Genomic DNA, 63,318 nt, shown 5'->3' with positions numbered 1-63,318 from the left:
TCTCCCTCTGTCTCTCTCTCTGCAGAACTCAATCTTTTACTAAGTATTAAGTACTTATTCTGCGCCCAATAGTTACTAAGCAGTTTGTTGTTTAGTCACTCAGTCGTGTCCAACTCTCTTGTGAGCCTGGACTAGCCCACCTGGCTCCTCTGTCCACGGGATTTCCCAGCCAATACGTAATGGGCTGCCATTTCCTTCTGTAAGGGATCTTCCTGACCCAGGGGTCAAACCTGCATCTCCTACATTGAAGACACATTCTTTACTGCTGAATCACCACAGAAGCCCCACTATGCAGAATTTAAACAACTAAATTTAGGTATTATCACTAATACTTTTTTATAGATAAGGAAAATGTACTCAAAATAACTGCCTTTTGGGCTTCCCCGGTGGCTCAGTCGGTAAAGAATCTGCCTGCAATGCGGGAGGCCTGGGTTCAGTCCCTGGGTTGGGAAGGTCTGGAGGAGGAGGGCATGGCAACCCCCTCCAGCTTTCTTGCCTGGAGAATCCCCGTAGACGGAGGAGCCCGGTGGGATGCAGTCGGTGGGGTCGCAAAGAGTAGGACGTGACCAAGCACCTAAGCACGGCACAGTTCTGCCTTTAAGTATTATCTCACGGTTCGAAAGGTCTGACTTGGCTTTTAACCTATAAATTATGGCCTCTATAATAAGGCGAGAATGAAATGCAATGGAAAAACACGAGATGCCTAACCTAAACTCATGGCATCTGGAAAGACTGAAAAAGTCCCACATAACCTTAGAATTGAAACAAATGCATTGTGAATGAATTTCAACTCTTAGACCCTACTAAGTAGCAAGGTGCTAATACTTGAACTGCTTGAGATCCAGCCAGAAAGTAAAACAGCATAAATAAGCGATCAACATCACCTGACAGGATTGGCACTGGGGGAAGGCAAAGAGGGTTCCTGGACCACCTCATGAGTATCCAGTGTCCCAGCCCTGCTCTGGGTACAAGCTCCACTTTACAGGTTCTTACGTTGCTTAGACTGATCAGTCTCTCAAAATTTTTCTCATCTATATAAAAGATTAGAAATAGTTCCTGACTCACATAAAACATTCAATATGGTGCCTGGCACCTAAGTGCAAAATAAATATAAACTAATTCAGACTATACATTCAGAATGCATAGAGTTTCTAATACAATATATGCAAGTTATCATGTCCCTTTGAGGACACATACCTCAACAGTATGCTAAAATGTTTCAGTGATGCAACACTGGACTTTCTTAATTTTTTTTTTCCTTCCCAATAGCCAAGCAGTAACTGACTTCTAAGATTGCTTCTAAATCACAGTGGCAAGCTCCCACAGTTTGAGCACATGCTGATTTTAGTTTTAAGATTATTTTAGAATTTGGAATTTAGCAGAACCTCAAATACTGCTTCAGTTTCTCCTAACTAGATGGTCTGATTTCCTGGGCGTGAAGTAGGAAGGGACAGCTTTTCCCTTTATCTCAAACACCCAATAATTTATTCCATAATATTCTTTCTCTTTGAAGGTAACTTGTTTCCTAAGTTCTTCCCTTTATTACCCATTAGTGACATGTTTTCATGTAATAACGTTTCTAGTTTCTAGTTCCCTCCTGCTCTTCAAACATGCTACCAAATTCCCAGCTTTTAATAATTAAACAAGAAAGAAGTCTTGTGAATGGCAAAAAAAAAAAAAAAAAAAAAGAAAGAAGTCTTTATTTGCTACTATTACCCCTAGTATATTATAGTTTAATTTCTAAGCCAGATCCTTCAAGTCAGTATTCAGAACACAGTTTCCATTTGCTTTACACCATTGCTGTTCAATAGAGGTACAATGCAATCCAAATATGTACTTGACCTAGTAGCCATGTTAAAGATAAAAACTGAAATTAAATACATTTAACCCATATGCCTACATTATTACTTCAATTTGTATTCGTTATTGAAAACTAATGTGATTTTACATTCATATTGTTTTTCAAACTAAATTCAAAGTCTGGTATGTAGTTTAATGGTTACAGAACATCTTAATATGAATACCAGGCTGCTCTCACCTTCTGAAATGGCTCATACCCTGGAGTGAGTTTCTCCCAGCACAACTCTCACTTTCCTAGGTGACCCTACCCTCTGGGCTTTTGAGATAGCTCACATTCTTTCTGTGGGATGTGTCTCTCTCTAATTAAACCTGCTTTTCACTTTAAGAAATAAATATATGAATACTACATTTTCAATTGTTAAAGTAAAATGCAGTCCTACCAAAACAATAGTCGTGTTTAACAAAAGCTAACTGCTTCAATTTTTTAACTTAAATGAGTTCAGTTCTTCAGTTGCACAAACCAAGCTTTAAGTGCTTAGAGGCTACCAAGTTGAACAGTGCAGCTTGATAAACCTTGATAAACCTGTGATCTGTTCTGTGATTACATCAGTTCCATTGTTTCCAGACAGGTTCAGTAGCCACTTCTTACTAATTAATGGACCATGAAGAGCTCACTGAACTCTTCCCTCTTTGAAATACCTCCTCCTGTTTCTATATCACCGCAGTGGTCTTCCTTTTCCCAGCCTAGCAGCTTATCTGCCTCATTCATTCATTTAGCAAGTACTTACTGAGTACCTACTATGTGCCCAGTGTTATGCCCGATGTCCGAATCCCCAAGCGGGAAGAGAGAAGGCTTCCAAGACAATGCAACTCGCAAAAAAAGGGAAGTTTATTGCTGACTCGAGTCAGGGCTTACTGCCGCAACCAACGCAGTGGTGCAGAGTCAGAAAGCGCTGAGCCCAAGCTGTTACACAAATTTATAGGGTTAGCATAAGCAGTTGGTAGCTGGCTTAAGCGGATTGGTTACATGTTTGCAAAGTAATCTTATTGGCTCAAACCTTCCCGGGCTTTTTTCAAACTTGGGCATTCGCGGGTTTTTCAGCTTTCCCGTGATAGGTTCCCTTTTTTCTTACTGGGCGCATATTGATTGGCTGACTCCAGGTGGCCTGATGGGGGTAGGGAATCTTAGCATTTCGGGGGAAATCTAAACTTAGGTCTGGGCCGCCTGTCATGGTGTTAGCCCTGGCAGCCTCACACCCAGAAGCACTTTAGGAGCCTGGCAGGCTATGGTCCACAGAGTTGCCAAGTTGCACATGACTCAATTGACTTCACACACACACACAAACAAGCACACACATGGAGTCACAAAGAGTCCCACACAACTGAGTGACTGAGTACACAACTGAAGTATAGTTGATTTAGAGTGTTGCATTTTTCTTTCTTTTTTTTTGAAAGATCTCATTTTGCTGACCAGGGATTGAACCCAGGTCATGCAGGTGAAAGCCTAGAATCCTAACCACTAAGCTAGTAGGGAACTCGCTTTTCTGTCTTATTTTCTGCTGTATCCCCAGGACCTGGTACAGTGCCTGGCACATAAAGTGAAAAAATAAAGTGTTAGTCACTCAGTTGTGTCTGACTTTTTGTGACCCCATGGACTGTAGTCCACTGGGCTCTTCTGTCCATGGAATTCTCCAGGCAAGAATACTGGAGTGGGTTGTCATTTCCTTTTCCAGGGGATCTTCCTGACCCAGGGATTGAATGCAAATCTCCCACACTGCAGGCAGACTCTTCACTGACTGAGCCACCAGGGAAGATGCAGCTTGATACAGGTTGAATGAATCAATCTGATTCATTTAAAAAGGATCACTTTAGATGCTCTATTGATGCCAGATTAGATGAGAGGGACCAGTTAGGAGACTATTGCAGAAACAAAAGCAAAAGATAGCATTGAGTTGGATCAGGGTGGTAAGAGTTCAGTTCAGTCGTTCAGTTGTGTCCGACTCTTTGCAACCCATGGACTGCAGCACACAAGACTTCTCTGTCCATCACCAACTCCCAGAGCTTACTTAAACTCATGTCCATCGCATTGGTGATGCCATCCAACCATCTCATCCTCTGTCATCCCCTTGTCCTCCTGCCTTCAGTCTTTCCCAGCATCAGGGTCTTTTCCAAAAATTGATGTCTTCGCATCAGGTGGACAAAGTACTGGAGTTTCAGCTTCAGCGTCAGTTCTTCCAATGAATATTCAGGACTGATTTCCTTTAGAATGGACTGGTTGGATCTCTTTGTAGTTCAAGGGACTCTCAAGAGTCTTCTCCAACACCACAGTTCAAAAGCATCAATTCTTCGGCGCTCAGCTTTCTTTATAGTCCAACTCTCACATCCATACACGACTTCTAGAAAAACCATAGCTTTGACTAGATGGACCTTTGTTGGCAAAGTAATGTCTCTGTTTTTTAATATGCTGTCTAGATTGGTCATAGCTTTTCTTTCAAGGAGCAAGCGTCTTTTAATTTCATGGCTGCAGTTAGCATCTGCAGTGATTTTGGAGTCCAAGAAAATAAATTCTGTCACCGTTTCCATTGTTTCCCCATCTATTTGCCATGAAGTGATGGGACTGGATGCCATGATCTTCGTTTTCTGAATGTTGAGTTTAAAGCCAACTTTTTCACTCTCCTCTTTCACTGAGAGGCTCTTTCATTCTTCTTTGCTTTCTGCCATAAAGGTGGCGTCATCTGTGATCTGCAGTTATTGATATTTCCGGCAATTTTGTTTCCAGCTTGTGCTTCATCCAGCCCAGCATTTCGCATGATGTACTCTGCAATAAGTTGAATAAGCAGGGTGACGATATACAGCCTTGATGTACTCCTTTCCCAATTTGGAACCAGTCTGTTGCTCCATGTCCAGTTCTGTTGCTTCTTGACCTGCATACAGATTTCTCAGGAAGCAGTTCAGGTCATCTGATATTCCCATCTCTTGAAGAATTTTCCACAGGTTGCTGTGATCCACACAAAGATTTTGGTATAGAAATAGATGTTTTCTATTTCTACAGATAAATAAAGCAGAAATAGATGTTTTTCTGGAACTCTCTTGCTTTTTTGATGATCCAGTGGCTGTTGCCAATTTGACCTCTGGTTCTTCTGCCTTTTCTAAAACCAGCTTGAACATCTGGAAGTTCACGGTTCACATACTGTTGAAACCTGGCTTGGAGAATTTTGAGCATTACTTTGCTAGCGTGTGAGATGAGTGCAATTGTGCGGTAGTCTGAACATTCTTTGGCATTGCCTTTCTTTGGGATTGGAATGAAAACTGACCTTTTCCAGTTCTGTGGCCACTGCTGTGTTTTCCAAATTTGCTGGCATATTGAGTGCAACACTTTCACAGCAAACACCAAAGAGATACTGGAGACAATGAGTATAAACAACCCTTTCAAAGAGTTTCTATATGAAGGGGAATAGTAATGAGGAGGTAGAAGGAGTTATGCGATCCCAAGAGTTTTTTGTTTTGTTATGGTTATTTTGTAGATATGGGAGATAACATTAGAGGGAAACTTTTATAAGTAAGAAGGATGGGATTTATTGCACTAGTAACAGAAAAGAAGACAGAAAATAAAAGTACAAATTTAGATACCACATCACAGATATAATGAGAATATACAGAAGTTCTGCTTTGATTTCTATTATTTTATTACTGAAAATAAGAATCAAATTCATCAGTTGAGGAGAGAAGAGAGAAACTGTGAAATAGTCTAAACAAATGACTGAGTTAGGGCCAGGGTTCTCAACATGTGGTCTCCAGACTAGCAGCCTCACCATTTGGGAACTAGTTAGAAATGTGTGTTTGGGGAGCCCATCCACTGAATCTACTGAATCAAAAATTCAGTGGTACCAGAGTTGTAACTGTTTTAAGAAGCCTTTCAGATTATTCTAATGTATAAGAACTTGACAATGGTATAGGGAAATATATGGGATTATAGCCCGGATTAAGAACCTACTAGTGGTAAAAGAACCCTCCTGCCAATGCAGGTTAGAAACAGGTTCAATCCCTGGGTCAGGAAGATCCCCTGGAAGAAGGTAACGCAACCCACTCCAGTATTCTTGCCTGGAGAATCCCATGGACAGAGGAACCTGGCAAGCTGCAGTCCACAGGGTCATTCAGAGTCAGACACTAGTAAAGCGACTTAGCATGCACACACTCAGGGTTAGTGAAACCAAGATTAGCCATGTTTCCTCTCTGTTATTTTGTATTTCTCTGCCTGAATTTCAGGTTCACCTCCACCTCTTACTTTTCAGTGTCCCCGTTTCCTCTTCCATAAAAGCAAGAATAACTTTAACAATTCATATGGTGATGATTTAATGCACTTGATTTCATGTTAAAAAATTGCAGATTGTGCTTGGCATAGAGTAAGCATGAATGTATACTGCAGAGTATAGCTATCACCTCACATATTACACATTTAAATTATAGTAATTATTAATCTTCATTTTCAGCTTATTAAATCATTATTTGAATAGCTTTAGAGACTGCAAAAAAATATCTACTATTAAGCAAGTACCCACCATGAACCAGGCAATGTGTTACAAACTTTACCTGTATTATCACACTTACTCCTCTCAGTAACCCTATAAGTATTGGTACATTTTTATAGTTAAAATGTATCAAGATTACCTTATCAGTTCAAACTCACAGAAGTAGCAAATAGCAGGGTTATCATCTAAATTAAGTTTTGTGTGATGTTATCAATGCTGCTCTTTGCCCTGCGCTCAACTGCCTTTTCAACCCTTAATCCATTTATTGGGGTGATTCCTGCAAGTTGGCATTCACTTCTTCAGTGGGTATTTATTGAATACTGGTGTAATCTAGGTCCGAGGGAAACAATGGTGGGCAAGATAGGTGCAATATGACCTCAAGGAATTGACAGGCGAATGGGTTAGTAGCTTCCATCGTTAACTTCTACAATGTGGTACATGGAACTGGATAGCTTTATGTGACCTCTCTAAAATTCATTTTTGTCATTTAAAGACAGAGCATCTATGAGTAAATACATTTGTAACTATAAATGAATATCTCATGTTTATGTCTCCATTTAAAAAATGATTAAAGTGAGTGTCTCAGAAATTCCTCGGCCATCCAGTGGTTAGGACTCCATGGTTTCAGTGCTGAGGGCCCTAGGTTCAATCCCTGGTTGGGTAAGGTCCCAAAAGCCACTTGGTGTGGCCCAAAAACAAAACAAGAGAGTATCATCCATTACATAACTTTTGAAGAGCACATCTAGGAAAAATGAAACAAACACAAATTAATTACATGTTCTCTGGTAGCTCAGCGGTAAAGAATCCGCCTGCAATGCAGGAGATGTAAGAGATGCAGGCTAGATCCCTGGGTGGGGAAGATCCTCTGGAGAAGGTCATGGCAAATACTCCAGTATTCTTGAGTGGAGAATCCCATGGACAGAGGAGACTGGTAGGCTACGGTCCACAGGGTCGCACCGTCGGACACAACAGAAGCAACTTAGCACACTATGTAAAATATTCTGCGGGGCACTTTTACATATTCTGTCATAGATGGTGAACCAGAGACTTCAAATCACCACATCCGCAAACCACCCTGTTTCTGTCATGAGGACAGCACACACTTTCATTCTTTCTACTTTTCCTAGACTTGGACCCTGACAAGTCATCCACTCACAAATACAGAGCACATTTCATGTATGAAATGAGCAGTATAAAGTGCTGTAAAGAAAATAAATTATTTAAATGGTCTCTGAGGGCAAAGAAATTTTGAGTTATCTAGAAAGACCTTTAAAAATATTTATATATGATGGGGGGGTGGGAGGGGGGATCGGGATGGGGAATACATGTAACTCCATGGCTGATTCATGTCAATGTATGACAAATCCCACTGCAATGCTGCGAAGTAATTAGCCTCCAACTAATAAAAATAATTGAAAAAAATTTATATATGAGAGAGGGGGGGGAAGTACAAAGTGACCAAAGCAAGGTATATTGATTGTATTATCACACTTGATCCCCAAGACTACCCTCTGAGGATGTATAAATTATTATCTCTGTTTCATACAAAAGGAAACACAGGTCTGTAGACAGTAAGAAATGCTCAAGGTTTACTCAGTCAGTAAAGGGATTCAAACCCAAGTTCTGACTCCTTAAGACCAATTTCTGTAACACTGACAGCAAATCCAGTAACTACAGTTCCATAGGCAAGGAATAGCAAGAGGGCAGTATAAAAAGAGACAGAAAGGAAAGATGAAGCTGAAAAGGTAGGATGGGGCCCAATGTGATGCTTGGACTTCATTCTGCAAACCCGGAGAATCAACGAAAGGTTTCTAAGAAAGGCAGAAACTACGGCGATTTTAGGTAATAAAGTTTCTTGACACAGAAACACCTTGCAGAAAAAAAAATCAGTTTTACCATTTGCCTCCATAACCTTAGACAAATTTTTCTTTGGCCTCAACTCTAATTGTGGGCCGTGTGCGCGCTCAGTCGCTCATCTGTGTCCAACTCTTTGCGACCCCATGGACTGTAGGCCCTCGAGCTCCTCTGTCCATGGGCTTTTCCAGGCGAAAACACTGAACTGGGCTGCTTACTACTTTAGGGGATCTTCCCGAGCCAGGGATCGAACATGCATCTCCTGCGTTGAAGGCGGACTCTTTACCACGTTAAGATTAAGATGACCACATTAAGATTAATTAAGAGAACAATTTCGCATTGGATTACTGTTCAGTTAAACAGTAGTGGTGATGAAACGATAAAGGGTATGACACAAGGGGGCGCTCGATAAACGTGGATTTCCCTTTTAAGTAGGAAAAAGAATTCGGTTTTCTTTTTTTTTTTTTTTTAATAGGTACACAGGATCCAGCAAAGCCAGAATGAGAAATCCTCCTAGCTTCAGCTGCAGCCACACCTCAGTTGGCAAAAACCTCACATAGGCTCACCGTTTCCAGGGTTACGCTCCCACGTCTCACTTATCTGAATCCGCCACTGGACCAAGAAAAACCTAAGCGACCCCTAGCAAAGCCCGCATGAACTCTCTACAGAACCAGCCAACCTTCCCCGCCCTCTCTTTATAGGCGGCTCGCCGATGACATCATATCCACTTCCGTTTCTGAAAGGGCCTGTCTTCATTCTCTACCGTCGCTCTAGGCTGACGCTTCCACGGCTGGCTCTGAAGCTCAATGGTTGCTGGGCGGGGCTGTGACGTCCTTGGCGTGGCTGCAGGGGAGGCCGCGGCGGGGAAAATGGCGGACGGGAAGGCGGGAGAGGAGAAGCCTGAGAAGCCGCAGCGAGCTGGAGCCGCCGGAGGTGAACACAACCCCAGCGTCGCGGGCTATGTGGGATGCTCTGAGCCTTTCTTTGAGCTTCCCGGGGTGGGGGGAGTAGACTGGGGCGAGAGTGGGCGGATCTGGCTCTCACCCGGCCAGGTGCTGGGCCCAGACGAGCCCCGGGCACGCCCGGTGCGGCCCACTGGGATCCCGGCCCACATCGCCTCCTTACCGGGGAAGAGCCGGTCACTGTTCGTCACCTCCTGGCCCCAGCAGAGTCCCTGCTTCCGAAGAGAAGGGAGATGGGCAGCAGAAAGGGGGACCGAACTCGGGGTGGGACTCGCAGTGGCGGTGCCCGAGCCGCTACCGCCACACCGGAGACGCACATCACACAAAACGCTCACGCGCGCTCACTCAGCCCGAGTCCCCGCGCAGTGGCCGCAGGAACTGGCCGCAGGCCGAGTTTCCGATGCTGCCGGCCTCTCGCTTACACCTAGGAGTTAGTTTGCTGCTCCCTTCTCACTGAGGAAGTGGACTGTCCTGGCCTTTTTCATTCCTTCATTTTTAAGCCTAATACTGATCCTGTAAGGGCTGGGTCGAGGCGATGGAGGGAAAGAGGAATTCCTTGGCCTGTCTCCTGGTTTAATCGTTGGGGTCTAGGATTAGGGTTTGATTGCCTTTCTTTGAACTGTCTGCCTTTTATGTGCTAGGCTGTTGCCAGCCAGCTGCCTGCCAGATCTTTAGGTGGCTAAATAGGCTAGTGTGACGCTTCCCTGTTTGTTAACGATGTCAATTCAGGTTGCAGCTATCTTTATTCTGTCACCCCCAATCCTCTAAATTTGGGTCTTGTGCATTAAGGAAAAGAAACACCATGTAATCTGTCTAGTTTTCCCGTCCCTTTGTCCTAACAAGGCTAGTTTAACACGTGCGAGCTGATAAATGTCTTTAGAACGTTTTTAAGTATCACACTGTCCTACTTCTCCAAGTCTTATCCCTGAAAGTATTTAATATGAGAAAATACAGAAAATTAGTAGTATATGAAGGTAACTGTTAGGACCTCCTAACAAGTTTGATGTGAATTAACTTGGGAACGAAATTGAGAAAAGTGTAATATTCGGTTACTTTGGACCCAGAATTTCCTTTTTAAAAAATACATAAGGTGCTGTTAATTGAGCCCAAACTCCTTCACCCTTTCCACTCCCCTCCCCCCTTTTTTTTGTTGTTTTACTAGTAAAACAGCTTATGAAGCAGCAGTTTAAACCGTTTAGTACTACCTCTTTAGCGGCTTTTTGTGGCCAAAATTGGAAATTGCCAAGTAAAATTACACTTAAAAATTAGTCTGAGGGAAAACAAAGATCTGTAGGCCTTATCTGACTTACAGACTACCGCTTAAGAATGGTTTTTTGTCTTAGATGAGTATCTGTGTTTAATCTGAGCCAAGATGTAGCTTGAGGGAATTCCCTGGGGGCTTAGCGGTTAGCCTTCCCAGGGTTTCACTGCCTGGCCTAGGTTCAGTGCCTAGGTTCTCTGCCCCGGGAACTGAGATTTCACAACACACCTGGCTGAAGTAGCCAAAACAAAACAGAAAAATGTACTAGAAGTGTCAGCATAATTCCACTGTGTAATTTATCCACCACCCTTTCGTTAGGGATAATTTACTCTGTAGTATGAATATTGGTGTTTCTGTGTTAGCATATTTTTGTGACAAGAATGATATAAAATAACCTTTTTTTACTAATTGCTATCAAAAGTTGTATCCTTGTTAGTGACTCAGGCTGATATTCTTTAATAACGTCTACATAATTGCCTTGAGTGTGCCTTCCTTTATAAGAAAATAGCAGTTACATGTTAACCATTTTTGAATGACATGTTTTTAATGAAGTTGTACAAAAAAATCATAGTTAAAACATTTATGCCATTCATGGATATTGCTAAATTGATAAAATTTTATGGCAAGTAGGCACTATTTAACACTTGGCCAGTTTGTATTGCGGGGGGGGCTTACCTAGGAATTTTTCTGATTTTTAACTCCTACTGAACAATCCATTACATTGGAAATATAAGTATTTTTTTAAGAAGTTAACATGAGTTTATATTAATAAGAGAAGCTACTTACTTGAACTTCCTGCTGTCACCTTTAAGGGGAGGGATAATGTTAAGGGTTAGGCTTTGGGTAGCTTTTCTCTTTTTTCTTCCCTTTAGCTAAATTTTTGTAGCTCCTTGAAATAAGTAGAAATTTTAGAGCTATTCATGCTGTAATCATATTCACCTCAAGCTATTTTATGTTTCTAATAACTACGTTAATGAAATTGACGTTTCTTCTGTCAAGAGGGTCTTGAGTATATTCTCATTTAAACTGCACACCAGTCCTATTTATTAGTCCTATTAGTCCTATTAGAGCTAGCAGAAGGCAAATGGGTCATGAAGGGTATCCTTAGGGACTTAAAACTTACTAGGTAATTTTTTCAAAGTAAGGTAACCTTTTCGACTCCCAAGGCCCACCTCTCCTCCTCAACTATTCAGTGAAAGACGAGAAAAAAAAATATTAGTACTGTATTTTGATTTCACATTAACTAGTCTACACATTTTATTTGCTCAGAATACAAACTAGATAAAATCTCTTATTTAGATACTCCTTGATAAAGAATCTAGTAATAACTGTCCATATTTGTTATAAAGTGATTTATTTTTTTAAAACTGCATATTTCTTCACTCTTTAAAATGTAAGTCACATTGCTAAGGTTTTTCACATTTACTAATCTGTGGCCATTCAAAATTTTATTTTCGACAGTGTCAGAATAGAAAACATCTCATTAAATAAATTGGAAACAGCAGTTCATGATTATAAGCCCTACCCGCCCCCCCAACTGCTAAAGTAGTACATGTTGTATTTAAGGGAAGACACTTAATGGACTTTAAAACACTTCAATGGTCTTGATACTTTGCCTGTTCAGATGACAGGAACACAGATGTGAATAAAATTTGAGTTGCCAGCAGTTGGTTAGTTATTGTAGTTTCCCCAACTCCTCTGTTCACGCTACCTTTTTCTAGAGCAGTAATTCTAGAAATCTTCCCCAGACATCATAGGAGTGGACAGATAGTATTATGTTCCATGTGTTAGCACATACTAGTTCAGTTAGTTGTCACACTTAATATTATAGTAATAACTATGCTTCTCACTTTTCCTCATATTTATGCTTTGCTTTTTCTAGATTCTTTGTTCCCAAACTATTTTTTGGGTAAAAGTATTCCTAGAATTCAGAGTAGATAGGTTTTAAAAGAACCAGAAATTGTGACTAATGATAGCCCTTGAGTCACAGTTCAAAGAGCAGAGTTACACTAGAATCAAAACTAAATGTTCTTTGTGCTGTTTGTTTTGATGTTTTTCAGAGTTTGTGTTTGCACAAACTTGTGCCTTTAGTGGTGTATAGATTGCTTCTATATGTAAATTCAGTGTTTTTTTTTAATGTGTTTCAATACATGGAGCCAATAAGTTTTCAGTTTTAGCTGTGCCAGTCACAAAGAAGTAGTTGTTATCACTGTTTGGGTTTTACTGTAAAATTCATACTTGATTAAAACTATAAGGATACAGAATAAAATTTGGCATAAATGATTTTAGTGATAGACTGAAATATAATGTTTGCATAATACCGTCTTTTTAAGAAATTCTAAATTGAATTCTACATTTCAGATATTGAGTAGCAATCTTACATTCTTCTGGTGCTTTTGTAATTTTATATCTAAATAAGTGAATTCAGACAGCTGTTGCAATGCTCTTTCCTTCCTAAGGAAGTCCCAAAACCTAATACTGCTTAATTTCTCCCCCACATTGTTATTACAACTTTCACCCCTTGTTAAAGGTAATGAAGAGTTTATTTTATTTTCCTGTAAACAAAATCAAATGTTCTGTTCAAAGTACTTATTAATTTAGCTACCCCATCTTTCCAAAATTATATAAATTGGGATCTATAACCTCTTGTCCTTTATTACTCATCCATTTGATTTCCCCTTTTCCATCCATTCTTGCTTTTTGTCATGTTTTCCGAGCCGTTGTCAGGGTCATTCCTTAGAGAATCTTCTCTTTCTCCGTAAATATTCATCTGGTGTAGCAGAATACATTGTACAGGGTAAATAATCAGCCAGTTTTCTTCTGTCTTGCTTCCCAGTATGTTCTTAAATAGCCTTCATGTGTAACGTTCAAGATGTTAACTCATTTCATTTGTTAATATAAACAAGCAAACTTACTGAAAGACATCTTGCATTCCATGTCTACATGTGTGTGCCTTCTGTTAGAAATTATCATTTTTAGCTCATCTTTTTTTATGATGAAAAAATAATGTGTGATCCTAAATATAATTGTTGATCACTCTTTAGGCTAAACAGATGGTAATCAAGCTTTGAGAGTAGAATTAAGTTACTATAGAGGGGATGACCTTGATGTCTTCCTTGAAGTTCCTTTCTAAAGATTGTGTGAAATGTTCATGAAGAACACATCACTCAAGAAAGTTACTGCAGGCTGTACTGTGTAGTTTGGGACATAATGGGCTGGTCATAAAGTTACTTTGTATAACTAGTAGTATACTATTGAAGAATATTAGATGTTTTATTAGTCAAGTGTATTATTCTATGATGTGACTAATTGCCAACAACCATTTCATGTAGAAGAGTTTATAGTTCTTAATTTATGAAAAGCAAAATTCCACAGGTAATTAGATTATTATGCAACTTAGAGTGTTTAGTTGAAGGGTCTTTTTGTGAACTCTATTTTTATAATTTTGAATTGCTCTGTATTTTATGCTAGTTAATTCATGGGAGCCTCTTCTACTGCCACACAATCTCAGTTCCTGCTGTATGCTCTAACAAACAGTGGAAGAGACTGTTGGGTCAGTAGGTGACAACTGCAGAGGTATCTTCCTTATAACGATGCTTTTTGAGGTTGCTGCTCCCATCAATCTGCTCAGTAAAAGTAGCTCATCTTGGTAAGTTGTTTCGACTTCACCAGGACCTGAAGAAGAAGCAGAAAAACCTGTGAAAACTAAGACTGTTTCTTCCAGTAATGGAGGGGAAAATTCCAGTCGCAGCGCTGAGAAGCGATCAGCTGAAGATGAAACTGCAGACCTCCCAACAAAACCTACAAAGATCTCCAAGTTTGGATTTGCCATAGGTAGTCAGACGACAAAGAAAGCCTCAGCCATATCCATCAAACTTGGCTCAAGTGTGAGTTATTTTATATGTTATATTTGTAATGGGTCTTAAGGATTTGTTTTGGAAACCTGCTTTTATTTGATTATGATAAATTAAGTATAAAATGATACATTGGTGCATGAACTTATAACATGTAAGTATCTAAGAAAATTATTAGTATATTCAAGGAAAGTCTGGATGAATTATAAATCAAGCTGTTTTTTTAAAAAGGTTTGGGATATGAGAAGGAACAAATATTGTAGGGAATATATGACTTATAAAGTAATAGCCTACAATTTCCTAACTTGTGCAAAACCTCTGAAAAATACTTAGAGTTTCAGTTTATCTTTTAATTCCAGTGATGTTAAAAAATACTATCTCTAGAAATCATTTGTGCCGTAAAAGATTAATGTTAGTAAGGTACTGCTTAGTGAGAGCTTCCTGATTAACTTACTTTGGAGCTACAAATGGGTGTAGAGTCTTGAAGCCTGTGATAACAGTCCTTTGTAGATCAACTCCTGACCTCTTGTTTTAGATATAAACCTTGAATTAGTACTTACTAACTGTTGAGTGTCTGGAAAATAAATATTAGATTGAAGCCTTAGACAGTTGACTATTTCTGATCTACAGAAGTGATAATTTCCTGTGATTCAACTGAATAGGTCTCCTCTTTAAGAAAAAGGAGCTTACTTTAATAGCATATTGCTGTTGACTTTAGAAAATGGTTATACATGCTTGTATAAGGAGTATAATCCTAAAATTGCTTTGGTTTATTCATGTCCTGTGAAAATTAATGCTCACTTGCCAGGTACTTACAGCTTGATATCTTCATTAGATGTTCAAAGATTTTTAAGTGGATCAGGAAAAAAAAATATGGATCAGATTCCTACTAGAGTGCGTGCATTTGAGCCACACGTCTAGTTTTTATAAAGCTACTACTCCTTAGAACCCCCACTCCTGCCATATGCTGTTTTGCCTTTTTCTTCCTTTTTGTAAAAAATTTAGTCTGAACAAAAGGCATTCAGCTTATAACTTCATTATTTCATGACTCTTCTCCCTACTTGACCTGATTTTTTTGGTTTAACCTGTTTTTTTATAACATTACTTATACCCACCTGCATAAATATTTACTTTTTTTCATTGTCATTAAAGATATGGTTCTCAGGTACACTTCCCATATAGGTGTTCCCCTTAGTAATAGATTTTACTGTGGTTGAACATACCACAGAAGTCAAATACCCATATACCTACTTTTTCTAAGTAATTGAAATGATTTAGTAATTGCTGATCATTTTAGTTAGGAGGGTTATGCTTAAAAAGGCCTATTCACTAAAACTTTAACCTTTAGAAAACAAACTTTTTTTTTTTTCGTAAAACAAACCAAAGTGTAAACATAATCTTGGTGAAATGAGATGTAGGATATGTAAATAGTTGAAACTGTTGCTTTTGATGATAAGATGTGAAAAGATAGTCAAACAACCAGCAAATACTTGAGTCTTACGTTGTATGTTCAGCATCAAATACATGGCATGTTTTAAGAGTAAAGGGTGTTTTCTAGAGTCACTGTGCATAATTTCCAAATGAACATTTCCATTTCTTCAAAAGTACACAGGTTATAAAGGTGTTTGTGTTATATAAGAGGGATGGTTAATTTTGTTTCAGCAGCTCAGAGATGATTTTATTGGGGAGGTGGTGCTAGAGCTGACTTTAAATACAGGAAAGAGGCAAAAGGACTCAGATGAAAAAGAGAGTTTCATGCAGGGAGTTCCCTGGCAGTCCAGTGAGCAAGGCTCAGTGCTGTCACTGCTGTGGGCTGGGATTCCTTAGTTGCAGAAGAGCCCACAGAAGGCGCAGGGCGCCTTATGCAGAGGCAGTTTAAATGTGAAGCCACATGATGCCTCAGGAAATTGTTCATTGTTAGGAGGTGTTCAGTAGTCAGATGGAGGGATAGAAAGCCCCCCACATAAGACCATAGGACCAAATCATAAAGGACCCGTAGTCCATAATAAAATTTGGTTTTAGTCTCTGGGTTCTAGAGCAGTCATGGAGCTATAGTAGAGGCTAGACCCTATAAACAGGTTTGCATTTTAGAAGCGGTGCTCTGGTACCAATATAGAGAATTAGAGGGATAAAAACAACAGAAGGCTGGAAAACGGTAAGTCTAACAGTAGTTCAGGCAAGAAATGCTAAGGGGCCTTAGGTGTTGGTAACGTGGTAACCAGTAAGCTGAGAAGGCAGGGGGAGATTTAAGTCTGTTTAATAGAGGTCTAGTTGACAGGACCCCACATAGAATGTGCAGGTTGAAGTAAAGGTTTTCTGGCTTGGGTACTTCATGAGCACCTCGGTACCCCTCGGATCTCTAAGCGGCTCTGTGCAGTGCCGCCAGCTGGTAGAGAAAGACGGATCTTGGTGTCTTTCTCAGGGTAATCTGTGTTTCATTTTAATGTTACTATGGGCAATTGTTGATATTCATTTTCTCTTAACCTGTACTAAGTTCCTTTATGTAAATGATACTAAATTATAGATCATAACTAGAAAATCTTTGACGGAGGAAAACAAATGGCCATATGATTAATAAAGTAAAATCTGTTGATAACCCACATTTTCAAAAAAGAAAATGGATTTCTCCAAAGTTTGTTCTTAGTTCCTTACTATATGTTTCTGTGAAAATGTAACGTTGCATCTTTGAAGATGTTATTCCTGTCATTAAATAAGCCTGTGTAAACATTATGTGATGATACTCTTTTTAATGTTTCTTCTTCAGAAGCCTAAAGAACCGGTTCCAACTCTTGCTCCAAAAACCCTTTCAGTAGCAGCAGCTTTTAACGAAGATGAAGATGTAAGTTGATAGCTAGTTTTCTTTGTTTTACTTTAACCTGTTCTTTATGGATGTTAGTGGCAAATTGTCAAGTTGTATTAATGGTACTAGTGAACTTTTGTTTTTGGCAACTTAACAGTTTGGGTTTGTGTGTGTTTTTTCTTTTTTTTTAATGACATCTGCACAGTCTGGATATTTCTATTAATTTGGTTGTGGGATTATTTCAAATACTGACTTTGGGGGGCAAGGAACTTAAATCAACAAATGCTTATTATGAGTAATAATACACATGTGCTATGAGTACTTGAGTAATAGCTCCCAAGAACAATATGGGTAAGAATTATACCTTCGGAGGAGCACAAAATGTGGGGCTGGAGTGATTGGCAAGGATATTTAAGAGAAGAAACATAAGTTGGGTACTAAAACATTAGACAGGAATGTTTTGTGAGGAATACTTTTGTGAATTAAGATATCAGCTTTCAGATCACAAGTGGTAAAGCTAAGCAGCTGTGTTTGACACCTGGAGGTTTAGTAGAAGTTTTAGGCAAGGATGAGTATGGAGTGATGGGGACTCGGGAGGTAGAAACAGTGGTTATCACTGTATTCTCCCTTGGACATTTACTCATTCTACACATCTGATTGCTTTCTGTACACTAGGCACAGTGAGATTACAAAGGTAAATCAGACATGTTCCTCTCGGAATTCAGCCTAGCAGTACAGGGCCTTACACATAAAATGGTCCAAGATGAAATCCAAAGTACCAGAGGAGATGAAATGATGTAAGAGATTTAGGTGAGGAAGAGCGGCCAGGTGACTCGATGCATGCGGTGTTATGGAAAGACCACTGGACTGGCGGTTGGAAGACCTTGGTTCTTTTCCTGTCCTGTCCAGTTATTAACCAATAGAGAGCCTGCAACTAAATCAGTTTACCTTTTGGAGCCTTAGTTTTCCAACTTGTAAAGTGAAGGCTAAATTTAGATCACAGGTTTTAAACACAGGTTTTCTTAGAGTTCTGGGGTTCTGTGGAAATGTCTCAGAAGCATACTCGGTCGTGTCCGACTCTTTGCAACCCCATGTACTGCAGCCCACTCAGGCTGCTCTGCCCACGGGGATTCTCCAGGCAAGAATACTGGAGTGGGTTGCCGTGCCCTTCTCCAGGGGATCTTCCCGACCCAGGAATCAAACTTAGGTCTCCCACACTGCAGCAGATTCTTTACCCTCTGAGCTACCAGGGAAGCCCAGGAGTACTGGAGTGGGTAGCCAACCCTTCTCCAGGGGATCTTCCCGACCCAGGAATCGAACCAGCTAACAAGCATGACTCTGGTCTCCTGCTGCTATTTCATTTATGTCTGCTCTCTTATCTATTTGGTATTTGGAAATCCAAGTAGTATTTTGTTGAGGAAAAAACTTTTATGTCCCCCCCTCCCCCCAAAAAATTTTGAAAAGCATCGACTTAAATTTAATGTTTTTTTCATGTCTAACCAGAATTCTTAAGAGATTATGTAACATTTTGACCTCTACAGATTATGTCAGGGAAGGACAGTATAGGAAGAAGGGAATAGCATGTGCAGAAGTAGAAAGGCTGAAAATTGTAAGCACCTACATAATAATGGCTTATTTTGAATATCTAACAAATTGAGTCTTTGCACATATCTTTATTTTACCTTCCATATACCCCTGTGAATTGTGTGAGATGGTTATTCTTACTTTCCAAATGGAGAAATTAAGTTATGAGTGCACGAGTATGTGCTGATCCACACAAGTGTCACCTAGAGCTTAGAACTACAACTTGGCTTTCTGGTTCCTCGTCCTGTACTCTCTTTCCTGTTTTTAAAGAAATTTTAGACAGGTTCAGACAGCACTCTTTCTGCCATAAGATGGTAATGATAGTTAAGGATAAACTTGTGTCTTAGTTAAAAAAACACATGCACCTGAGATCTTCATCTGAGGACTTCCTGGCAGTCCAGTGGTTCAGTCTCCGCACTTCCACTGCAGGGGGCGCGGGTTTGACCTCTGGTTAGGGAGTTAAGATCGTGTATGCCTTACAGTGCGGCCAAAAAAAAGGAAATAAAGCCTTTGTTTGTTTCTTCCTTTTTCTGCAGAACATAGTTAGCCTTGGATATATATCTGAGTCTGAAATATAGTGGACAAAGAACATGTTCTTTTGTTTAATTTTGAAATTTAAAAGTAACTTTTTCAGTTCAGTCTCTTTAGTTTCTTTTAATTTGTAGAATGTTCCCCAGTTTGGATTTGTCTGATGTTCTCTTATCATTAGATGCATGTTCCTCTTGGCAGGTGTACCACAGAGATGATGCCAAGTTCTCAGGGCATATTAGATCAGGAGCACATGTGTCAATATGCCCTGTTGCTGGCAATGCTACCTTTGATCATTGGGTTAAGTGGTGTCTGCCAGATCTCTCTACTGTCAAATGACTGTTTTACCTTTTAGAATTAATTCAAGTTTATCTTGTGGGGATATGTTTTAAGAATACATGAAAATACCTAACTACTTAAGCATTCATTCATGAATGTTAACATTCACTGATGATTCTTACCAGAATCAGTTCTATTATGTTTGCCAAGTGGTAATTTTTTTTTTTTTCATTCTTTCCTCCTGTCCATGGTTGTTAATTGTCTCACTGTAAGGGAGAGCTTTTCCTTATTTATACAAGTGTAGCCTATTCAACAGGCCATAATACTCAAATTGTCCCAGATTTGACCATTAGAAACCTCTTTAAGGTGGATCTTGAGATGACTGATTAAAAAATAATATTTATCTCAGCAGTAACATTTACATATAAAGACATCTAAAAGACACTGACTTGACACATTCTTTTTCACCAGCTGTAACTGTGGAAAAGCAGTAAGGAATGAGCTTTCAAGACTTCTTTACAGTAAAGAAGACATTTTTGAGAAGGAGCAATACAGTGAAGTGGTTTAGAGCATTTCTTTGGTGTCCAGCTGTTTTGTGACTGGACATGTTACCATGCATACTTCAGCTACAAAATGTGATTGATGATACTCACCCCACTTGGTAGGATTGTTAGAGTTTTCAGAGATCGTGCATATTAAAGCATTTAACACAACATGAAGATTCTAGTAAACAACTAGTTTTAGTTCTAAAATATCAGGTTTTTACCAGAATTTTTTCTTTTTGCTGATTCAGCACTTGAAGCATAGGTTTTTTTAATGTAGTTAAAATAAGTTACTTTTTTAACCAAAATTTACAGTTGGATATAAAATTTAGCATTATTAGTATCAAGTGATTTTAACATAGTTGACCTTCAGCCAACACAGGTTTGAACTGTATGGGCCTATTTATATGCAGATTTTTTTTCAGTAAACATGTGCTACAGTAGTACCATATCCCAAGTTGATTGACTCCTTGGATGTGGAACCATGGATATGGAGGGCTCACTGTAAAGTTACACACAGGTTTTTGACTTGAGGAGGTTTGGGTCAGGGGTGGTGCCCCCAGCCACCCCCTGCATTGTTCAGGAGTCTGCTGTATCCGTATGCAGTCATTTCTTTGTGTCTCTTGTTTTTCCAGAGTGAACCAGAGGAAATGCCTCCAGAAGCAAAGATGAGGATGAAGAATATTGGAAGGTATAATTTTTGTATAATATCATAGAAAATTACAGTGAATTTAAAGCAAGAATAAATTGCACATAGTTTGTTAGTGTTCAAGCTTTTCTTGCATATTTGGGTAAAACAGTTTTGTTTTCTAATATAGCAGTATTTCTCTCCTGATAAGAGAAAATAGTATTTTAAGAGAAAATAGTATTTTAAGAAAAAATAGCAACAATGTTGTTTCTTTTCAGATAGATGTAATCTGTATTTTTTCAAATAAACAGAAATGTTTCCGATTTAAAATTTTTTTCAGGTTATAAAGAAATGGCTTTCACTCATCTCACTTACAGTATCATTCCCACCACTTAATCTTGATTGTATATGCTCCTTTTTCCTTGGTAATATAGATGCTAAATATCAAAATAAGATAAAAACCATCTTTAAATTTTCCTCTGTTTGTTATTATGGAAATAACATTAATTTCATATTAACATGATATTCAGTTTCTTGTCTTTGTATGCATAAATGGATAACTTGGAGGTTAGTAGGAAGGCTGGGCTTCGACACGGCCTATACTGTGTCCCCACTTCTATCAAATGTATATTTCCCCAAAGAGCCAAGTGCTGAGTCTTTCAGCACCGGTCTTCAGACTTTTCCTGTGGCTCCAGTGGGAACAGTCCCAGTGGCCATCTGCTGGCCTCCCTTTCACACAGACTCTAAAGTACGTTATAACCAAAGTATAAACCAAGTCTATACCTGCATACATCTAAACATTTAAAATCAAAACATGTTCATAAAATGACAGCTGAACCATTTTGTGTGTGATACATCTTCATTTTTTTTTTTTCTAGTTCATCTTTTATAAATACTGTTGACAAGTCACCAAATTGATTTAATGACCCTGTTACCGGGTTACATGGAGAAGGAAATGGCAGCCCACTCCAGTATCCTTCCCTGGAGAATCCCATGGACAGAGGAGCCTGGCGGGCTACAGTCCATATAGCCTGGCGGGGCTGCAAGAGTCAGACACGACCTAGCGGCTAAACCACAGTGGGTTACAAGCAACTGTTTTTAAAACTATAGTGGTTGCCACCTTTAGCTGTTTATCAGAATCACCTTAAATGTTTGTTCAGTCTACAAATTTACCTGGCTCCTCCTCCCACTGAATCTGAAATTTTAGGACTGGGTCTGTGGAAAAGGTATTTTTAAAAAGATCTGTAGCAGCTTCTGATGTGTGGCCTCCATTTATAATGGGTGCTAAACAGACATTTTGAAAGAGTTAAAAACATGGTCCAAAAGTCATTATATAACGTTTTAAATAAATTTCTTTTTTTTAACACAGGGATACACCAACATCAGCAGGACCAAACTCCTTCAATAAAGGAAAGCATGGCTTTTCTGATAACCAGAAGCTGTGGGAGCGAAACATAAAGTCTCATCTTGGGAATGTCCATGACCAAGACAATTAGATGATGTGTTTTGAAATTGGGGTGTGGGGTGGGTGTAAAGTTAAAAGGAACAGTTTCCTTTTTTAAGGAATGGTATAAGACTATCTTTGGAGCCGCCTTTTTTTTTCTTTTTCTTTTTTTAAATATTGAGTGGTACACTAATAAATGAGAATTTGAAATTAGAAGTAATTTATGTTTTATATACAGATTTCGAGACATTTACTAATTTTGTAGTTTCATGTGATTAGTTTCCAAAGGTTACAGATACTAAAAAAATCAGAAATGGTACCTTTCTAAGAATTGCATATTTTTTTAGACACAACTATTAGCACATTAGGAGGGAAGCAAAAAGTTGTCTATTTAAACTGTAGGCCGTTACTCTCTAACTTAACTCCCTTACTAACCTAAACTTGTCTGGCTCCCAGGAACAGCCTTATAGAGAAGGGAGTATTGTATTGGGAGGAAAATGTTACTGGACTATTGATTGAGAAAGTAAATTAGATAAAATACAGCTTTTTTTTTTTCCCTAATGGGCATTTGTTTAGTTTCAAATCATCATTAACTAGTTATTGCATTGCTATCAGTGGATACAGATGCTTAGCTCTTTAGAAAGAACATTTTAAAATTTTACATAAACTGTTGAGTATTTAAAAGCCCACTTCACTTTAAAGGGTTTTGTCTACTTTCATTAGTCTTCAAAGAACAACCATTTGCTACCAAAGTAAATCAGTATTTTGAATGTGCTTCTCTTGATTTTTGTTATTAGCTAGTTCCTGTAAACATTTCCACCAGATCTTGAGGCAAATCATAAGGAAGCTGTTTCTTTTAAAATAACAAACCACCACCAAAAATTTAAATGTACATAATAGTTAAATGTTTGGCTGTTCTTATTTTTTAAAGGGTATAAACACCAAAAAAAAGGGGGGGGAGCAACAATGTATGAAGATGGAAGATAAGAAAGATGCACTTTCTGTAACTTTATCAAAGCATTTATGTTACTAACTTGTGAAATCCAATTTGATTTGAACTTATTAACAGGAATTCTTATTTAGCACAAAAATATGGTTTACTTTAACTGTATACTTGCTAACCAGTGGCCTCTCAAAAGCACATTTTAGATACTGAAAATGAAAGAAAATGCATCTTTAAACATATTTTATGGAATCTTCGACCACATATACTTTGTTAATCTATGTGTTGTAGGATTGTGTTTATTTTGTATTTTTGTATTGTATATGAATTCTTTTTTAATGTGACAGTTAAACACATCTTTTAAAGCTTAGACACACATAGAAGAAAAATACAGTATAATGATTTTCCTTGAAAACTACAATGTTAGATTTTGGAGGCAGCTTCAGACTGATTGGTGGTAACTACTTGCTCTGAGCTCTTTTAATAAGGAATAACTCCAGAGAAGCAGCCTGTATATATTCCTAATACTTTGTTCACTTGCATTTGAGTTTAGAAGCCCCAAGTAAAACAATGGAAATGTATATAGAACTATTAGTTCTTACTTACATGATTTAATTATATCAAGATACATGAATTTAACTTGCTTTAATGTAGGCAAACTTTCCATTTTTGTTCATTTTGATGTTTATGTTGAAATAACACCCCTCTCCTACATTTCATTTTCTTGACTCAAATATCAACTTACGGTCAAGATGGGAGAGAGAAACAACTAAGATGAATGTCTTTACTAAAATGCCAATAAATTTGTCAAACTCTATTAGTGTTCTTATTTTCTGTTCCAGTTAATTGTTGCTGGGTTTGTTTGTTTTAAGCAAAGAGACATGTTGTTATTACTGTTGCCCAGATTGTTGGCTGAAGTAATGGGAGATTTAAAATTGTTTTTTGGAGTCTGCATAACTGAGCGCATAGTTCGAGAGCATTATATGATATCTTGGGTTTGAAGAGACTTAATCCAAATTCTCCCCTCCCTCTACTGCCGAAATGTCATCTAGTGTGTGCTGTAGTAAGTCCTAGCCAAAGCATATCTTTGAAAATTCCTAAGTGTTGGAAGGTATTTTGTTACTAGTGGCTGCCATTGATTATCTCTGAATATTTTCTTAATGTTTATAATGCTCCTGTCCAATAGGTCAAGTCTTAGTAAATGAAAAGATTGAACTACATTTTAGAATTAAGATTCATTTCTACTTTAATTACAAATGAAGGCTATGAATTTCAGTTTTTTTAATAACTAATTATCAAGGTTAGTTTGATACACTGGAGTGATTGTTCAAGTTACTTTCTTGCTGAGATGAAGATATTTTAATTTTCTTCAACTTCATTTTGAAAAAATTTCAAACTTAAAAAACATTGCAAAAATACATGAAGTATTTCCCACGATCTTCTAGTGATAAAATATAACCACAGGACAATTGTCAAAATCAAGGAATTAACATTAAAATATTGTCATCTTTTACTGTTATTCTACAGACCTTACTCATTTCACCATTTGCTCCACTAATGTCTCCCTAGTTGAAGATTCACTTCATTATCACATATTGTTTAGTTGTCATTTCTCTCAAATCCCTTGAGTCTGGGACTCTTAAGAGTTTGTCTTTTATGACCTTAGACTTTTTGAAAAGTACAAGCCAGTTTGTAAAAGATCTCCCAGTTTAGGCTTTCCCTAGTTTCCTCATGGTTAAATTGTTTACTGCATTTTTGGCAAAAGTAAGACACGTATGAATCCTCAGTGCATCTGCAAGCACATGATGTCAGTCTGTCCTCTTACTAGTAATGTTAATTTTGACCACTTGGTTAGGGTGGTATTTGCCAGATGTATCCAATGTCAAATTTGTAATTTTTCCATTTGTAATTAGTATAGGGAAATTATGCCTCATTTCTCATACTTTTGCCCACTAATTGGCAGACACTCATGGTTTTTTTTTCTGGGGGTTTTTTCCTTAGGCTTTTTATTTAAACAGTTATTAGTGTAGGATTTGCCAAATGATGAGTTCTCTATTTTCATCTTTCCTTATACTTTTAGTAGTTCAAATTCTGTTAGGAAATTTCCATCTGCGTTCTTTATTCAAATATTATGTTGATAATGGGCTCATGTGTTTTTATGTTATTCTATAGGTTAGAGTGCATTACTATCATATATTTTATTACTCAAACTCCCACATTTGCCCATGCAAAGCCCTTCTCATTGATCCTTGTGACTTTTTGACATGTCGCCATTCTTAATGTTTTTTGGCACCAGAAGATGTTCTGGACTCATCTCGTATTTTCTCTTCTCTAACCTTAGAATCAATGATTTCCCTAAGCATCCATGGTTCCTTTCAGAACCTATTTAGAAGCCAAAATCTGCACTAAGTGTACACTTCGGTACTGAAGTGTCATTGCTTCCAGGCTGCTTAACAACTAGAAAAAAATTATGTATATATACAACTGTATCAACTTCTAGATCTGTTAAGTGTGTTATGTATTTGTGTGTTAATTGTATCTGTTTATGTATGTATATAAGATGTGATGCTTCTCCTTGAGTTCATATAGATACTTCCATTACAATACCAACACCAGATTCATTCTAGTGTTTCTCCTTTCTTATTTATCACTCTTGTCCAACAGTAAGAAATCTGACTTTGACTATTATAATCTTTTCACTTATTTGCTTAATTTCTAGAATACACAAGGTAGTCCCAGAGTTATTCGTCAATTTCCCAATGAACAAGTACTAACCAGAATACAGTATTTGTATATAGTTCCTTTATAGTATTGAAAGTACATAAACAAAATACTGGTTTACAAAGGTTAGTTATTCGCTCCCCCTTTTTAGGGTGGTTGTGTTACTCACTTGTAATGCATCTGTCTTTCATGATGAATTCCTGCTCATTCCTTGTTAGTGTTTTGTTACTTGAAATATTAGCATAGGTCGAAAAGTTGAAACTACGAACATTGTCACTCCCTTTCTCATTCTCTTCCTCCTATCCTTTCTGTCCTGTCTGCACCTATCCCCTGTAAGTAATCTATCTTTGGTTTTTGGTTTATCCTTCTTTGTTTCCTTTTGAATAAATGAATAGATGGGTGTTTATTATAGCTCCTTATTTCTTACATGAAATGTACTATAGTTACTCTTATCCTCCCCTGCCCCACCCCCCCCACCCCCCCTTTATAGTATATCCTGGAAACTATGCCAGTTCATGGAGATTTTTCTCAAAAATTTTTTAAAGGCTGCATAATACTCCACTGTGGAAACATACCATAGTCAGTGCAATTATTCTCACTTGTATGGGCATTTAGGTCATTTCCAATGTTTTGCCATTACAGTGCTGTAGCTGAATAACCTGTACACGTGTATTTTTTTTAATTGGGATGTATCTTCCTTCAGGTAAACTCCCAGAAGTAGGATACTGGGTCAAAATATAAGTGCATATCTATTCTTATTAGATATTGTCAAATTCTCCTGAAGGGTTATACCAGTTTGCTTCCCCACCAGAAATGTATGAGTGCCTCTTCCCACAGCCTTGCCGGCACAATGCGTTTGCCATGCTTTTTGAATTTTTACCATCTCTGATAGGTTTTTTAAAATGGGATGCTAGAGTAATTTTAATTTGCATCTCTCTAGCTATGAGTGAGATTGAATATCTTTTCATAGGGTTTAGGGGAAGTTTGAGTATCTTTTTATGAAGAGCCTATTTCATTCCATTTTATTATTGGGTTTTTGATCTTTTCTCAAATTTTAAGAATGTCATTTTTTAACTTTATATATTCTATCCCAATTATTAGTTGCCTCTGGCTTTGATTATGGACTTCTTTGAAATACAGAAAGCTTCCTTTTTTTATATATAGTGAACTTTGTTTATTGCTTTTCAATTTTGTTAGCAGTTAGAAAGCCTTTCTCTATGCAGAGGTCAAAGATGCATTCACTGTTATTTTTGTACTGCTTTATTTTAAAATGTATTGTTTCATTTTAAAATTTAAAGATTCCTCATCCACTTGGAGTATATTCTTGTGCATTTGTGAGATCAAGACCTAATTTTAGTTATATCTTTATGATATTAAGCCATCTTAATTAGAAATAGTCTGCTTTTGTATTTTGGGGGTGTTAAATTTTTTCTCATGTAGGTTTTAAGTTCTTCAGAGTTTTATCATTGATTCTCAAGAATTTCCTAGGTGTACCATAATATCACCTGCAAAGAGAGATGACTTTATCAATTTTTGTGCTTATTTTTCTTGTCTAATTGTATTCCTTAATACCTCTAATACAATATTGAATAGTAGTAGAATAAATGGATGTCCTTGCTTTATTCTCAGAGGAATGTCTCCAGTGTTTTAAATAAACCCCTGCCTTTAGGACCAAGGTAAACATCATGTTTAAAAAAATAAATAAATTCCTAATTTTTAAAAAATAAAATATTTATTTGGCTGTGCCAGGTCTCAGCTGCAACATGCTGGATGTTCAGTCTTTAGTTGCAGCGTGTGAACTCTTGGTTGCAGCATTGGGATCTAGTTCCCTGACCAGGGATAGAACCTAGACTCCCTGCATTGGGAGCTTGGAATTTTGGCAACTGGACCGCCAAGGAAGTCCCCATAAATTCCCAGCTCTCCTAAGAGCTTTTATCAGAAGTAGGTGTTGAATTTTGCTGAAAGATTCCTCAGCATTTTATCAGTGAGGGAAAACTAATATAAAGAATTGTTCACATTAGATTTCTCAGGTGTAGTAGGAGAAGCAGCAACTGCAGATAGGAACTAACTACCCACAAGGCTAAGTGAATAAGGGAATAAGGGAGAGACATCTCAGAAGAGGGGCCCAGAGGCTGAAATTCAGATCTCTGAGGAGATAACAGCTTCTAGCTTCAGGGAAGAGCAACCTACCAAGCTTCCCGTCACCACAGTGAAGACACGTTTTGGAAACTCATGATTGAACTTCTGCGTGGGAAGCCCCTTGGTGATACGTAGCCCTTTACCCCCACAAGAATCCATTGTTAGTAATAATTGGTTTCCGTTATTTACATTTTACTTCATTTCCCTATACTTTACAAGTTCTCCACATTTATCCCACACTACTTTGATAACTGGAGAACTGAGTGGGGAATAGCGGTATCTCTAAATCAGGTAAATTAGCTATCATGCTTGGGCCTCAGGGATGTGAGAACTTTTTCAGACCAAAAGCCTTGGGCTGCATCACAAAAAACACCTACTTAATTATTGCACGTGGACATAGAACTTTTATTCACATCTTGTACTTTTTTAATGTAGATGTTCTGTTCGAAACTGTTTTCTTCTAAGTATAAGTCCTCTTTGGGAGCATCTTATCTTTCGTATATGCTGAGTTCATATTGCTTAATATTTAGAAAAAAAAAGTTGTGTACTATGTAGAATATCAAGGATGACAACTATAACTTTACACTAAGTCTGAACTCTGGTTTATCTTTATCACTGATTGATATCATCCAAATACACCAAAGATGAATTTCACTCAGAATCCAGTATTGTCCTGATCTCATGATGGTTATACACCTGAAGTTACTTATTTTATTCCTGCTTTTATTATATATATATATAAATATATATAATACCTAAATTATATTCAGATAAAGATTTATATTAAATTATATATTTTATATATAACTGCTTTTAGAATTCCATGACTAATCTTAGTTGATGTGAAATGGTTAGATCAGTAGCAACTATGAATTTACCCATGTAACCATGACTGAAAATAAAGTTCCTAAATAATACTTCAAGAATATTTATTATGCCCTGATTTTAAAAAAAGAAACATTGTATCAACATTCAGACAACTAAGATCATGGCATCAGATCCCATCACTTCATGGCAAATAGATGGGAAAACAATGGAAACAGATTTTATTTTCTTGGGTTCCAAAACCATTGCAGATGGTGACTGCAGCCTCGTAGCTCAGTAGATAAAGAATCTGCCTGCAATGCAGGAGACCTGGGTTCGATTCCTGAGTCAGGAAGATCCCCTGGAGAAGGAAATGGCAATCACTCCAGTACTCGTGCCTGGAAAATCCCACGGACAGAGGAGCCTGGTAGGCTACAGTCCATGGGGTCACAAGAGTCGGACACGACTGAGTGACTACACCACCACCACCACCACCTTGGAAGAAAAGCTATGACAAACCTAGACAGCATATTAAAAAGCAGAGGATTACTTCACCGACAAATGCCCATATAGTCAAAGCTATAGTTTTTCCAATAGTCATGTATGGATGTAACAGTTGGGCTATAAAGGCTGAGCATCTAAGAATTGATGCTTTTGAACTGTGGTGTTGCAGAAGACTCTTGAGAGTCCCTTGGACTGCAGGGAGATCAATCAATTCTAAAGGAGATCAGTCCCCAATATTCACTGGAAGGACTGATGCTGAAGCTACAATACTTTGGTCACCTGATGCAAAGGGCTGACTCACTAGAAAACACACAGATGCTGGCTGGGAAGACTGAAGGCAGGAGAAGGGGGCGACGGAGGGTCAGCTGGTAGTATCACTGACACGGACGTGAGTTTGGACGTCGGGAGCTGGTGGACATCCAGAAGATGGTGAAGGACAGGGAAGCCCGGCGTGCTGCAGCACATGGGTTCGCAGAGTCCGACACAACTGAGCGACTCAACACCACCACCTTTGTATCAAGTACTGCAAAGGATATAATATGGAAAGAATGCAAGTATTGATACTAATTAGTAAAGTATTTGCAAATGATTAAAGCAAATCTAATTGAAGATACAATTGAGAATGAAAACGTGTGTATGTGGGAATATGGTTATATGAGGAATGTCTACTTTTCCACTTAGTTTTGCTATGAACCTAAAACTGCTCTTGAAACTAAAATGTGAGCAGTGGTTTGACTTATAGATCGACAAGGTATGTCACTTAACCATAAACCTAATAATACTAAGTTCAATATAAAAAACCCCAAATATATTTGCTGTGAGAGAATATTAATCTATGTATGAACAGTTATATGCATTATCATACCAGCAAATTTCCCAAAGCATCATTTAAATGTAGTTACATTCTCAAAGGGTCACTCTGAGAAGATGATGTCACTTTCCCAGCTGATTTGTTTTTTTCCCATTTATTTTTATTAGTTGGAGGCTAATTACAATATTGTAGTGGCTTTTGCCATACATTAACATGAATCAGCCATGGATTTACATGTATTCCCCATCCCAATCCCCCCTTCCACTTCCCTCCCCATCCGATCCCTCTGGGTCTTCCCAGTGCACCAGCCCTGAGCATCCAACCTGGACTGGTGATCTGTTTCACCCTTGATGGTATACTTGTTTCAGTGCTGTTCTCTCAGAACATCCCCACCCTCACCTTTTCCCATAGAGTCTAAAAGTCTGTTCTGTACATCTCTGTCTTTCTGTTTTGCATATAGGGTTATCATTACCATCTTTTTAAATTCCATACATATGCATTAGTATACTGTATTGGTCTTTTTCTGGCTTACTTCACTCTGTATAATGGGCTTCCGGTTTCATCCATCTCATTAGAACTGATTCAAATGAATTCTTTTTAACGGCTGAGTAATATTCCATGGTGTATATGTACCACAGCTTCCTTATCCATTCGTCTGCTGATGGGCATCTAGGTTGCTTCCATGTCCTGGCTATTATAAACAGTGCTGCGATGAACACTGGGGTGCACGTGTCTCTTTCAGATCTGGTTTCCTCTGTGTGTGTGCCCAGGAGTGGGATTGCTACATTTGGCATCAACTATGATGCTCCAAGGAAGACAACTGGGAATCTTGAGCATGCATTTGACTACAGGCCTTGCTTTCTCCAGGAGGAGGAACTGAAGCAGCAGGCATGGGGCTTCCCTGGTGGCTCAGTGGCTAAGATTCTGCACTTAGAATGCAGGATGCGTGGGCTCCATCCCTCCTGGGGGAACTGAAGATACCCCGTGCCACCCTGCCAAACACACAGGAGCTGCCGTTCTGTGCCGGCTCAAGGGGCGCTGGTGGTGCCCTCACGCTGCAATGGAGAAGGGTTCTGCTAATAGCCATTTCTCGTCACATTACACACTTCCATTGCTAAGTTATGACTTCCTTGCTGTGGACATAGAGCCATTAGAAAGCTAGGAAGGTGCAAGATTAAGAGCAATTTCAGAGATTAATCTGGAAGTAATATGTGTAAGAGAAAAACAGGGCAAGCATGAAAGCTGGGAAGCCAAGATATTGGTAATACACTGCACGTGTGGGTTTATGAAATCTTAAAGGAGTACTATGCTAACAGGGTTTCCCAGGTGGTGAAGTGGTAAAGAATCCGCTTGCCCATGCAGGAGATCAAAGAGATGTGGGTTTGATCCCTGGGTCAGGAAGATCCCCTGGAGTAGAAAATGGCAACCCACTCCAGTATTCCTACTTGGAATACTCTCCCATGGAGAGCGGAGCCTGGTGGGCTATAGTCCTTGGGGTTGCAGAGTCGGACATGACTGAGCATACATCCACACATAAAATGTTATCAGTAATTAGTAGTGATGTTAATAGAAGTAACGGACCAGAGACATTGCTAAGGAATTCATTGGCTGAATCACTGACAGAAGCATCCCAGATGACCAGGGATCTAGGATCTAGTTAGTAGATGCTAAAGAAAAAAATCCTGACACACACGCACACACACGCACACACGCAGAATAGCTTTTAAAGTTTAAGAAAAACCTTCAGTCAGGATTTAGGAAAATCCACAGAGGGTTTTCAAGGGGAAATGGGGTCAACATAAGGCCTAACTGTAAAACAGTAATTACCACTGGTGTGGGAGTTAATGAACCATATGCCTCTCACCTGTTTTCACATCTGTTGGGAAGTGTTGATATGTATCTGAACTTACACTGCCTACAGCTCACGAAATGGATGCCTGTGGAGTAGAAGACACTGTGCCAAGAACTTCCAGCAAGGAATGAAAACAAAGCAAACCCAAGTGGTGGATTCATAAGCAAACATGTAATTTTTTTTTTGTTTACATTTTGAGAAAGATCTTTATTTGCTTTACACAGCAGTAAAAACTATATTATACATTGCCTGTGTGTGGGTTCAGTCCCTAAGTCATGTCTGGCCTTTTTGCAACCCCCTTGACTGGCCCACCAGGCTCGCCCAGCCATGTAATTTTCCAGGCAAGAATACTGGAGAAGGTTACCATTTCCTGCTCCATGTCACGTTTTCTAGTTGGCTTTCCTGGTGGCTCAGATGGCAAAGAGTCTGCCTGCAATGCAGGAGACCAGGGTTTGATCCCTGGGTCGGGAAGATTCCCCTGCAGACAAGAATGGCTACCCACTCTAGTATTCTTTTTGGAGAATTCCAAGGACAGAAGGCAGGCTACGGTCCACGGGTTGCAAAGAGTCAGACGTGACTGAATGACTGAGCACTTTCTAACTGAACTAGTATTCTTATGAAAAGACAAAGATATGGCGGCCTGGACTTTTTTTTTCAAGACAACCATAGGAAATTTGGTGGTCCAGCGGCTCAGCCTCCATGTTTCCACTGGAGGGGGCATGAGTTCAATCCCTGGTCAGGGAGTTAAAATATTACATGCTGCACAGCCAAAAAAAAAAGCCAATCATATACTATGTATAAGAGACATACCTTACATATCAGGTTATGAGCAGGCTGACAGCAGTAAGCATGGTAAAATGTACCACATGAATACCCCCCAAAAAATCCTGATGTGGCTATTTTACTATTTTAAAAATACTCATTTGGTTGTGTCAGGCCTTGGTTGTGGCATGCAGGATCTCCCGCTGCAGTATGTGAGCTTAGTAGCTGCTGCATATGTGATCTTAGCTCCCCAACCAAAGATGGAACCCAAGTCCCCTGAAATGTAAGGTGGACTCTTAACCCCTGGATCACCAGGAAGCCCCTGTAGCTATTTTAATTTCAGTCAAAGCAGACGTAAAGCCAGGAGCATTACCAAAGGCTCTTCATTTTACCCTTTCATAATGGTACAAGGTCTAACTCACCAGGAAAACAGTTCTGTATTAGACAACTAATAATGGCTTCAAGATACATGAAGGAAAAATTGCCAGAATTATTAAAAGGAGGAGAAATAGGCAAATCTACATTCATACAGGTAGAGGTATTTTTCTAACTGATAGAACCAACAAACGACAAGGGAAAAAGAATAGGGGTACAGAATATTTGAACAAAAATAATCATTTAATTGACATTAAAACAATGCCTCCACACTGCAGAAAATTTAGTTCTCATGAAACATTTACAAAAATTGATCACTGCTTATCCATAAAAAATAACCCTCATCAAATGTTAAAGAATAAAAAATATACAGAATATGTTTTGTTTTGTTTTAACTTTTTCCCCTTTACTTTTATTAGTTGGAAGCTAATTACTTTACAATATTGTAGTGGTTTTTGCCATACATTGACATGAATCAGCCATGGATTTACATGTGTTCCCCATCTCGATCCCCCCTCCCGCCTCCCTCCCCATCCCATCCCTCAGGGTCTTCCCAGTGCACCAGCCCGGAGCACTTGTCTCATGCATCCAACCTGGACTGGTGCAGAATGTTTTTAATCACAGTAAAATTATTTTAGAGATCACTAACAAAAAGATAACCCCCCAAACCCCAAAACCCTCTATGTTTAGAAGTAAAATGTGTGAAAGAGTAAATTATAATGAAAATTAGAAAATATTTTAAATCAAGTAACAGTGAAGGAATACCATATCCCAATGTGTGGAATGCTGTGAAAGCCGAGTTTAGAAGAAACTTAGAGCTTTAAGTATGTATATTAGAAAAGATGTTAAGTCAGCAGGCCTTACCTGAATGGTGGTAAACTGGAAAGAGGCAGCAAATTAAGCCCAAAGTCAAGGTGGCTCAGTGGTAAAGAATCCGCCTGCCAATGCAGGAGATGTGGGTTCAGTTTCTGGGTCAAGATGATCCCCTGGAGAAGGAAATGACAACCCACTCCAGTATTCTTGCCTGGGAAATCCCATGGACAGAGGAGCCTCGGGGGCTACAGACCATGGGGTCACAAAGAGTCTCAGCGACTAAACAACTGTACTCTTAACATTTATAACATTCTGGAGAAATCCAATAAACAGCAGTATTCACTTCAGAACTTCAGACAACAGCATCATGTACAGTTTACACCACAGCTATTAAAAAAGAAAAAGAGACACTGAAGGTCTGGACTAGATCCAGCAGTTTAGGTAACTTTGTGAAGTTACGTAGAAAGCCACCGGCATTTAATACAACAGCACGAACAAGCAGATTTAATCAGGGGACACCCGATCTGACAGAAAGCAACAATGTGGGCTTTGAGAAAGGAATTATTATAAACGGCAGTTTCTCCATGGAAATATAAAATGAATCTTTGGAATCTTAATACTTGCTTCTGCATGAAATTTATGTAATTCTCTAAACACACTTAAATTATCCAAACATGGTAGTTAATTGTACTACTTTTGATTTTGTTGTAAGATTATGTTTAAGTGTAATAATAAGTCTTAATAGTATTATGTGTTCACTCAGGGGTTATTTTTAATGTGTTCAATTCCCCTCCTCTTTAAAAATGGATTAACTTAATAATAAATAATAGCAACTGATTTATGAGCTGAAAATAGTGACAAGCTTAACTTCAAAGCTTATGCTTTAAACAAGATTCAACATCTTTTATTTACATATTTATGACATACATTAATGGTCTTACCCAATTAAATCTAATAACAGTGGTGACAATGGAACATAAAGACAATTCCAAATTTTAGATTGAAATACATTTTCACTAACTGAAACATACGATTAAACAAGCAGCCATTATAAAGCTGTAGACTGTATGTCAATCCACTTAAAATTGAAAGTCAGCCACACAGCTACCGAAACAACGGGAAATGTGCAAATGCAAATATCACATATGCAGGTATAGCACATGCATGGCATCACATTTATTTTTCTTTTAAGCCACTTAAACTGGAATAAACATTTTAATAATATATATACATCAAGGCACATTCTTTTCTTGTGCTTTAGGAATGATTTACATGTGATTTGCTTATATCTTAATTTTATACCTTATATTAGCTTATTCTAATACTTAGAAGTTTAATTTTAACAATTATAACTTGAGTGGTAGTTTCCCAGGAGAGAAATGTGATATCTCCCGATGGTTATTTTGAAAAATGAGAAAATTAGATAGCTTACAGAGGTGGCAATTTAAAAATCAAACACACAAATTAGTTTTTCAGGCAACTTTTAAAAAGAATTTACTTTTAACAATTTGGTGGGCCATAATCAATTCCTTTAAGTAGTATACTATAATGAGGGTTGAACTGAAGAATTTTCAATATTCCGAAATTACTTGACAATCATATGGTATCCACAGGACTGCTGTAGATATCTATATTGTTATCCTATTCCTAAACTGCATTTTTAACAAAATTGAACAATTAAACATGATACAAAAGCTGCAAACAACCAAACCTAGCTTTAACCTTTTCCCTCCGTTTGTTTTCTCGTCATCAGGGAGAGATCCCATCAGCAGATCATTAGCAGTGCTGTTTCCTCATGGTCAATTTACTTGCCTTGCAGGCTCGCACAGTAAGGCTTAACAGGCATTGCATGCATTGGAATTGCATTTGAAAAATTAGCTCTTCATTTAAGGGTTCCCCACACAGATTAAGTACACTGTGCAAACTTGATTACAACATGTAACTCATTAAGTGCTTTACAATAGAACAAAGAATCCCTGACTTTATAAAGGGATAAAATAAATAGTAAGTCAAGAACCACAGATGTGAAGCATTTAAAAAAATGTAATATACCTATGCATCCTACTAAAATGTTGTATATTAGAATTTTTAATCCATAAACAGGGCCAATGAAATCACAGAACCTCTATATTTTGAGAATAAAAGAGAAGAGCCAATTAGTACAGCCTTTTAAATTCAAAGTATATATAATCAAGTCAAAATGCAAATAAAACTGTACGGTTTTGAATTTAGTACAGTTCTTTTCAAACATTAATTCATAAAAAGTATACCATGATAATCCACTGCCACCAAATAGATTTGTTTTCAATTTGTTTACAGTAAATGGACTTTTCTACAGAACCATCAGCTGGACAAATCGTTATACGTTAAAACACCCCCAAACAGCCCAGAAGCTGGACAGACAAACTCCAGGCAGACAGTCACACAGGACTGTAAACAAACGTTCTGTGAGTTCAGGACACATGAGACGTCACCTCTTTTTCTCTCTATTTCTACATTCACTCCGTTTCTGAAATATGTGCCACCTCTACTTCGACAGTCTGAATAGCTTCTGCAACTTCAGAGAGCTTCTGTCCTTGCTGCTGTGCCAACACGTAATTAACCACTTGCATAATACTTTGGTCAGAGAGCGTAGATACCGATGGACATTCTTCAGTCGCTGCAACAGCTTCAAGAGCTTCCATGGTTTCTCCTGTCACTACCACAGTTTCAAGTTCTTGAGGACCACTGTTCTCTTGTTCCTGCATGTCTGCTGTTAAGATGCTAACAGCATGCTCCACTTGAGTCCCCTGGTTGTGAAACTGAAGGGTATCTTTTTCCAGCATGATCTTGCAAGGCACATAGTCCCTGTGGAATTTAGTCATGTGTTTACGGAGTGTCCTAGCATCTATGTAGGCTTCACTACACACAGGACAGACGTAAGGCCGTTCGCCTGTATGTGTTCTGACGTGGCGTTTCAGGGATCGGGCATCAGCCCAAGCAACTCCACAGGTTAAGCACTCAAATGGCTTAACTCCTAGTAAAAGGGGGGAAAAAAAAAAGGAAAAGAGAGGCGTGTGTGTGTGTGTGGTGAGGTCCAAGTACCAAAATTTATTACAGCTGCCTGATAAATAATGCTTTTAAGTACACTAGCCCATAAGCCTTACTCTCTTAACTATGGCCATCTTTGAGTTAGGGCCAAATGGTTTCCCCTAGAATAAAGCAGATTCTGGATATAACCTCTCTAAAGATGTTCCTATGGATAGAAGTTACTCTGAGACAATTTCACTGTCTCACTCAAAATTTCACTCAGAATTTCCTTACACCTTCACAGCAATCCTATAATCCTAGGGATAAAAAACAGAAGCTTCAAGGATTCCACTCCAGCATAAAAATATTGATACAGAATGTTAAGCTCACTAAGAAAGGAATCTGTCTTATCTACACAACAATTAGGTAGTCAGATTGACAATCACTGCTATTATTTGCATAAATGTTCCATAATATGGGATTAATCTCTCATTAAGGAAGATAAGATAACAGACAAGAGGAATGGAGAAGAATCACTACTGGACTGGTTTTTATTCGATTTAAAGGTCTGTCTGTTAAACTACGTGAAGTATAGTTACCTCCATGGTTGTTCATGTGTCTTCTATACTCTCTCAGCTGAGTGAATTTTCTTCCACATTGTTCACACACGCGTTCCAGGTTTTGCTTTGCTCGTCCTTTTTTTCCGTGGGTAGCTTTCTTTACATGCCTTCTGAACAATGCTTTTTCGTAAAATTCTTTGCCACATATATTACACCTAAAATAGAGGAAAAACGCAAATTACCTTTTCCTAAACACCAGAACCGTACTAATGACTAAGAGTTGATCCAAGTCCATACGTCTCTCAGTCCCGCTGAGCTTCGCCCAGCTCGCCCACCTGTACGGCTCGGTGACGGAGTGAGACTTCACGTGGGAGTACCAGTCTTTCTTCCAGCTGTAGCACTTCCCGCAGAACTGGCACTGGAAGGGCTTCACGCCCAGGTGCTTGTTCATGTGCTGCCGGAGGTCTCTGGCCTCAAAGAAACTCTTCTCGCACCTACGACGACAAAGCCCGTTCACCAAACGCATCATCTTACTCTTTTAAAAGAAGTTTCCAAGAGCTCAGTATATTCCTGGCTTTCTAGAACTCTACAAGATGATCCCAATTTAAAACAAAACACAATCTTAGGATTGCAAGCTTGCATCAAGGCTGGAGTGTGCTAAGTTCTTTCAGTTCCAAAGTGCTAGAAACATTTTAGAAAGAATCCTGCAAAGCTCCCAAAGGTCACTGTAAAGGTGATTATCTTCCATCTTCTCAACTCCTTGGGATCTCCCCCTTTCACACCCCTTTTCACCCTCTCCCATTCTGTCCATCTGCTGGGGTAGGATTTACTCCGGCCCATGAGGATGGGGCAACTGACTGAGGCAAAGGCCAATCAGAGCATCCTCTCAGCCTCTGTGACTGATGCCCAGAAAACCAAATGACAGCCAGAGTCAATGCGAGTGACCTCAGGGCTTTTATAGGAACAGGAGGAATGCCACTTGACAATCTGGGAGTTGAGGGGATGTGAGGCTGAAACCACTGCCGCCGACTTGTCCACATGGAGCCTCACAGACATCAAGTGCTAATGAATCTGAAATCAATTTACATTAAACCATTCAGACTCCTAGTTCATTCAAGCCAGTTTAAACTGGGTTTTCTTACATTTGCAGCTATAAAGGTATGCACAATAAACTACTTTTCTTTTAAAATTAGACTGAGTAAGGGGACTTCCCTGCGGTCCAGTGTTAAGACCTCCCCTTCTAAGGCAGGGGGTTGCGGATTTGATTCCTGGTCAGGGAGCTAAGATCCCACATGCCTCAGGGCCAAAACATAAAACAGAAGCAATACTGAAACAAATTCAAAAAAGGCTTTAAAAATGGTCCACATCAAAAAATCTGTAAAACATAAAAACAGACTGATCAGAGTGACATCAACAAATATGGGCAGAGTTGGTAACTCCAAAAGCCCAACCTTCCACAAAATCAGTAGACAAAGTGGTAAAAACAGTCAGAAGCAATTTTACTGGAGCTCTGGAAACTGATTAAAAGTTTACAGCAACCAGGTAATTATTTAATTAAGAAAAAAATTGTTGAATCCTGGTAAAAGAGCTTTGTGCATTTCAACTCATCCTGACCCCATCCCTTGGTTCCTCAGTGCAGGAGACACAGAATTCATTCTCGCTGTGGGTTCACAGTATCAGGGGGACTTAAACCTAACTGTAGTTGTTTTGAACTATCTGGTACCTCTCAAAGTGCTTGCTTTTATTTAGCCAAATTCCCCCAGGGCTGAGGACTTGGGGGTGGTGGGGAGAGTAGAGAAGAGGCATTGGTTGGAAACATTTAAAGGTAAACGTATTAGCCACAGCTGCTGGGGCAAGGAATGGCAGTTGGGAGGGAAGGCTGGAGAATGAGATACTTCAGGAAATAAGACTCCTGAAGAACTCTCACATATTCCCAGGCATCTAGAAGTCCAAATTATTTGCCCAGGGCTGGCCCGTGTGCAGAAAAGACCTGAAAATGCTCCGCGCTCTCACCACTGGTTGACTCTGCACAAACAGAAAGAGAAGACCAAGGCAGGACTGTAAACTGCCTGGCTGAACACTGAAGGCATTCTGGGATCAGTGGCGACGCTTGCACAACACTCGATATACTGAGAGCCACTGAGCTGAACACTGTAACCTGATAAACGCTATGTTACATGAGCTTTGTAAAAGGGATCTCAGGAGGTTCTGGAAAGAGGGAGAGGAAAGGAGTCTGAAGAAAAAGAGAAGTGAGCAACGAGTCCAGTACTTCAGAAGAACAGGATATATATATATACAGAATCTCTGCCTGGCACCAAGGGAGCCTTCGTCCCTACAGTCCCTACCCCTAGGTCGCACATTTGAAGAATTTCTTTAAGTCGTTTAAAATGAATGATTCGTATGGTATGAGATTTATAATGTAAATAAAACTGCTAAATAAATAAATAGGAACACCTAGACAAAGGCAAACTGATTAAAATCAAGAGTAAATAGTACATTTTTTTAAAAAGTAAAATAATAGTTTACTATTAAATTCAACTATTCTCTTCTTTTTTCAGTTTTGCTGAGGGGTAACTGACAAAACTGTAAGGTATTTAAAGTGTAAAACATGATGTGTACACACACACACACACGCACATCGTGAAAGGATTCCTACCACTTATTAACACATCCATCACCTCAGATATACACATATATGTGTGTGTTTATATAATTACATGTGAATATTCAAGTTCCAGTTCCTTAGCAGAGTTCAATCACAGCTGAACTTTGAAAGTGACACATTATCAACAGCGATGCTCTATCAGACTGTATCTAAGCAACTGCAGCCGCCTCAAACATTTTCCTTCGAAACAGCTTTCAAATCAACTAAGAACACACATTAACTGAATGGGTCACATACTAAATACTTACTGAGTACAATGATAGCCTCGAACCTCAGGCTTCGGTTGGTGCTTCTTTAGGTGCTTGCTAAGCCCAGAGCCTCTATGAAAAGACTTTCCACAAACTGAGCAAAGGTACTTGGACTCTCCTATAAAAATGAAAAAGCACGTCACAGATCCAGCAATCAAGTGCTCTTCCAACAATGCTTCATGCCATACTTCAGAAGCTACTTTATCAAGTGAACACAGAAGCTATGGGTTTAGGTCCCACCTTTGAAGAATTACAAACTACGTCAAATACCCTATTTCCTCTCAATACAGTACTAGTGAGGCCATGACTGCCCAAAGAATTTGGGAGGCTTGCATGGTCATCTGGAACAGTGGAGTTGTATACAAGTTCTACACCAGATTATCTACCCTTCATCAGCCACTTTTATGTAACTGCTTTAAACATGTGAAAGTAAGTATATGTGGACTAAAAATTCTAATAAAATTATAAACCACATACTTGTTGACAGCTTATTGCTCAACTTTTTTAAAAATTAATTTCTTGTAATTGGAGGATAGTTACAATATTCTGGTGGATTTAGCCATACATTAACATGAAGCAGACACATGCACTAATTTTAAAAAAAGTTTAAAAAACTTTTATACAAATAAGATAGTTCTAAAATTAGATGTAAGAACAACTTTTAAGCTTTACTCTCATTAATTAAAAACACTGCACATATACAGTCTTATAGCATAATCAGTACACCATGTAAGCTAACGGTATATAACGTGTAACTATGTCAACATAAATTTCTCATCACCTGTGTGGATACTCATATGCTCTTGAAGACTCCTCTTGGTAACAAACGACTTCACACACAGCTCACACTGGAACTGCTTCTGTGACTGATGGAGACTCTGATGTAATTTTAGACCGTGTTTGTAGATAAAAGTCTTTCCACAGACCTAAAGGAGCATGGGTATTTAAATGAGTAAAACAGAAAAAAAGAGTTAAGGGCTGCTTCTGAAGAATGAAGTTAGAGAAGCTAGTATGCTATTTTAAATTAAAACCTTAAATTATAAGCAAAATGACAACATTTAAGTTGAAAAAAGGGCCTAAGATTTTAAGCTCGTTGATTATCTCCTGATTCTGTACTTAACAAATACTTCTATTTTTCTTATAAGCATGTAATCTGTGGAAGAACTCAAAACAGTACCAAAAAACCCTCACACTGTCTTTTCTGAAACTGGCAAACAATACACATTAAAAGAGACATGTTCTTAGTTAAGAACAATATACTCATTCACATCTATACCAACTAAAACAGTGCTTCTCAAAATCTCTGTGATGAAGTACCAGTTTTGTTTTTCTTGTCTCAATCTACTAGGGATTTTTGTTAAACACAACAAAGATGTCAAACAACGTCAAACTGCCATGACAGTTTCTACATGCTTGCTCTCCCGTTTTTCACTTATCTTCTGTGGACCACACATCTGGAGTAGAGCTACAGAAGAAGACCAGAGGTCCAATTAACACTTAATTCTTAAATATTGAATACAATGATGCTTACTACGTGGCTTCAAAGTAACTGAAGGGAAGGGGTAGGAAGGGAGTGAGTGACAGCACATAAAAAACACAACCAGCCACAGATAACCAACGACCTACCCTGGGATCCTCTAAAGACCTACAGGAGAGAAAGGAGTCTAAAGAAGAATGGATACACAGCTGAATAAGTCTGCTGTATGTCTAGAACTAACACAAATTATAAATCAACTATATTTCAATAAAAGTTTTTTAATTAAAAAAAAAACTCACAAATGACCATGTCTTGATAGCTACTAAAGCTGGGTAAAGGGTACATAAGGGTTTATTCTATTCTCTGACATTCTTTTTTCATATGATACAAAGCTTAAAAAAACAAGAGAGAAAAACATTAAAAATCTTATTGGTTCCAAAACTATCAATAAAAATAGTGGGTCATCCTTATAAGCAAGGCTACAGGTGTTGCTAGAGACTTTTCACTGTTTCAAATAGCCCAAAGCTGGCTTATCACCAGGATTCTGAACCAGCAATCACATTCTGACATTTAGTCTTCAGCTTTGGAGAAGGACACAGAGTTTAGGCAGACTTTCTGCTAAGATTTAAGTCATAGGTTCCTTCCCAAGCCAGGCTGGCCCTGCCGAACATGAAGGGATGATTTAGAAGCTGGTTATTCTCACCCAGTACCACTCTGAATTCCATCAAGTCTCCTGAACACTCTAAATAGATTTATTTCAAACTACAACTTCAGACAACAAATTAAAGAGCAAAAATGGGAATCACCCTTGACCTAGGCAACAAACTGAAAAAGTTAGGGACTTTATGGAATATTTTACAAAGTGATGTGGCTCCAGATTCAACCAGTCTTATTGTCAGTTATATTCCAGTCATCTTTAAATAACAAAATAAATATAATGATTTTACCTGGCATGCATGTGGTTTCACACCCGTGTGCTTTAACATATGTATTCGAAGAGAATATAATTTAGGCAACGTCCTTCCACATATGGAACATATAAACTCTCGCTTGGTTCTGCCCTTCTCAGACGATGACCCTGATGCCTCATTCGATGCAGAATGGGAAGCGGACGAAGTAGGTGCATCTTTCCTGGTATGTCGAATAAGGTGTGCTCGCAAGGAGGCACTGTACTGAAACTGTTTCTTACACAACTAAAAGAAAAAGTAAGTTCTGCCTCAATGTATTTTCATTACAAATGCTAAGTGCAACGCAACTCATATTTCAACTTGCCATTTGTCTGTTACAATTACATAAACACATAAACTATGTAAGAGACACAGTACACCAGGTACCAGGTTATACAGATGAGAGGGACAGATCCGGTCTCTACTCTGCAGGGGTTTATAGTCTAACCACAGAAGAAGGATTTCTATGTAAACAGGTGAAGTAAGTAAGAAGGGGGAGTAATCACAGTGAGGAAAAGCCTCAGCACTGAGGCTGGGTCTTGAAGGAACGGGAAGATGCAGACAAGTGGATGCACACCATCACATGAACACGAACGGCTGTGAGGCGGAGCATCGACAGGGGCCTGAAAAAGTAGGACAAAACTGACAGTCCTTGGGGCGTGTTCGCTTTTATTCTTACACTGTGTGTGCTTTTTATTTTTCATCTGTCTGGCTGCGCTGGGTCTTAGCTGTGACAGACAGGACTCCGGTCTTTGCTGCACCATGTGAGATCTACTTCCCCCACCAGGGGCTGCGCCTGGCCCCCTGCCCTGGGCGTGTGGAGTCTTCGCCATGGGGCAGCAAGGAAGGCCCCGTCCTCGAGCTTTACCCTGTACTTGCTGAGTATTCCTGAAAGCTCCTGTTCTTTATTTTAAAATCAGTTATACACAGTCACCATCTATGGGACTTTTTTTTTTTAATAAATAAAAGTGGCCTATTGGTCCACTACTTCTCCTTTTTTGACACTTTCTTAAAGATCATCTCTGTGATTCTGAGTAATGTGAATAGGAGATGAGTCTCTCCTTCACCTTTCACTCTCTGCTGCTGCTGCTGCTAAGCCGCTTCGGTCGTGTCCGACTCTGTGCGACCCCATAGACAGCAGCCCACCAGGCTCCCCCATCCCTGGGATTCTCCAGGTAAGAACACAGGAGTGGGTCGCCATTTCTTTCTCCATTGCATGAAGGCGAAAAGTGAAAGTGAAGTCGCTCAGTCGTGTGCGACTCCTAGCGACCCCTAGCGACCCCATGGGCTGCAGCCCACCAGGCTCCTCAGTCCACGGGATTTTCCAGGCAAGCGTACTGGAGTGGGGTGCCATCGCCTTGTCCGTTTCACTCTCTGCACATACACAATTCCTTTTATTACCATACTTGCTCGAGCCAGCTTTATCATCGTTTTGGTGAGATCAGCTTCAGTGCTTACATTATCTGGATGATGTACATTACAGTTGGACAACACAGTACAGCACGATTTTCTTCCCTTTCCCTTTTACTTCTCTTCATATTTACTGCTAATTCGTTGTCAAACTTTCCCTCAATCGTTGGCTGAGAGAAGGTTTAAACACATCACCTTGTGGGAGATCTCCGTCAAAGCACTATGCTATGTTCCAAACGGCAGCAACTGTTTCGCAGATTGGACCCCATGTTTTCCATCTCCCATGTCTTTATCATTTTGGTGGAATACCTCTACCAACAGCTTCCTGAGAAAGGGAATTTGGGGGGTAAAACTCTGCAGACCTTGCAAGTCTGAAACAGTTCTTATTGTACCATCGCAAATATAGTCTGACTACTGACTTCAAGTTAGAAACCATTTCCTTTTATAATATTAAAGATATTGTGCCTTTATCTTCTAGCTTCCACTGTTGTTGCTGAAATGTCTGAAGCTATTCTAACCCTTTTCCTTTCTCTCTTCCAATTTGTAAGATTTTCTTTGTCCCCTAATTCAGTACTTTCATAATGCATTTGGTAAAGAATTATTTTAAACCATGATTCTGAACATTTAACATGTCCTTTTAACAAGGAAACTTCTGTGTTCAAGTTCTAAAATGTTTTTTCATTGCATTAATGATTTCTTTCTCTCCATGCTGTTTAGAATTATTTGGACATTAGACTACAACTAGACCAATCCTCAGTTTCTTTCACTCCCATTCTTACCTTGTGTTTTATTTTCTGAGTGATTTTTAGTCAATTATGTTTCCTAACTTTTCAGAGGTTTTTTTGTTATATATTTTATTCCTAAAAAACTATTCTGTTTTCTTAAAGTGCCCTTTTAAAAACATAGTACATGATTATTGTTTTACTGACACAATCTTTGCCTTTATCTCTAATATAAATCATACTTGTGGTTTGGGTTTTATGTGCATGGTTTGTTTGTTGCTGCTTTTTTTTTTTGGAGTTTTCTTCTAACTGCATGTCTTGGATTCCTCAAAGTTGCTCTTTGCTTGAAATATTTCTCATGAGTCTGTATACCTGATGTTTATTCACATTTCAGAATAAGACATTTAAACACTGATTGGAACTTGTGTGTAAGTAGGGAAGTAAACTATCAACCCCTGGCTTTAGTGAGTGGTATCTTTAGGTCTTTTTTTCACTGGGCTTCAGATTTCTCATCTCTAAGAAATCTTTCTATTTTAAGGTTAAGGGTTTGGCTGTTAACATTCCAGGACCTGAGTAGGGAAAGAACACTTTTAATATTCAGTATAGAAGCTTCCACTTTCCCTTGTTGGGTATACCGCACTGATACATTCACCCTCATATCCACAGTGTTCTCTAGGGCAGCTGTGGTTTTATCTTTTTCAGAGAGTAGAAGATGGATCTTTGACTGAAGGCACGGTGGTAGTGATTCACTTGCTTCTTAAAAAGACTCTCTAACCATCAGCCTTACCTCTACTTTCAAGGTCACTAGTACCACTAATTCCTGAGCCTCCTGGTAGTTCTGCAATACAATTTGGGTTGATTCTTAGCTTTCCATGCTGAAAGCCTGGGAATGAGCCCTTTCAAATCCACTGAATCGAAGATTCCATCTAGGGACTTCCCTGGCAGTCCAGTGGCTAAGACCCCACACTTAACACTTCCACTGAAGGGAGCCTAGGTCTAACCCCTGGTCGGGGAAGTGGGATTCGAGTGCTACGTGGGGTACAGTAAAAAAAAAAAAAAAAGACTACATTTATGTATCAGAGGTCAGAATTTAGTTGCTATGGCCTCCTGTTCTTTTTGCCTCTCTATGAACTTTCTAAAAAGATCATTTTACTGTCATCTTTCTACAGTAAAGTAGAAAGTACAGTAGAAGCAGAGCTAAGTCACTGAACATTTTTTGGCAAGAACGTGACACGCATGAACCAGCAAGTTAACTATGACAGCAATATAAGGGAGAAGGAGAATACAGATGGTAGCATAATAACAAAGCAGTAAACTGGATTCTATTTATAAAGAAGTTAGCACCGTTTATAATTAGCTTTCCAGACACTTACTGGACACTTGTAATCTCGAGCTCTTTCATGTTTCAGGATGTGCTTTATAAGGGCATATCGTCTCTGAAAAACCATTCCACATTCCCCACATTTATGGGATGCTTCTTCTTCTGTATTCTCTTTAGCATCCCTTTTTGGCTGTTTCATCTTTTTTCCTCTTTGAACTAATTTCTGAGCCACCTGATTAAGGAACAGAAAACACAATCCAAATTTAACTATCTCAAATTCACATTACCTTATTAATAACATTGCAATTTAAAACATTAAGTTGCTTTCTTGCACCCACTCCCCCCCCCTCAAAATATTTTTCACCATAAGTTTATCAACAGAATGCTTTCAACTTAAAGCTAAAACTACAAAGGTGAACTCTTTCTTCATCATACCTGTTGAACTGCTGACTTGGGAATGGCTTTCCGCTTCTGCAGCTTCTTCTCCATTCCTTTGTGTAGTCGGATATATCCCCCTTCGTTGACAGAACGCTGCCGAAGTCTGCTTCTGTAAGTGTCATCATCCGGGCCAGGGTCCATCAGTGCTGTCGGTTCAGCTAGGCTTTCCTCATCTTTTGAGGACTCGTCAAGGTCCTGCCTACGCTCTGAAATGTCGTCAGCACAGACATCCTCAGCTGCAGTATCATTTCCTGTATCAGTGTTTCCTGGAGAGCTACCGATTACATTGTCCTGTGAAGGCCTGGGGTGAGTACTAGAAACTGTGCTATCTTCTCTGCTGTTTGAAGTTTCCAGTTCTGGCTGGCTGGTTTTTGTTACTAAGTCAGCGGACTCCCCTTCAGGACGGGACTCAGCTCCGCAGCGCCCAGGAGACGCGGAGGCGCCGGCCTGCGAGGAGGCCCGGGGCTCAGGCTGCGCCCCGCTCTGGTCGGGCGGCTCCCCGTTCAGCAGCAGCACGATCTCACAGTCCCCGAGCTCCGCGGCCAGGGGGGGCGCGGCTCCCGCGCTGCTGGCCACGGCAGGGGCCGTCCCTCCGTTTTCTTCTTGTAAGTCCTGTGTGGACGCGACTGTTTGTACTTCACCCTTCTTATACACTGTTAACTGCTTCTCTTCCATTAGCTTATGCACGCTTTCACAGATTTCTAAAACTTCTGACATAAAAAGATGGCGAGCCAAGACGGCGACGTCAGCCATGCTGCAGAAGTCAAAGGTCAGCACAGAGGTGTAGGCAAACTCCAGCAAGGGGAGGAAGCTGGCCTTGCAGAAGCCTGTGCGAGACCGGAAAGACGGAAGACACAAAGTCAGACCTCCACTAGAACACCGTGTCCGACTGCAACACAAAATGCAATACAAAGGCAAACACAACCATTTACTCTGCAAGCAAACACTCTGGAATTGTTTTGAGTTCTGGCTGCTTATTAAGCCTTGACTAACTCACTTCCAGGAGTCGTGTCTCTCAATACCTAAAATAGAAAATAATATCACACTTACTACCTCAAAGAGTTGTTGTAAGGCAGTCATTTTCAAACTGTACTCCTTAGAACCCCGGGGGTTCCTCAAATTCCCCTCAAGAAACAGCTGCTGGAGAACGGAGGGTACAAAAAGAGAGGGAGGCAGGTGAGTAGGCAGGGTCCAACCAGCCTGTCCCCTAACCTCACTGCACTAAGTATAGCTGTACATTTTAAAACAGAAGTCCATATAAAAATTTGATTGTGAACAAAGTGTTCTATTACTAAAACTTTCAAAACAAGGTGTATAGCAAGGGGTCGGCAAAATTTTTCTGTAAAGAATCGGATGATAAATACTGCAGGCGACAAGGCATCTGTTTCAACTACTGAATTCTGCCACTGTAGCTGGAAAGAGAAACCAGGCATTGTAACATGTATATAAAGGAGTACGGCTATATCGCAATATAACTTTATGGAGGAAGAGGAGGGAAGACTGCCTTCCAGCTATAGTTCACTTATCTTTGGTCTAAGGAATAAGACAAATTACCACACACCAGGCATTAGGTTCCCATTTTATGTGAGAAAATAAGATCAGTTCCATTCTAAGTTCTCAGTACTTCACATTTAAAAACCATTGTTAATATTCCCATGATTCAGAAATTAGAAGATTACATAGTTGTAAATCCAATTCCATCTCAATAATCAGAACAAATTAACAATTTGTATAGCTTTTTAAGAGTCTCTTTATACAGCCCAATAAATACTCTTCTGTCTCGTCTCCTTCTTACAACAGGTATTATATTACACACACTTCACTGTGCCTTGCTTTTCTCATACATAATAACTTATTCTTAAGAGATCTTTTATTAAAAATGACAGAGGGCCAAAGCAACTTTTTAAAAACTCATGTTTGCTGTATTTTTCAGTTTTGACTGAAGATAGATAAATTGTGGTCCTTTTACATGGGCAAAGAAGGGATACACAAGTAACAGGCATACAAGGAAGCCTTAACTGTGAGATGTACTAGCAGTCAGGTTGGAAGCTGGGGAGACTACACATCAACACGACTGACATGGCTAATTCAGTCGTTCCCAGGAAAGCTGGTAATTAAGCTGGCTGAAGTCATATTAACACTGCCACAAATTATGAAGCTAATAAGCTTGAGGTAAGAAAGTATTTCTTAAAAAAAAAATGCATTTTGGTCTTTTACCTAGTACCTTTTTAATTTCTAAGTTGAAGTCAATCCAGAGCATGGAAGAATTAATACTGTTGAAATGATCACACTACCAAAAGAAATCTACAGATTAAATGCTATCCCTATTAAATTACTCATGACATTTTTCACAGTACTAGAACAAATAAACCTACAATTTATACGGAACCATGAAAGATCCAGAATTGCCACAGCAATCCTGAATAAGAAGAACAAAGCAGGAGGGAGGCTTCAGACAATAAATACAATGCTACAGTAATTAAAATAGTTTGGTACTGGCACAAAAACAAACATATGGATCAATGGAACAGAATAGAGAGCCCAAAATAAACCCACACTCGTAGTCGATTAATCTTCAACAAAGGAGCCAAGAAAATGCGATAGGAAAAAATCTCTTCAAGAAAGGGTGTTGGGCATGTTGGAAAGCTACATGTAAATCAATGAAATCTGAATGCTCCTTCACATGATACACAGAAATGACCTCAAAATAGCTTAAAGACTTAAATATAAAACATGACACCAAAAAATCCTAAAAGAAACCATAGGCAAAACATTTCTTTTCTTTTTTTGGCAAAACATTTCTTGACATAAATCATACCAATGTTTTCTTAGGTCAATATCTCCAGGCAATAGACATAAAAGCCAAACTAAACAAATGGGACCTAATCAAACTTACAAACTTTTGCACAGCAAAGGAAACCACAAACAGAAAGGAAAGGTAATCCATGGAATGGGAGAAAATATTAGCAAATGATGTGACCAACAACGGTTTAATCTTCAAAACACACACAGCTCATATAACTTACCACCACCAACAAAACAAACAACCCAATCAAAACAATGGACAGAAGAACTAAATAAGACATTTCTCCAATGTCTTATAGATGGCCAACAGGCACGAAAAGACATTCAACTCTGCCACTGTGGAAAAGAGTATGGAGGGCCCCCCAAAATTAATCACAGTTGCCGTATGCTCCAGCAATCTCACTCCTGGGCATATCTCCGGACAAAATCAAAAAGATACATGCACCTCTATACTCACAGCAGCTAAGACATGGAAACAATCTAACTGTCCACTGACAGAGTAATGGATAAAGAAGATGTGGTACATATGTACAATAAAATATCGCTCAGTGATTAAAAAAAAGAATGAAATAATGACATTTGCAGCAACATGGATGGACCTAGCAATTATCGTCCTAAGTGAAGTCAAAGAGATAAAGACAAATACTATACAGTATCACTTATACCTGGAATCTAAAGTATGACACAAATGAACTTACCTACAAAACACAAACAGACACACAGAGAGAACAGACTTGCTGCCATGGTAAAGAGGAGTGGAGCAGGACTAGGGTGGGAGTTTGGGGTTAGCATATGAAAATTATTACACAATAGGATGGATAACAGCAAGGTCTTACTGTATAGCACAAGAAACTCACCATGCAGTGATAAACCATAAATGAAAAGAATATTTAAAAAGAATATTTATATAAAACAGAATCAATTCGCTGTAAAGCAGAAATTAACACAACACTGTAAATCGACTATACTTCAATTTTTAAAATTTGGTTAATAGGTAAAAAGGGTTACTGGGCTTTTGTTTACCGAAGTACAGCAGACGTACAATATTTTATGTTTCAGGGGTACAACAGTGTTCCACAATTTTTAAAGGCTATACTCCCACTTGTAGTTATCCCCTGTACTGTATATCTTTGGAGTCAAGTATTCTTTAAGAGCAGGGCTGAGAAAACACCACTGATTGCTATTGACTAGACTATTTTACAACTGTGTAAAAACTAACTTATAGAAAATAGCAAGCACAAATGAATTGTAAAAGAATAAGAAGTTATTTCTGTCAGGGTTGGAAAGGCAACTCCAAAACTTTATTGGTTTATTTCTCTATAGGGTATTAACCAATTTTTCATCGATCAGCAAATTCATTTTCAGAAAATTCATTTCTCTGGTTGAAAGACAATATATACAATTCTTGGGAATTGTATAAGAAGCAGTTTTAACATCGTTCTGGTCTCCACAATTAATTATATAAGATCTTGGACTATAGTATTTGCATAAAAGTTAGGCTTTTAACATTTAAAAATTATGTTTTGGCCAAAGGGTAAAGAAAGTTTTCCTGTAAACAGCCAGATAAGCAAATATTTTAGGTTTTGTGGATCACTGATTTTTGTAGCAACTATTTAATTCCGCCCTTGTAAGTTCAAAAGCAGCCACAGACAACAGGCAAATGAATGGGTGTGGTTATCTCAATAAAACTTTATTTACAAAAGCGGTCAGTGGGCCAAGATTTGGCATGCAAGTTGTAGTTTGCCAGCTTCCTTTTCTTTTTTTGTAAAGCCAGTAAAACTTTAGTAAAAAAAAATTTTGAAATGAGAGAAAATGCACAAGGAATGAAAGAGATATCTACAGTCATCGTAAGCATTTACAAAAGGATACGAAAAGTTCTGTGCTGGGCAGAGCTTCCCTGCCTGAGAGCTGGCATCTCTCACAAACACCCTACACTAATAAATCTACTTCTTGCCTATCACTTTGCCTCTTGCTGAATTTCTTCTGCACTAAAAATTGTTTTTTGTGCTAGAATTCCTTGGCAGTCCAGTGGTTGGGACTCTGAGCTTTCACTGTGGAGGGTCCCAGAACTAAGATCCTGCAGGCTGCACAGCATGGCCAAAAAAAAAAAATTGTGCCAATAAATTTGAAAATTTAGATCAAAGAGACATATTATGGCAAATACACAACCTTCTATAAATTACTCAAGATGAAATAGAAAATCTATAGAATAATTTCCTAACTATTAAATGTGTCAAATTAGTAGCTAGAAATCTTGCCCCAAAGTCTCAATACAGGCCCAGTCAATTTTAGCCATCATTCTACCAAATATTCAAGAAATAAACCTAATTTCATAGTAACTACTTCAGTGAATGTAAAAAATTGGAAGGAACACACAATTATAAGATTAAGCTGACATGACAAACTGTGAAAAATTACTAAGTACAGATACAAACAGTCTAACGTTAGTACTCTAAACCAGTTTGTACAAACCATTCTAAGCAGTTTGTACAAAATATGATGTTATGACTAAAGTGGATTTATTTCAGGAATTAAAAACTGGGTTAACATTAGTAAACCGATAGAAAATTTCCCACATTAACAGAATGAAAAAATAAAGATGATCTCAACAGACACAGAAAAAGTAAAGTGGTAAGTCCACATTCATTTCAGAGGGAATTTCCTTAATGTTAAAGGGGGAAAAGGATTATCTATTTAAAACATTTACCAAACAATATATTTCACAGTAAAAAAAAAAACACAAAAAACACCTGTTCTTTAGAAGGGGAATAAGTGAAGTCTTTATCACTACCTCTGTCCAACTGCTATCTTTTTTTGAGGTTCTAAGTGGCACCGTAAAGTAATGGGAAAAAGTTAAAAATATAAGAACTGGAAAGACAGAAACAAAACCATTACTATTAGCACATAATATATTTGTTTTATATGAAAAAGATCAAAGAATCTATAGGTAGATGTCTGAATGACTAAGGTAATTAAGCAACACTACTATATTTAGTAATCAACAATTACTAAAAATAAATCAGAGATTATATAATTTTAAAAAATTGTAACAGTATCAAAAAGTATAAACTACCTTATAATAATCTAACAAAAGATGTGCAAGGAAGCTCCCTGGCGGTCCAGTGGCTGAGACTCCATGCCCTCAATGCAGGGGGCACGGTTCGGTACCTGGCCAGGAAACTAGATCCCACGTGTTCCAACTAAATGCTCACGTGACACAACGAATGGTCCCACCTGCCACAACTAAGACCCAGAGCAGCCAAATAAATAAGTGAATTTTTTTTAATGTGCAAGACTTTTATGGAAAAATATAAAGCTTTATTAATTCAACATAATTCCTATCAAAATACCTTTTTCTTCCTTTTGTGGAAGGAGATAAGCTGCTTTAAGTTTATGTGACAGAGCAAAGGGTTCTGAGTAACTAAGATCCCCAGAGCAACCAAGGTGTAGACTTTCATTATTATTATAAAGATAAGGTAATTAAGAGCACGCAATAACAGGGGGGAAGAAACAACCAAAAGACCACAAAAAATGCAGAGTCAGTACCAAACGTGAACATTTGTTCTTTAAGAAAATTTGCAAGGTGGATGCGTAGAAGAGGAAGTTTTCACTAAATTCTGAGACAAGTGATCACAGTAGGAAAAAATGAAATCAAATTATTTATCTCACACCATTAAAAACATTCCAAACAGATTAAAAGTTAAATATGAATGAGAAAATATAAGACCATACATGAAAGTACCTTTATGACTGAGTAGGGAAGAAATTTTTGAGAGCATAAACAACACTGAATTCAACAATATTAACGTAGGTAATAAGAAAACAGATGTATAATTTATCATTTATTAATATCTACATGTATCTGACAATTAGTCTATTTAAAAATCAAAGATTTTAATAATGCTTGCTATTAGCTTACATCATTATTTGCTGAACAATATGTAAAAATAAGCATATGGAATGAAGAATAACCGAGGTATTTTGCTGAAATAATAATAGGATGCTGTGCTGCAGTTATCTGGGAAGTAGAGATTTCATTCGCTATAAGCTGCTGAGAAACGAGAAGAGAGCAGCACTCTTCTTTCTGCTTCAGGTGCAAGGAAGATAAGGAAAACACTTCAAAGCTAATATATCAAGGCTGTACTTATGGTAAGTTTTATTATTCAGATGGCCCAGAATAAGATGTATTTTCTCCTCTGAATCACCAAAGGAAATATCACAAATCTAGAACATAATCCTCTTCTATGCTTCATAAAAGCTTTTGCTCATCACTGTATCCCTAGAGCCCGGCCAGTCCCCTGCACAGAGTGGATACCTGAGACATCTTTTTTAGTAACTGAACATACAGCACTATTAAGAAAAAATATATGAATTTACTTCCCAGAGGTAGATAAAAAAGGATCAGTGGCTAACCAGGTGAATATTATATACCTAAATAAAGTCACTTTTTTGTTTCAGAAAGGGGAAATGACAGTTCACACAGTGGTGTCACTTATTTAAGAGTTACAGCAAAGTAACTGTATAAGAAAACGAATAATAAGGTTACCTATTTTACTGCTTCCTAAATTTTCACTTGTTGACTCCTAAGCCAATATATAAATTCTCATGAGGTCGAAAGAAAGTCAAATTACTCATATACAATAACAATGATAATTTAAAAAAAAGACACCTGGAATTCTGATTATTCTATATTGACCATGTGGATTATCAAATCTACATGAATGATGATTAATCTTAAAAAATGAGAACAATAGACATATAGAAGTGCTTTATAATTACATGTCCCACACGTAAGATTCAATCAGTCAATTTAAAAATAATATATGTACTTAGTATAATAACTTTGGTGTAGTTACGGATTTCTCTCAAACTGTTTTAACAATGTAAACCCAGAAATTCTACTAGTGCTACCATGTCTCGCCTAACAGGCAGTGATAGGAAATGACAGGCTTTTCATATATCTACGTTGGAAACCTTTCTAAAAGGAAGGAGCTTACAGTTCAGCTTAGTCTGGTGCTATAAATGGGCTTCTTCCACTTGAGCATAGATTCTAAGTTTGTAAGATACACACGCCCCTCTTCCAGTATGTACTTCAACAAAGAGTATCAGAAAATTCTTACCAGAAAGATCCACCACTGCCTCGTGACTGGAAACAGCTCCTTTCTCAATAAAAAGATCTCGAAAATATTCACTATTAGCTGACAGAACAGATTTATGAGCTTTGTACTCTTCTCCTTCAATTAACAAAGTAACGTCACAGAACTGGTTAGAGAGCCTCTGTTCGTTCAGCTGTTTTAAGACAGCCTGACAATGTTTTGGAGAAGAACGTTTCACCACTCCTCTGGTGTCAACCTATCAAAATAAGTTGGAGACCAAGAATTGCATTATATATCATTTGTATTCTTACCCTTAACAAAACTTAAAACAAGACATATTATTCACTTGTAAAAATTCCACTAATACGAATAGCCCAATATTCTTTATTACCTATGTATTTAAATAAAAAGATATGCTGGTCTCACCATCTTCTGCTATGTTTGCTTTACTTGACCCAATGAAAACCTACATCTCATTTCCTACTGCTTCCTTTTATTAGTCAGAAATTTATCTGATAATGTAAGATATTAATGCAGCCAAAAAACAAAGACCTAGCCAGTTTGACTTTACCTTGCTGCATGACCCACAGACTGCTTCCAGAAATGTATTCTGTCTACCTGTACCAATATACCAATTTTTAAAAAGAGGAGGGGAGGAATAATTAAGAGCAAATTAACAAGTTACATTCTTAGGAGAAGAAACAACATGAATGTTTATGATTAAGGAAGAGGCAGGATTAGCAAACACTTAGCACACGTACTGGTGGCTCAGATAGTAAAAGAATCTGCCTGCAAGGCAGGAGGAGACTGGCGTTCGAGTCTGGAAGATCCTTTGGAGTGGAAATGGCAACCCATTCCAATACTCTTGCCTGGAGAATTCCATGGACAGAGGAGTCTGGCAGGCTACAGCCCATGGGGTGGCAAAGAGTCTGACAGAAGTGAGGACTAACACTTTAGCACATGTAACCATGTAACAGTCACAGAGCCCATAGGGAAGCAGTTTTAGAGGCTTAAGAAAAAACACTATAAATACTAACACACTAGTTACAAACGTAAAATCTGAATGGAAAGCTCCACTTACAAACACAAGTTCGTGTTTGGATACTGGCTTCTTTTTCGCAGGCTTGGAAGCTGTAGTTGGAGGCGAAGTGAAGTTGCTCAGGTCATCCTCTGATTCATTACTTTCTTCCCCAGATTCAAGATCTAGTCCCAATTCTTCCAGCATTTCTGAAGCATCCGATATAGGACGTGAGCGATCTAGTTTCTCCTGGCATTTGCTACATTGTTTAATGTAATCTTTGACTTGCTTTAATATACCTACAATGAAATAAAAATTAACTAGTCAGACTAAATTTGATACTGCTCTCATTTGAAAACTAAAGATTACACTGATTAATCTTTTTACACTAAATGCATATTCAAGTACATGTGTACACACACACACACACACACACACACACACACACACACACACGCCCACAATGTAGAGTGAACTCTTTAAGATAAATTTTTACTTCAAAGATATGTTACAAATGACAATCTGTTTCCATGCTGATAGACTGCTTTGTTTACTCTTATCATCCATTTACTCACCATAAAAGGATTATGCAGCGCCGCCCATTTCCACTTGAGATTCAACTCACTTATGCAATAGTAACTATACGAAATTGTCAACGTTCAACTGCCTTGACCTTTATTAACAGTAATACTGTGGTTCACGCTAATAACGCCCCCGTTTACGAACATGAGGCCTGACCATGCTTTGGTCAATGGAATATGAACGGACATGACGGATGTCATGTGTCATCAGAAGCTTTAACTCCTTGTCCCCTCAAAGGACATTCAAGTGCATGTGTACTTGAATGTGTACTGGAACATGCTATGTTCCAGGGGGATAATGTCCTTTAGCCTGAACTGCAGATGAAAAAAAACAGGTGGAGCAAATCTGCAACCTGTGCAGGATCACAACCAAAACTTGTAATGGGTGTAAAATCTCATCTTTGAAAACAGAGATTTTAGGGTTTTATTAAACAGTATACACAATCTTTGAACTGTGGTGTTGGAGAAGACTCTTGAGAGTTCTTCAGGCTGCAAGGAGATCAAACCAGTCAATCCTAAAGGAAATCAACCCTGAATATTCATTGGAAGGACTGATGCTGAAGCTGAAGCTTCAATACGTTGGCCACCTGATACAAAGAGCCAACTCATAGGAAAAGACACTGATGCTGGGAAAGATTGAAGGCAGGAGGAGAAAGGGATGACAGAGGATGAGATGGTTGGATGGCCTCACTGACTCGATGGACATGAGTCTGAGCAAGCTCCAGGAGAATTGTGAAGGACAGGGAAGCCTGGCGTGCTGCAGTCCACAGGGTTGTAGAGACACATGACTGAGCTACTGAACAACAAGACACAATCTAACAAAAGTTGATTATACACAAACCATTCACAAAACCCTATTTTAAATTTCAATTTCCAACTCAGCATGCTGGGGGGCTGGCGGGGAGGAGGTAGGAAGCAGGGAGGAATACTTTACATGCACACATACCCTCTCCATCACACTTGTAAGGGAGGACCACCAATTACCTGTCATTCTACAGACAAGGAAAATGAAACCCTAAAAGTCAAGTCACATCTAGTAAACTACATAAGTCTGCCCCCAAGAAGTCATGTGGTTTTCAGGATATACTATTTGCCCTGAAACATTTAGCCAGGATGCTGTTTATCCATCCCTATGGCAGAAACTTCTCCCACAATCCCCAAGTAAAACGCAAATGAAAAGACTTGTTACCTAAAATGATACAGAAAGTGAAAAGTGGAAGTCACTCAGTTGTGTCCAACTCTTTGTGACCCCATGGACTATGCAGTCCATGGAATTCTCCAGGTCAGAATACTGGAGTGGGTAGCCCTTCCCTTCTCCAGGGGATCTTTCTAAACCAGGGATCAAACCCAGGTCTCCCGCATTGCACACAGATTCTTTACCAGCTGAGCCACGAGGGAAGCCTTATATTGTAAATTCCTGAAAAGTTTCAAAATGACAAATTATACTAAGTTCCTTGCATTTCAACTTTCAGACAGTATTTGAGTAAATTTCTCAAACTGTATTTGAGATATTTAGTAAATATGTTTCCCATACTTACTAAAAAAAAAGTATACACTGGATGAAGAAATTCAGAAAATTATACTGATTTTATAGCCATACAAATGAATTTCATCATATTAGAAGCTGAGTTCTACAGTAACCTGTTAACATAGAAATCGGCCCAATTTATTTGTTCACCATCCCCCACCCAGAATATAACAAGAAATATTACAGTTAAATACAACTTTTCTAAGTATTTATGTGTGCACAGATAAGAGAGGAACAGAGGTTATAGTCTAATTTCTGAAAATATTAATTAAAGTCAATAATAAGTCTACAACTGTATTAGATATAGCAAGCAGGTTGTAACAGATCGATAATAAAGGGGTTAAAATGAAACAGTTCTGAAGACGAGTGGCTACGATGGCTGCACGACAATGTGAATGGTGTGCATTTAATGTCACTGAACTGTGCACTTACAAAAGCTCAAAGTGGTAAAAGGACCCATGGGTATGTGAGTGGGAGAAGAGATAGATGAGAATATATATACGGAAACTTCCAAGTCCAAAATAAAGATGACAAGAAGAAACAGCTTTTTCTAATTAACTTTGGTTGTATTTCAAAAAAATTTTACAATGCTACACAGTTCAGCATATTCTGCATACAGCGGACATTTTATTAATATTAATCAAACTAACACCAACTGAGTTCAAACCACTGGAGAAACTACAGAGAAAGCCCTATGAACGAAATGAAAACTACTGGGACTTCCCTGGGTCCAGTGGTTGAGAATCTGTCTTCCAATGAAGGGGAATCCGGTTAGATCCCTGGCTGTGGAACGGATATTCTACAAGCTGCCAGGGAACTAAGGCTGCGCTCCGCAACTAGAGAGCCCACACACCGCAAGGAAGACCCTGGGCAGCCAAAATAAAAATTAATGAAGAATGAAAAATACAAGCAGACGTTGCCCACACAAAAAATGATTAATTACTGTATGAGAGTGGGTCAATTGTCCAAAGAAATCAACCTGTTTCACAGGTCCTTTAACTCAAGTGTTGGTGCTCTGCTGGGATCATTTTAAATCCAGCTTTACAGATTCAGGGACCTGATCTCTTGAGCTTGCCTAGAGGTGATTAAGCTGAATCTGACTCAAATTAATCACTGAAAAGACATCAACATATTTGAGTGAGTATTTTCATTTTGAGACTGCGTAATTACCACAAGGGGTAGAGAACTACTTTATGCAGGACAATTAGAATCCACTGACCAGCTTTGTGACCATGTTCCAAGTTACTAACCTCTCTGGGCCTGTGTTATCATCATCTGTAAAACGTGGATAAGAGCACTTACCTCAGAGTGTTACAGTGATAAAATGTCAGTAGTTCTAAGTCACTTTGAAAGTGTCTGATATAAGGTAACTAGTACTAGGACGTAAGTGTTAGACATTTTGGCCCAGATGCTTCTTGCTGGGGGCAGGGAGAGGTGAGTAGGCTGTCCTGTCCTGCATGCTGTGAAATGTTTAGGAGCATCCCTGCCTCTACCCAACCAGAGGTCAGCCAACAGCCACCCCACAGCCACCACCACCAGTTACCACAGCCGAAAGTCTCTGGACACAGAGGTCCTTTGGGAGACCAAACTGTGCAGGGTTGAGGACCGCCGCTCATTCTAGTTGATCTACCAGAATGGACAATTTGCTCCTGTCAACTGTTCAAGAACCTCTCCCTTCCCCATCAGTGGTGAGGCCCAGAGTACTGGCTCCTATTTCTAGCTCCTTCCTGTATTAGTCATTCAGGCTTGTTTGCTTTTTCCTTCCAAGTTACAAAATAGTTACAGCTGTATTTACAGAGACCCAGTTCTTGATGGGTTTTCAAGGATTATGCCCTCTTTTTCTAGATTAGATAATGGCAGCATTGCTTTATCCCCATAGAACAAGTCAGTTCCTTGGGTAGAAAGCTCTGTATATAGCTAATTTAATCTATTACATGATTTTGCTAGCTTAATATTTTTTCCTACTAATTCAATTTTTTCTTCACATTCTGCATTCACTGTAGATCCCCATGAGTCAGCATTTGACAGAGTCAGGGGAGTCATTTATTTTGAAACTCCAGCATACGATTACAATATAGAATAAAATATTAAATAAATTTGCTGTATGTATGTTAACATTAGACACTGAGTCAGCGTTTTTCACTGTGCTCAAACAAGTGAAGCTGCTAGAAACTGGCCCAAGTACCAGGATATAATGGCAGTGTTTACCAGGGCAGCATTCTGGGAAAAGCAGCATAATTAACGAATTCCAGTAAACTATCCTTGACTCTGAAATGGTTTTTTTCTTGGTATCTACATTGATCAAGTCTTGTTTGCTCCCAGACAGTCTAGAGAACTTTGAATATAAATCTGAGAGTCCATTTGCAGTGCATGACACATTAAAAACTAATAGTTAAAAATGTTTGTTTTATCAATATCAGTTCAAGGTCAAAGGATGTTTATTTTTCTCAATATATAGTTTTGGTAATTTCTTTTTTCTTTTTAGCTGCCCTGAGGGGCACGAATATGTACACATGTATATGTATACGAAATTAGTGCTCAGCACTACACTTGCATGCAAAAACTTGACCTGTATTATCTTCAGCTATAATTATGCTAACATGCCATAAAATATTAAACCTGAGACGTTGTTCTCTCTCTAAACAAATCAATCTTAACAAACTGCAGCATTTATTTCGTATTATTCCTTCACAGTTGTCTCTTTACAGGAACTTAATTTAGATATTGGTTTAAAATGCAATATAAATTAAGGGAAAGCACTTTAGAATACAGAGCTGGGCTGTTTTTGAAAACACCAAAGCAGCAAAACGAAATATTCAATAAATTTCATAAACTGAAAAGAACTTTGAGAAACTATTCAGTCGTCGGACTTCCTAACTCACAGGTAAGTTATCGTAGTTAATTTCTGTAGAGCCACACGGTATCCTTCCTAACAAAACCTCTTCTATAGGCCTGCAAACTTTTATTAATTATAACCTAACAGTCTGAATACTCATCAACTTTTTGAAGAGGGCGGTAAAAACCAACCAACCAACCAAGGGTCCGTTCTCTCCTTCCCTAACCTGGCTCCCAAGGAATCAAACTCTCTAGAGTCACACTCCCCCGGACCACAACAATCACAGAAACTGCATCTTTTCTGGGTTGACGTAGTGCCTCAGTTTCCAAAGCGCTCTTCACAATATCAAAGGGAAGAATATTAAAATATCCAGAATTGAGAGCATCTATTACATTACTATCCTAAAAACAAGGCTCAAATGATTGGTCCCACAGTGGAATCACTGCTGCACAAAACTGCATGATTCCTTATTCACGGTACACGCGGTATGTGCTATGCGCGGTATAGCACAATCATGAACCCTGGTAAGTAGGTCCGCAAAACCTCAAGTTCACTGGCCGACACGCTTAGGGGAAGGCTTCGCAGAAAGCGGCTGGGCTGGGGGCGGACCACGCTACCCCCAAACCATCAGCGTAAACAGGCGTTTAAAGCGCAGCATCCGCAACGGCCGCCCAGAAGCTTCCGCGAAGGGAAGGAGCCGCCTCAGCCCGCGCGGCCGAAGGAGGCGGGCCCAAGGCAGCCCGCGCGTCGCGGCCCCTCCCCGCGGCTGGTCCGGCCCCCGGGGAAGCCCCCTTCGCCCCACCCCAGGCCAGGGCCCGCCCCCAGCTTCCCCGGCCTCCTTCCTGTGGGAAGTGCGGCTCCTTTCGCGTCCCCCACCCTCTGGGCTCTGCCTGGCAGGCGCTCCGCCGCCGGGCACAGGTTAGGCGAGGTCGGTGAGCGGAGTCCGGGGGGAGGCTGCGGGGAACCTCACCCTCGCGGATGCACCGACGGGCCTGCCTCCGCCTGCGGGCCTTGCCTGGGACCGAGCCGCCAGCCCGCCCGCCCTCTCGCCGCGGGCGAGGTCGTACCTCGCCACCAATACGTCTTGGACAAGTCGTGCCAGGTCTGATGCTGGGTGTGGTGAGTGCCGCCGGGGCCCAGGTGCGCAGCCTCGATGAGCCCGCGGCGCCGCTCGGGCTGCAGCACCACCTCCAGCTCGGCGAACGTCTTGCGATGCCGTTGCCGCCGCTGGTAGTACAAGGTCCCGTCCCGCACCACGTAGCACGCGGCCGCCTTGCGGATTTTACGCTTGACATTGCCCTCGGTTCCTGGCGCGTACGGCTCGCACTCGTTCGTCAGGTAGCGCAGGATGGCCTGGTAGCTTTCTTCGCTTGACATCGCTGACGGCGGCTCCCTGAGGGTGCCTGTCAGCGGCAGGGAAGGAAGACAGCGCACTAGCTCCGGGCGGATGCAACAGCAGCGGCGGTACTATGGGAAGGACCCGTTGTGTCTACAGTGAGTGCTCTTCGACGGCGCCCGCAGCGCTGAGGGAGAACGGACGAGTCGGTAACCAGGAGGAACTGCACTTCTCCAGCGCGCGGGATCCACTGGCGACTGACAAAATGGCTGCTGCACCACCGGAAGTGACGCAAATCAAGGGCAGTGGGTGAGGGAGCTGAGCCCTGATTGGAGCACAATGGCTTTCTGGCTTGATCTAGCCGACTGAGTGACGTCAGGACTGCGGGCGGACATTTTGGAAGCGGGTAGGCCCTTCCTGGGAGAGCCAAGTGGTTTTGAGCAGACATATTAAGTCCTGGCAGCTTCCCTTTTTTTATTTTCCCCTTCTTTTCCTTGCTCTGAGCACGTGTAGGAGCCGCTAGGCAGTTGTTAACCCCGGCTGATACCCCAAGGTGCAAAGGAGTCTTCTCCGTCTGCGTCTTGAGACAACCGAAAACATACAATATACTGAGGTCTATAGCCACTGAATTTAAGACCAAATAAGTCCTTTCACTTGGAAATGTAGTTTCCTGTCAAGTGTTAACAAAATTTAAACCCATCCGTGGTAGGAGTTACTGTAGTTTCTAAGCTATTGCTGGTTCCAAACTACCCGTGGATAGTCGATATTTTCTGCGGTGATCAGCTTATGTAGTGAAGATTAAGTCAATCATGTTGTCATAGGGCGGTGAAGAGGAGCTAGCACTTGTTTTTTTTACAGCTTGGGGGAGAAAAACACTCCGTTTTACACCCAACATATACTGAATGCACCAAAGGCCACGGCGATTCGAACTGCACTTTCCAAGGTGAGGTGTAGGTCCTATGTCAGATTTTTCACTGGTAGACTGGAGCCGTCGCCCTGGTCATCTCTCCGTGGGTTGAGTCTGCCTCGCAGTTAGGAGACTCAGGCCTAAGACATTCCAAACCATCCGGGGTCTGGCACTTAGGTGCTTTACTGGAGTCTGAAAACTCCGAGCCAACCCTCTCCTGACCCTGCAGTCGCCGAGTGAGGGGCTGAGCTCTGCGGAGACAGGTGAGGGCCGATTGCAGGTGAAAGCAGTGGGCTCAGAAAGGGGGGTACACTCGGTCTCCAAGGCACTTGGCCAGTGGGGACTGCAGCAATTAGCAAACGGCATACTTAAGGCACTTGCATATTCTGGCTGTAACTGTGAGCTCCCAGTCCCTGAGGCAAAATACAACTAGCAGGCCTGGGGTTTACTTGAAAAGTGAAGTTGCTCAGTCGTGTCTGACTATTTGTGACCCCATGGACCGTCGCCTACCAGGCCTCTCCGTCCATGGGATTTTCCAGGCAAGAATACTAGAGTGGGTTACCATTTCCTTCTCCAGGGGATCTTCCTGACCCAGGGATCAAACCCAGGCCTCGCGCATTTACCC

The 63,318-nt window shown here is 39.4% G+C and overlaps 2 protein-coding genes across 5 annotated transcripts; one reads left to right on the top strand and one right to left on the bottom strand.

Annotated features, from left to right (window-relative positions):
- The first annotated feature begins 8,987 nt into the window (after positions 1-8,987).
- PCNP (PEST proteolytic signal containing nuclear protein) lies at positions 8,988-23,825 on the top strand. Of its 2 annotated transcripts, XM_065913793.1 has the most exons (6): positions 9,009-9,116; positions 13,878-14,055; positions 14,131-14,293; positions 17,025-17,099; positions 20,629-20,684; positions 21,991-23,825. In XM_065913793.1, exons 2-6 carry the CDS (start codon positions 14,000-14,002, stop codon positions 22,115-22,117), a joined length of 477 nt encoding a protein of 158 aa, XP_065769865.1. In that variant the 5' UTR covers positions 9,009-9,116; positions 13,878-13,999; the 3' UTR covers positions 22,118-23,825. The 2 variants fall into 2 exon arrangements, with proteins under 2 accessions (XP_065769864.1, XP_065769865.1); XM_065913792.1 differs by lacking the exon at positions 13,878-14,055 and having other exon boundaries at positions 8,988-9,116; positions 14,079-14,293.
- Positions 23,826-28,894: 5,069 nt separating this feature from the next.
- Positions 28,895-62,032, bottom strand: ZBTB11 (zinc finger and BTB domain containing 11). Of its 3 annotated transcripts, XR_010660199.1 has the most exons (12): positions 61,421-62,032; positions 55,569-55,804; positions 54,512-54,743; positions 46,584-47,413; positions 46,201-46,380; positions 42,696-42,941; positions 41,053-41,197; positions 40,272-40,389; positions 37,694-37,852; positions 37,398-37,573; positions 33,841-36,805; positions 28,895-29,699 (listed from the first exon to the last, which is right to left on the bottom strand). XR_010660199.1 is itself a non-coding variant. In XM_065913614.1 (11 exons), exons 1-11 carry the CDS (start codon positions 61,743-61,745, stop codon positions 36,288-36,290), a joined length of 3,165 nt encoding a protein of 1,054 aa, XP_065769686.1. In that variant the 5' UTR covers positions 61,746-62,032; the 3' UTR covers positions 33,534-36,287. The 3 variants fall into 3 exon arrangements, 2 of the variants coding, with proteins under 2 accessions (XP_065769686.1, XP_065769687.1); XM_065913614.1 differs by lacking the exon at positions 28,895-29,699 and having other exon boundaries at positions 33,534-36,805; XM_065913615.1 differs by lacking the exon at positions 28,895-29,699 and having other exon boundaries at positions 33,534-36,805; positions 61,518-62,032.
- Between the last annotated feature and the right edge of the window lie 1,286 nt (positions 62,033-63,318).

The sequence above is a fragment of the Muntiacus reevesi genome, chromosome 21 (genome assembly GCF_963930625.1).
Source record: "Muntiacus reevesi chromosome 21, mMunRee1.1, whole genome shotgun sequence".
In the NCBI taxonomy this organism is placed as follows: domain Eukaryota; kingdom Metazoa; phylum Chordata; class Mammalia; order Artiodactyla; family Cervidae; genus Muntiacus; species Muntiacus reevesi.
Note: the sequence above shows the minus strand (reverse complement) of the source record. Positions and strands in the feature narration are given on the sequence as shown.

Bases quoted from the DNA above. Each gene is read 5' to 3' on its own strand.
- ZBTB11 (XM_065913614.1), bottom strand. From the start codon at position 61,745: ATGTCAAGCGTAAAATCCGCAAGGCGGCCGCGTGCTACGTGGTGCGGG. The intron at 47,414-54,511 runs GTAAGAATTTTC...GGTCTCGCACAG, and splicing joins GGCAGTGGTGGATCTTTCTG to GCTTCTGCAAGGCCAGCTTC. The intron at 42,942-46,200 runs GTAAGTGTCTGG...TTTTTCTTTTAG, and splicing joins CTCGAGATTACAAGTGTCCA to TTGTGTAAGAAACAGTTTCA.
- PCNP (XM_065913792.1), top strand. From the start codon at position 8,990: ATGGTTGCTGGGCGGGGCTGTGACGTCCTTGGCGTGGCTGCAGGGGAG. The intron at 9,117-14,078 runs GTGAACACAACC...CGACTTCACCAG, and splicing joins GCGAGCTGGAGCCGCCGGAG to GACCTGAAGAAGAAGCAGAA. The intron at 17,100-20,628 runs GTAAGTTGATAG...TTGTTTTTCCAG, and splicing joins CTTTTAACGAAGATGAAGAT to AGTGAACCAGAGGAAATGCC.